This window comes from Nannobrachium achirus (genome assembly GCF_963921795.1).
Source record: "Nannobrachium achirus genome assembly, chromosome: 11".
Lineage (NCBI taxonomy): Eukaryota > Metazoa > Chordata > Actinopteri > Myctophiformes > Myctophidae > Nannobrachium > Nannobrachium achirus.
In genome coordinates, this window is record NC_137820.1 from 62,153,031 (window position 1) to 62,213,574 (window position 60,544).

At 41.7% G+C, this 60,544-nt stretch overlaps 1 protein-coding gene across 5 annotated transcripts; it reads left to right on the forward strand.

Moving 5' to 3' along the window:
- The first annotated feature begins 13,840 nt into the window (after positions 1-13,840).
- bmal1a (basic helix-loop-helix ARNT like 1a) lies at positions 13,841-59,719 on the forward strand. 5 transcript variants are annotated; one of them, XM_080737411.1, is made up of 21 exons: positions 13,841-13,941; positions 25,113-25,285; positions 31,630-31,693; positions 31,819-31,998; positions 32,776-32,796; positions 32,956-32,988; positions 35,302-35,331; positions 38,255-38,412; positions 39,090-39,169; positions 40,300-40,392; positions 41,078-41,195; positions 42,317-42,466; positions 47,280-47,357; positions 47,834-48,080; positions 50,264-50,370; positions 51,645-51,795; positions 53,136-53,215; positions 53,519-53,627; positions 54,865-54,958; positions 56,540-56,633; positions 57,146-59,719. In XM_080737411.1, the coding sequence occupies exons 4-21, from the start codon at positions 31,859-31,861 to the stop codon at positions 57,301-57,303; spliced, it is 1,941 nt and encodes a 646-aa protein (XP_080593537.1). In that variant the 5' UTR covers positions 13,841-13,941; positions 25,113-25,285; positions 31,630-31,693; positions 31,819-31,858; the 3' UTR covers positions 57,304-59,719. The 5 variants fall into 5 exon arrangements, with proteins under 5 accessions (XP_080593537.1, XP_080593535.1, XP_080593538.1 ...); XM_080737409.1 differs by having other exon boundaries at positions 31,851-31,998; XM_080737412.1 differs by lacking the exon at positions 47,280-47,357 and having other exon boundaries at positions 31,851-31,998.
- Positions 59,720-60,544: the final 825 nt, after the last annotated feature.

Consider the following 60,544-nt stretch of genomic DNA (forward strand, 5'->3'; position numbering starts at 1 on the left):
TTATTTATACAATTAAAATGTCATGAACCAGCACAGTTATATAGGGGGGCTTGCCCAGGCTTTATTTTTCTTCTGATCGCCAAAATAAGCCTGGGTTTCCGAGGCTACATAGACAGAGACAGATAAAGATTTGTGGATGTTCAACCGCCAGTCCAGTCTGATCAAATTCCCATTCAGCACAACAACACATCCCCAGGTCATCGTAGACACATGCCAAGTTTGATGTCGACAGGTCAGGGCTGCCCGGGTGATGCCTGGGACAGATTCAGGCAGAGGTGTTTAAGTGACTACTAGCGGAAAATTCATTCAGTAATACAGCCATAATCCTATTACATAACTGGAAAGATGCCATAACCCCTGTTCTCAAAGAATGAAAAGAGGAAAATATCAAGAGATTATATCATATAAATATATCGTTGTTGTTGAGCGGAAACCTCGTATCTCCAAGTTTTACAGCCCTGCTTCATCAAACAAGGGCGTCGCACAAAAGTAGTGAAAACAGCCGATCTACAAGCACACAACGCCTCGCACCGCGAGGCGTTGTAGATTGGCTGTTTTTATTTTTAATGATAAATATAAAACAGTTTTGGACATACAAGGTTTCCACCCGACAAGGACGATATATTGGGCAGAACTATTGGTGAAGGAAAAAGGAAAGACATGGGATCGATCCTGGATTGACAGTCATACTGTGTACGTTTTCAATTAAACAAAGGTTATTTTTGATATAATCTGTTCCACTGTGACATATCAATGTCTAGAACATGCAGAAAATGACCAAAGGAACCTGGCGAGTAAGCCATTCTATAAGCTGCACTCCCAAAAGCCACTTCCTGCATTCCATGTATCTCTGTTTATTCTAGGACTGTGGGTGGTGGACCTCTACAGCGGCAGAACGGTAAAACATGTAGAATGTGGTACCCCTGGAGGCTGGATCCCCTAATTCCTTGCATGAAACACAACCCGTACAAACAAACAGAAATATATACTAGTCAGCGCAGACAGTGCAGAGAGCGCATACTCTGCAAATTCTTGCCATCAGAGGGTAGATGCAAAACCGTGGAAGATCTCGCTCTTTCGAACTACCATCATCATCATCATCGGAGCGTCGGGAGGGTTATCGACTCACCCCACAGAGGTTAGGGTAAGGGTTAGGTTTGGGTGTCGAAAAGATGATACGTAGAAACAGCAAAACGCTCCCGCAAAACCAAAACAAAACACAATGCACAGATTCCAAAATCAAATATTTGAAAATTGAAAAGCCCAAGATCTCCTGGCTTTAGTTTGTGTACATTTTCAGTTCAATTAACACTCAGGCTTTTAACTCTACTACTGCCAGATTATTTATTTATTTATTGGGTCTGGTGCCATCAAAAAGCAGCTTACCTTTGCGACGTTATAGTAGATAGATAGACATTTATTTATTTATTATTATTTTTTTTTTTGATTGTGCAATAGTGCACTTTGGTCTGCCAGGCAGCAGAGGGCGGCGTCATGCAAGAATGAATGTGAATTTGCCTGTTATGTGTTGCCGTACATTCAGTGCAGTCACGGGCCACAGAGCCTCATGGCCAGAGCAAATCAACAAGGAAGTGAATTGGTCTCCGTTGATGTTAACGCATAATGGATTTTTTACACCATCACCGCGGAAAATGTGTTTACAGTACACGGCGGCGCGACCCCTCATCAGCTTACAGTCATCAGACGAGGTAAACGAACGAGCGCCGTATTGGCGCGCCGCGACCTGAAAAATTGGGGCGAACAGGAACGTTCAAAGCAGAATAAGAGTTAATGTGTAGATCCTCTTGTAGACAGTGAAATGGTCAAAACAGCTGAGCTGCACACTGTTTACACACAATAATGTACTCTCTCCCTTCATCCTCTCTCATCCTGTTCCCGGTTTAAAGTTCTGACTGTTTTGAAGAACTGCATTAGACAGAATCTCCCAACTACACAATCCCTCCATTCTTTCCCTCCATTCGTTTACACTCTGCCTCTTCCATGAAATCTGTTAAAGAGGTTTATTCCCCACCTTGCCAGGGCACTTTGCCTCCCCCTGTCCTTCTCACCTTCCTCCAACCCAGTGTTCTTTCACCCACTTTAACCCCCACCACCGCCACCTCTTCTATATACCTCCTCGTTCCTGTTCAACAGGTTCTCCGGTCTGTTCCTCCTTTCCCACCCTCCTCTTGTCTTCACCAACACCTCTTCTCTCCTTCCCCTCTGCTTTACCCTGCATTGTGTTCTGTTTGGTACCGTTTAGGACAGGTCGAATGGAGAAATAAGTCTACAGCAGTGCTCACACTCCCGTCTCAGAATCGATCCGGGACCCATCCGTTGTGTGGGGAGACAATTCCAGTTGAGTAATGAGACACAGTGAGCGAGAGAAAGTCATATCGAAAGAGAGAGACAGACGGAGAGAGAGAGAGAAGCAGAGAGGCTTAAGTTTGGTGGGCCTGTGTGTACTAATGAAATAAGGTTAGAACGGTCTTGCTTGCTACCATCATTAAAATAAGCAGTCTCCAGCACATGGGTGGGTGACGTGACGTAACGTTTTCGCTGTCCTCGGTGTCAAACATGTATAAATAAAAAATATATTTGTCAAAAACCTTCTGAATATTGTGCAGGACATTAAGCTTTATGTGAACTTACTCAAGATTAAAACATTTCATTCCTCATTTCTTCAGAATCTTCAACCAAACATGGCAAAACTCATATGGTGTGACTGTCCTGACCTTGTTTCTCAAAGTGGGAACTTGAATAAAACTAAGAAAAAGAATTGCTAAAAATCATTTGAAAATGAATTTAGGCAAAAAAAAATGTCTATTTTGAGCCTATATCTTTTCAAAGTCAAAGCATAATGTTTTCAGTCATTTCTGATCAAAAACATTTTGTCCCCCAACCCAAAATCATTTGGTGTGACACTAGTTTGGAAAAATTAAACAGGCAATTATTTGGACACCTATTGGCTAGAGAGGTCCTTCTTCTGTAAGGCTATTCAGCACTCCCAGCACAACTGCAAGACAGGTGTCTGAGGTGAGTTATGATTTTAACATTTTCATGAAATGCCATCTTGTTGAAACGTTGACAAACTCACCATTCTGGATGTCTTTTGGTGTGACACCTTTTCTTTAAAAAAAGCTTAAGTTATTTGAAGTTTTGGTCATATTTCCATGTAGATCTAGGCTGCTTTGTTATAGCTAGCATGCTGTTAGCATGCTAATGTGTACATAGTAGCCTCAAGGTAAACCTAAATGGAGAAAACAGTAATATGGTGTGACACTTAATCATATGGTGTGACATGTCTGCTTGTCACACCATATGACTTGACTGTCACACCATATGATTTATACTGTATTTAACTACAGATATAACAACAAATAACAAAGTTCCATGTTTCTTTTGTACATTTAAACATTTGTTTTAAACATTTTTACATAAAATGTAATTTAGCTTCATTCAGTGATACTTCAAATTAATCAGACAGAGCAGAAACCCCTTCACAGAAACCTTAACATATTGTTTCAATCTAAACAATATTTTCTCTTTGTCTTAAACTATACATTCCATTTTCTTTTGTCAGCTGGAAAATGACAAGTGCTGAGAGAACGAGAAAGTACAGGGAGAAACTAAACAATGACCCAGCAAGGAGAGAGGAGCCAAAGGGGCGAGACTGCATTTTCTACGAAGAGCAGGAGGTTGTCTGTGGCATAGCAGAACCGCAACAAGGCAGCCGGTTTGCTACCCTCACCAAATACGACTGGCTGATGTACAATACAGTCTAAATGTATAATCTAATCTGATCTAATACTTTTGTACTTTGACTCACTGGACTGGACAGTGGACAGTGTTAAGGTAGGACCCGAGACAAAACTAGCGAAAATAGCTGATCTACAAGCTCTCAACACGTTGTGCTGCGAGAGCTTGTAGATCAGCTATTTTCAGAGTTGCGCAACCCAGCACTCTTTAGCTAGTGGAGATGTGGTGTAATGTCATGATTCCTAATTACATTTGTTCAACACAAAATGCTGTGTTCAAGTTCAGGAGACTTCGGAAAAAAGCAATTTACCTGAATGCTGAGTTCTGTTTCCACTAATTGGTGTTAATAAAATGTTGCCTTCAATGCCTTGGCTCCAAGTGTGGCTATGCGCCTTATTGTCCCTTTAGGATCCTTCTGCCGTGGGCCGGCAGAAGACTTAGGTGTGCGTAGCATTCCTGTGCACATCCTCATCATCCATCTACTACTACAATTCTTTCTTATCCCATGTTAAAGCCCTACAATAATATCCTGTTCAGAAATATTAAGGCCATGTTATCCTGGGTAATTGTTTAATCAATCAGTAAAGTTCAGTACTCACTAATAGGTAGGTTAAAACACAGTTTGCTTTGACACATGAAGATATGATCATACGGTGTGACACTAAATCATTTGGTGTGACATTCCAAATAGTGAGAAATCATACCTTTATTAATGATTAAACCAAAAAAATGTTTATGGATTACATAGAGAATATTATCAGGAAGAGTCACAAATATTTGTGTAATTTTAGAGAAAGTTTTGACAGAATACATTTAAAATATGTTGTAAGATCATGAACATGGGCCTCACACAGAGTGTCGATTATGAAAAAAATATACAGATATAATTAATTTTCAAAAAACTATAGTGGATCACTGGTTAGTTATGATAAAGGACTTTGATAAAGTGAGTAACTTAAGAAAGATGTACTCCATTTTCATTTTATGAACAATTATTTTCATGTCACACCATATGACGATTTTAGGCACAAGTACAACAAACTGCTGAATAAAGTCTGATTCCAATAAAATATCTAAAAACAAAATGTATTTCCATAAGGTTGAGAGTGAGTAGAACAAAAGTAAATAACTTTTATGCCTGCAATTTAAAGTTTTTTTAAAAACACATTTTTTGGGGCGTCACGTCACTGACCCACATACACAGTACCACACACACACACATACACATACACAAACACACACACACACACACACCTTGGCAAGCAGTGCAGTAAATAATATGCTCATATCATACTGTGCTGTGCACACAGACTGTAGAAAATTGAAACTGTCCGGACATGAAACCACGATGACGATGCTAGTCATGCTGAAGGCAGGAGGTTCTACACAACAATAGTGATATCTGTTTAATTGTTGGCTCTCCTCCTCCTGACGCACAATGTCATTCTACCAGTTTCACAATCACTCGCTGTTTCCCTCAGAAGGGCTGGGGGACAAAAAGTAGACGAGAGAGAATTGAGTATCGGTCTGTGGCTCTGCCTGTCCGTTGACCACAAAGCTAATTATTTACATTGCGTTTTACACAAGTCCACTTTCCTCTCTCTCTCCCCGTGTATAATTTGCCATTTCACCACTTCCTGTCTTCCATCTCCCCCTCCCTCTCTCTTCCTCAAGCCTCAAGGAAGGCCCTGCCTCATTCCACACAAACCAAAGTAGGTGAGTTTCTCTTCTGAGGCAGGCTTTCCTCGTCGTCCTCCTCGTCCTCCACCTGCTTCCACCTCATCCCTCGTTCTCTTTACCTCATCTGTCTGAGACTAGGGGTGCCACAATACTGAACCCAACCGGTATACCGAACCAAATGGCCCTGTACCGAACCGAACAGCCCATACCGAATGAACCGAATTTCTTTATTTTTTTGGGTGTGGCCACATAAAAACATAATTTGTATTCTTTCTGTACACTTTTTTGGAGAAAATCTTCCTCCTAGTATAATCATAGTAACTAATTATCATGTTTATTAGGGGGGAAACAAATGATTGCACCCCATCTTTAAAATTAACTGAACATTTTGGATGCTATATTTTTTCATTTTCAATTTTTACTGTACCGAAACCGTGAGCCAAAAACCGAGATAGGAACCGAACCGTGGGCTGACTGAACCGTGGCACCCCTATCTGAGACCCAAAGGATTTCAGAACAGCAGGGATCTTCTTTTCAGAGCTTTCGTTCACTTTAGTGGCTCTATGTCAGATCATAAATGTGTGGCGACCAGGTAGCTTAGAAAATCGATGACACAAAAATTAGATGTCAGGCTATATTTATAGTGAGAGTTGGACGTCCTCCACTGAGAATCATGGCAAGAAAGTAACCAATGTCCCTACTTCACCTCTTCTCTTCTCTGTCAGCAAGCAGTAAATTGCACATGAGTTGACCCTGCGAACTTGTCCTTTAGTCTCTCACTCTCCTAATGTGATATTTCCACGAGCATCCCTCCCCTCATTCTTTTTACAGCTACTCTCAGCATATCTCACTGTACCTCCCAGAATACAGTAAATCCCAAGTTTTATATCTAGACTCTTTTACATTGTAGTACTGCAGAGGAGAATTAGATAGAAGTCATAAAAGCATATAGCAGCAGTGATAATTTTCACTATATTTCACCCCCCCACTGTATTAATATGTTTCTGATCAAGTCTAATACAGGGAATGAACAGAACTGTGGTAGCACAGCACTCTTCCACTTGCCTAATAGTTGTATCAATACTATACTATATACTAGTAATGTTACTCTTCTTTCTCACTTCCCACTTTCTCTCTTCCTCTCTCTTAAATAATATCAAATAATATCGAATAAACTTCAGTCATCTCACTTAGTCAGCATGCTTCAATTCCCTCTGATTCTGCCCCTCTAGTCTCTTCTCTCTCTCTCCCTTTAGCAAGCAGATGATTAAGATGCTTGTACACTAATAGTCAATCTTTTTAATTCTGTGCTCCGGGCTTGTTGTCCTTTCTCTCCCTCCTCTGCACCCTCTCCCTACTTATTCTTCTTCCTTCCTCTTGCATTTCCTTCCCTCTTTCGCTTTCAAAAATCAGGAATTACCTTAAGAGTGTTGTCAGAAGTAGAGGGTTTCTCTTATGCCATATCGGTTCATATGATAACCTAACATTGGTGAGCTCATGATGGTCATAGTGTAGTCACTATAGAGAATCACCTCTTCAGACTCCACCTAAACCCTTAGCACTACAGAAAATCAATGACCATACAGGAAGATAGTTAGCATTTGTTCCTTAGGTTTCTTAGAACTTTGATTATATTGTGTTTTTTTCTAGATAGATATCCATTTGCACTTGTTATATTGCTGTTGATGTACTGACATATTATCTTGTGATGTTTTGTATCTGCTTATTATAAGTCGCTTTGGATTAAAAGCGTCTGCTAAATGCCTAAACTGTAAACTGTACTATGACTACCATGAGCTCACCAATGTTAGGTAACAGATTTATCATATGAACTGATATGGCTGAAGAGAGAAGAGTGTGTGTGACTGTGTGTGTGTGTGTGTGTGTGTGTGTGTGTGTGTGTGTGTGTGTGTGTGTGTGTGTCTTTTTAATGACATTATCTATTGATGAGAGGCATCGGCACATTTTATCTGTTGGCGGGGCTCCCTCAGTCGGCAGCCACAAAGACTTTGACCATGTTCACAGCCCTTTCATGTGGCCTGTGTGTGCTTGTGCGCATGTTATTCTTGAACAAAACGATTCAAGTGAGGAGACACACATGAGCATCACCAGTGATATTGAATCATTAGCATTAGCAGCCCCCCCCCCCTCCTCCCCCCAGTCATAAACTGATGCTGTGCAATAACACAGCTTGTCTCAGTGAAGCTTTACATCGTTTATCAGTACCATGCTGACATGAAATACTGAAACACTGGAGAGAGAGCCACACAATCACTTCTACTATCCTACCGTGTTCATGTTTGCAAGGCAGTTTTTACTATCTATCTATATACTGTACAGTATTAGCCAAATCTGTGTGGGTCTGTGTTCATGCCCGTAGCCAATCACAGGCCACAGGCTGTGGACAATCAAAGGGTGACATCACAATATCAAGGCATACAGCAGCTGTATATGGGTATTTATCAAGTTTAGAGGTGAGGAGAAGGGTAAGGATTCCCTAGTTCATAATAAAAAACTAGTGTGCAGTGTAGGCCTATCTGTCTGTAATAGCCTACTCTACTCAATACTAAACTTGGAGATGGCTACTAGATAGATAGATAGATAGATAGATAGATAGATACCTTTATTCTTCCAAGGGGGAAAATCAGTTGCCCAGAGGCAGCACAGCAGTATAAGGTTATTTACAAAGTTACAGAGAAGTATGAAAAAGATAAAAGAAAAACAAGAACAGAGTACAGTAAAGAGCACATCAAGAAAGGGAACGAATTATATATATATATATATATATATATATATATATATATATATATATATATATATATATATATGCACACACACACACACACACACACACACACACACACACACACACACACACACACACACACACACACACACACACACACACACACAAAGTGTCCTTAAGTACAACCATCAATATAATACAGTGCCCAAATCAAAGTGACCATAACAGTCAATGCTAGTTAGTGCAACAAGTATCTCACCATCATGTCAAACACAAGTAAAAATATTCAAAAACTACTAACACAACCTAATAGTGTCCAAAGGTCAGGGCGAAAAAAACAACTAGAACATAAAACAAGAAAGGGTGACGCAGCAAGACGCCCAAGAGCACCCTCCTTGGAAGGTCCTTAGAGGTCAGAGTCAGTACAACTATAGTTCCAGTGAAAAAAGGCTACCCTTTTTTACCCTACTACAAGTTATGGGCATGCTTTATGTGGAAACTTTGTTATTTCGTTAAATCAAGTTCAGACAGGTTGGTATCCAGAAAATTACAGGTATTGGTAAACTAGAGCTCATCTGTTATGGTCCCTGCGCACTACATGCAAATTCCCTTGGTATGACTTTCTATCTCAGATCAACAATCTAACTGACACTTTACTGGCAATGTGTAAAAAGGCATGGCATGGTGAATAATTCTGTAAGGTACTCACTGAAATTCTCAACCTGCAGACAAACATTTCAAGCTCAAGAATAAGCTATAAAGTTCAGTGGTAAAGTAACTTAGTACATTTACTTAGTTTTGAGGTACTTTTACTTTACTGGAGTATTTCCAGTATTTTCAGTAGCCTACTTTTATCTCTGATCCAAATAGTGTAGGCTACTTTACTCCATTAGATTTATTTGAACACTTTAATCTACAAGCAAAGCTTTTAGATCCGATTTTCAAATTTGTATAAAACGTGTGAAATGGAACATGATATAATGCATAATTCTACTTTAATTACATTTTGATACCAATACTTTTGCACTTTTACTCAAGTACATTTTTGAATCCTGGACTTCTACTTTTAACGGAGTAGCCTATTTCTACATGCTATGATATGATTGTGTTGATACTTTTTTAAATACAAAATGTGAGTACTTTCCCCCCTACCACTGATGATAATAGAATAGGCTACTTACGATATCCGAGTCCCCCAGGCTGGAGAGCTCCAGTACCAAATCCTTCAGCTTGCTTGGAGGCAGAGACTGTAACTTAATTGTCTTCTTATGCATGCATACAGTGCACAAACCACACAGTGCTCGAGGCGAGTAAAAGAGAGAAAGAGAAGCGTCTTGTTGGTGTTTTGTACACGGACCCTTTGGCTCCAGTCCACATCGGACGCGTCTCTGCGCTCTTCTGCGCGCTTTCCCTCAACAAGCTAAGCACCTGCCATAACCTCCTGTGGGCGTGCACATGCACAACACATCATAGCCTGGTAACTTGCGTTCTGATTAGCACTGTATCATTTATTTCTTTTTGAAACAAACTTTCTGAATACTCCTTTTTTTATATATATGCTACAATTTACTCCAACTCCATCGTTTTTTATTTTATTTTACAATAGGAGATTTTGTTGGGGTATTTTTTTTCTTGATGAAACGAATCTGTCTGTTTGAAAACTCAGTTAAATAAATTAACATTTTAAATAAAGCATCTGCACTTAAATGACTTAAACAGCTGAGCTAACAAATAAACAGGGAGGGAAAATAAGTTGTTCATGACACCCCCACGTTTTTAGGACGACACAATACTGCCACCCAGTGACAGACCAGATGTAGCGCACTAGTCTCTCTAAGTAATTAGGCTAGGCTACATATTTACTCAAGTAGGCTAGGCCTACTGTATAATTTTTTTTTTTAAATTTTTTTCTTCTTTTTTTTTTTTTTTTTTACTTTACTTTTACTTCTCCACTACATCTCTGATCCAAATATTATAGCCTACTTTTACTCCACTACAATTATTTGAAAACGTATACTTTGACCACTTCACCCCATATTTTATATAGGCTATTTGAAAAATTGCCATCTACAAGCTCACAACGCGATGTTGTGAGTTTTCAAACATTTTGTTGGCATATTTTTACTTTTGGCCTAAGTATATTTTGATACCAATGCTTACTCAAGTAGGCCTACATTGGACTTTTACTTGTAAGGGAGTATTTCTACATTGATATAAGTCAAACATTTGAGTACTCACAGTCACACACTCTCTCACAATCCTATGCTCTTGCTCACAATAAAATATAGTCATATTCATTAATGTACAGCGAGTCTTTCGTCCTTTTTGGCCACTTTAAGCACCAGTAGGCCTACCGCAACAGCACGAATATATGCGCAGCAAAATTCAAGCGGCGCCAGGCGTCTCTCTCCAGCGCAGCAGCAAGGTCAGTGAGTTCATTCTGAAATCATCACATACATATGAATGATAAAACGCTTACATATACTGAAACATAAACTTGAACGTCCTTATTTATATAACATCTTAGTCTGTACATGTAGGCCTAGGCTATACATTATATTTATAGTGAATTTTACTATAGGTATAGATTGATTATGCATGGAGGACTGAATGTTCTTTCCTACATATTACTGGGGACTGGGCCTGTTGCTAGGCCTACATATAGCCTACTAATATGTAGGCCTAAACAAACAAACAAACATAACATAATTAATGTTTTAATCAACAGTGTTATTACCTCGCCAATGAGCAGGGGTGTCAACATTGGACTGTCAGTCCAGGAGAATCCAGGGGATTTATTTTTTAGGGGGTACGCGGAACTCCCCAACAGGGGTCTGGTGGTCCTCCCCCAAAACTTCTTAACAGATATATATTTTCCTGTGTTCTGTTGAATTTTGTGCATGCTTGTTACTTTTATCAGGCTTGCTTTACTAGCATGGGTACAATTTCAGCCTTAAAATGCCAAATGTAGGTGTACAAATTTGATGACTGAAGCAAAGTATAAGACATCCTTAATAATGACTTCTCATCTGGGGGTCCTCCCCCAGAAAATATTTAACATAGTAGATGTAATTGCCAATCATCCTGGCGAATCCAGGAGCATTGACAAGCCTGCTCAATGAGCGTGGACAATTTGGCGAGTTGGATTTTTGGCGAAGTGACCGCACTGAAATACTACTTCCGAGCTTGTCTCAAATATTAATGGTCAACAACAGAAATTGAGAGTGCAATATATTCACCCCAGTCGTCCTTGAGGGGGTTCCAGCCAGGAGCATCAATGTGTGTGTGTGTGTGTGTGTGTGTGTGTGTGTGTGTGTGTGTGTGTGTGTGTGTGTGTGTGTGTGTGCATCACAACATGTTATGAGCTCTGCCATATATATAGGCCTATATGTTTTCAAACATTTTAACCCCAAAGTGATTGATTGATATTAATTGATTGATTGGCAGTTCGCATAGGAAAATATAATGATGGTACAATTCCGATACAAGGTCTGCTAAAAGGATTTAAACCCAAGAAAGCACTATGGCTTGCTTACATTGCGGTCCTTTCTACTCAATTCATCGAGAAAGTCTTGGGTGTATGGAGATCCCTGGCACAAAATCTTTTCAGAAGACCAACCACATATTCATTTGGGGGTCCTTGACATGAAAAGGTTTGAGAACCACAGATTTTTTGAGAACCACTGAATTACATAATTATTACATAACCTGTCTCCATGCTCAAATAATGGTTCCATATTGTAAGTTTAGTTATAGGAGAGTTTTGTCTCAGAAGGCTATCTTAGCCTATACCTTTAAAAGTACTTAGGCCTACTTGTTCCCCCAAATTATGGTCCAGCTGTTTTTTTTTTGTTTTTTTTTTCAAAAGATGCAATATATTACATTTTGGCTCAATCTGTCACCCGACCAGGGCTTCAGACTGGAGCGAGTGGTTAAATTGTTAATCCGCTTATTTATCTTGCTCGGAAGTATTCGTTTTCGCTACACACGTCTGCCGCAGATAATGCCTTTAGTCAGTAAATATTGTTTATTCTCACCCAGCGCCACCATTATTGTCGTAAAGCAGTGAACTTTTCAACTCACGTTGAAATCTCGACTCGCGCGACTTCCGCCTGTGCTTTGAACCAAGCGGAAGTCGCGCAAGAGTCAAGATTTCAAAGTTGAAAGTACACAGATCGAGCTAAAATGAAACATATTGGATCTTTTGAAAAAAGAACAGCCATGGGCCATCATTTTGGAGCAAAAAGTACTCTTAAAGGTAAGATAGCCTTCTGGGCCGAAACTCTCCTTTAAACTTGACACAGCAAACATCAAGTGATGTCACAATAAAGGTTATATGGTTAGAGTTTAACAGTAGGCCTACAAGCGTGTGTGTGTGTGTGTGTGTGTGTGTGTGTGTGTGTGTGTGTGTGTGTGTGTGTGTGTGTGTGTGTGTGTGTGTGTGTGTGTGTGTGTGTGTGCAGGCCCGGTGGCACAAGGGTGCAAATGGGGGCCGGGCCCCCTCATGCGGACAACCTGGCCCCTCCCAGCTCCCCCGCGCATCGTTGAAATATTTTTTACCGGTTTTACCGAGTTGCAAATACTCGAAAACAAAGGCGACTTGCTTGAAACACACAACACGCCACGCCTGTGTGTGTGTGTGTGTGTGTGTGTGAAAGAGAGTGACGTGTCTGTCTGTCAATAGACTTTAAATCTGAAAAATTGCACGGTTTCAAACACACATGCATATATCCTCCTTGTATGGGCCGTTCTGTCTGTGACGTCAGCTATCTCCTTACACAGAGTTCCTTGCTCAGTGGTGTGTTCTAGACTTTTTTTGAGGGCATACTATAATCTATGATCCGCGGCTATTCGTGTGGCCAGAGCATACACCAGTTCATAATGCCTATCAAATACTTTTATTTCCGACAGCAGACGCCGTATACGTGCATTACAGGTAGTTCACAGCACTGTCCGTGCTCATACTTGGACAGTTATTTCAATGAGTGATGTCAGTTATGTCCCAATCTCTCGAGACAGAGTCAATGATGGCTAAGGAAGAGAGACAGACCGAGTGGGCGTCGCCCTTTCTTTGATCTGGGTTCCCAGATTTGTTATGTCCATACATGCATGAGTTCCATGCTCATACACTCATACGGACACTCAAATGGACTCTCCTATGGACACACAAAGCCAGACGTAGGAGTGGTTAGCAGTAGCACCGCTCAAAAAGATCCAAAACAATACTTTTCACACATTTTGTATAAAGTTATTAGGCCAGCCAGGGCAGGGGTCAATAGAGGTCCAACTCAAATTGGATGGTTTGTTATAGAGACTTTAAGCTCTATAGGCCAAGGGCCATAATCCTCATGGCCTACAAAATCATGTGCACTGGTTCCAACACGCGCTGCCCGGGCGGGCCCCCACACAGCATACACATAATACACAAACACGTCACACACACGCCCAGTGACACACACACCAACGCACAATTAGCCTTTGCATTCCGTTCCACCCCGGCTCTCGTTGGCGGACGCGTGCGCCACTCATAACTCCACGAGCTGCGCCGTCTTCCCATTGGCCGGAGGCGCGCCTACGTTGCATCACCGCGCGCCATTGGTCGAGAAACTAGGTTAGTGGTGCGACAGGCCATGACGATGTAGAGAAACTGGGTCACCGATTGAAAAGCGTTTATGACACGTTTGTGTGCTCGCTATTACAGATTCTACCCCAACAACGAGGTTTCCAATGGATAGAGCCGTTTCAGCCCGTCGAACGTGAGTATATGGAGCGATCACAAGCCTTGTGTTTATCTATTATAGGCTGGTTATGCTGGTTTTAACGGTTTTCCGTTAAGATAGATTGGATCCATGGTGGGTCGGGGCAAGCGTCGATGTTTTCCCCGTGCCTGACTGTGCCTGTGGTCATGTCAGTGTGGTGGTTTTTCTAGAGCAAGGAGGAGGAGGGACATTAGCAGAGCTGGCCAAGTCCATTTTCTTCTTGACAGCTTGCGTTCCTTAGCTAGCAAGCAGACAAGGCTAAAACCTGAGCCATTACAGTACACTGCGCTATGTTGCAGTGGATTTCGACCCTTTTTTCCACACCAAGGCCCATTGTTTATTTTGCATTTGAGCCACGGACCACCGTTTGATGAGATTGTAGCCAGTTTCAGACCCAAGACTTTGAATATTGTGGTGTCGTAGGATAAGGTTTTGTCCATATAGGAGAGACGACAGGCTATTGGCAAACGTTGATCAAAACAACTGCTATATTCTCTAATTGTGTAGACTTCTTTTAAATTAAGTAATGCAAATGTTTAACAACAATTTAACTCTTGAGAGCGTCAAATGCGGGTCCATTTGGTTTCATTTTACACACTCAAGAGTTATAGATCGTTATAACTTATAACGATCTATACGGGTCCATTTGGTTACCAACTCTCCCATCATTTCGCTGGGGACCCCCTGGAACCCCCGGTCGGACCACTGATTGAGAATGAGAACCACTGCTCTTGTGTCACGAGGGGAGAAGGTGTCAAAACGGTCACATTTCGGGGCTGGAGCTGTTAGCGATGTGTTATAAGTCTATTATACAAGAGTGTGCATTGGAAGGACGGGTGCACATGTTATAGTGGGCTCGAACGAATAACGTCCAATACTGGGCGTTATTCGTTCTTATTAGGGTTATTAGGGACGTTATTATTATGGTAATAACGTTATTACCATTACCATGCAGGAGGATGGCTTACCAATGCAATGCCAGCAGTGGGCTATGCGATGTAAACAGGCCTGGATGGCTGGCACACGATTTCTGACTGTCAGACACAACATCATCCTCCACCCTCTCGATAAACAATAAACCGGTTCCGAGCTTTCATTGAGAATTTATTTAGAGCACTTCTTGTATTGCAATAATGTCATGTGTAATCCAGCAGCAGAAGAACTGTTTTCTTTGCAGGCAGATCATTTATTTATATCACAGGCAGTGTGTGGGAACCTCTCAGTTTATCAATAGTACGCACTACACAGCGTCTGTGTCATATACACTACTAAGTAAATTATGTGTCATATAGACTACACGTAGCCTACTGGTGATCATAATATGAATTGTCTTACCATATGATCATAATGTAAATGATGTCTTACAGTATACGCTACTGATATGGTCATCATGATATTTTGACACTTGCTTTGGCAATGTAAACATATGTTTTCTCATGCTAATCAAGCTCTTTTGAATTGACATGATGCAAAGTACAGTTACAGTATATGATCATAATGTAAATGATCATGTGGAACAGTATGGCTACTGATACAGTCATCATGATATGAAGTGACGTACAGTATGATCACAATGTAAATGATGTTGTACATCACTTACATCATCAATGGGCTAATGTGTCATGCAATGTGACATCTGACCATATGTGGTGTGGACCCGACAAATTGTCATCATTCACCCAACCTAGTCAGTTTCCGTTTCGTGTATCATGGGTTAATAATTGCAAACAGTTATCCTATACCATTAGGCCATATTGGTAAGTTTTATGTTTTAAATTTGGACAATTTGATACCTTATCTCTTCATAGTTCAATATCTAGGCTAGAACAAGCAAAGTATTTCTGTGTCTTTGATAAAAAAGCATTTTATTTGAGATATAACAGCAATAAAATGTGCCCTTTACTTGTAACAACAGTTCTGCCTTTTCCACATCAAGATAATACTTGAGCTAATGTTGTTATTGTTGTTAATAACCCCATACTAACTAGCGCTTATCAGCACTGATTACCCACTTGCCACGAAGCCAGTGCTGATAAAACTTGTTGTGAGTTCAGTGGGGGTAGACCAGTATGATAAGACCAGTGGTTTTCAACCTTTTTCACATTAAGGTCCATTATTTATTCTGAATTTGAGCCATGGGCCACCATTTGATGAGATTTTAGCCACAATTGTCCACAATTCCATGCTGTATAGATGTTGATACCATAGGAGAGATAACATAAGGCAAATGTTGATCAAACGTAGATCAAAACAATTATTTTAATTGTGTAGACTTCATGTAAATTAAGTGATGCAGATGTTTAACAATAATTTGACTCTTGAGAGCTTACACTCTAGAGTGTTAAAGATCTATAAGGGTCCATTTGGCTTCCAACTCTCCATCATTTAGCTGGGGACCACCTGGAACCCCTCAATGACCACTGGTGGTCCCCGGACCACTGGTTGAGATTGAGAACTACTTATAAGACGAAGGTATAGCTTGTTTGGCTAGCAACATTCAAAATGTCTCACCAAGGGACATTTGTTTAAATCACGTCTTGTTGTTACTAATGTCAGTTGATATTCTGACTGTTACAGTATAGTTAAATATCATATTGTCCAGTTCAGGAGATTGCAAACCTTTTCAGTACATGAACATAAATGATAACATTTGATAGATATCCAGCCAACCTTGTTATAAATCCTAGTTTACACAATGTAGTCCTAACCTATTGTACATGACAAACCAGTCAACCATAGGAGGAAGGAAGGTTTCAGAGTGACTGGGTCGGTGAAAAGTGTATTTGACTTAACCTATCAAAAAGGTTGAAAAAGTCCACTGAGGTTATTCCCAGAGAACCTTTGACCCAAACTATAAGTTTGTATGTGGTACTGAACAAATTGATGCAGATTATAATTATTATTTCAGTTGATCTAGACTTGCGTTATTTGTCTTATATTGTATTATATATTTTACAGTGAGATGCCTTATTCTTGATCCATGTAGGATATAAATTAAATCAACTTCAAAGATTCTAGTTTGGATGTCTAGAATTCTGCTGCAGGGTTGATTGCACATCATGTGAAATTATTATTTGGGTTGTCAAATGTGACGAAGTCTATAGAGAACATAAGCTAGTTGGAGGCGGCTAGGCCATCTTTTTTGGCCACCTGTCTTAGCCATATATGGATTCTGTCGTCTGACATCATACATACAATCCCTTTTATGCCCATATGGAGATCCCTTTTATGCCCATATATTGAGATCCCTGCTCTGAGGATCTGACATCACTGTGATGTCACCTGTGATGTCAAAGTGATGTGTCAGGGGAACCACAGTGTCAGGTGTTACAGACAGAAGGACAGACAGAGATACGGTCAAGCTGTGACGGTTCACATACTAAACTGCGACCTACGGTCGCAAACAAAGTATCATAATGTTTTAATGTGACATTGCCAGTAGATAATCGCTCCAAGTTCGTCTTTGATTGACTTCACAGTGATGAATCAGTGATACCGTGATTCTTGTATGTCTCTTACCAGGCTAAACAAAGTTCATAACATGTACATTAGCATCTAGCACAGATATAACATAATATTAAAGGTTACATGTCATTGGGTGGGAGTTCTACATTATTTTTTTTTGCCAACCCCATACTACAACTTACTGTTCGTTCGTTGTACTTTTTAAAATTCTTTACCAAACAAAAAGGCAAATATAAATGGTTAGAACAGGCATGTCTATTAAAATTCAGCTTTCCTATCGGTTGGTCAGGGTCACAGCCAGTTTGCTGTAGCACTAGGCTATCTTCCTTATTACAATGTCACTGATTAAAATGTATACTAAGGATCTAATGACACTAGGTGGCAGTCTTTTACAAATTCAAAGTCATGGTTAAATACATCAAACATTTAAAAAGGAGTATTGGGATATAAAGTTCAAGCATTCAGATATATAAAAGTACCACTACTAATTGAACTGGAATTGGCTCATATAGCCAAATTGCTCTGGTTGGCATTGTCACCAGTGCTATTGAATACCATGGTAAACTCTATGTCTGTTCTATCCAATTGCCCTTCTTTGGATTACCTTTATGAAGCAGAGTACAGTATGTTAGCTAGCTTCCATATATATAATATAAGTCAAATTTTGTTTTGCGTGCAGGCTATATATTATGGAGTCCAGCTTGAATCAATTTCTCTAAAGAGCATTTACAGGGAAGAAGCGGAAAATAGTTTGGGGTGAATTTGTCTTTACAGGCATGATTTTAGTTTTTGCTCCGTTTGCTTGGATCTCATTCGTAGGGTAGAATCTTAAGTCATTTTCCATTTTAAGTTAATTAAAGTAATGCCTATGTTAGAACTACTGGCATACTATTGGGGATAATTACTAGCCTATGATAATGATCCTCTTGCTTCACTAAAAAGCACCAAAATCAACAATGGTGCTCTGTGAAAAGCTCTTACAGGGAGGCTTTTGGCAACAGTGACTGTGATGTCATTACCAAGGAGGGGGTCACGGTGGCAGGCAGAATCCAGTGTTTCCAAGATCTTGATCTATGAGGGTCCGGTTGATTTACGTACGGTACGTTTTGTTTAGGCCTGATGAGCTGTGCCGTTGCTTTTAACAATTAAATTGAAATGCAGAACGGCGACGGGACGTTTCCCTGATGAGGAATGACAATGAAGATGAGGCAAATGGGTAGAAGTGAACCCAGTGGGTGTGAGAGGAATGCAAATTAGTTTCCTTGTTTTCCCAGTCGACTGACCAAGTGATGATCTTGAATGACTGATAATGGCTAATAATGAGGTGATATGTGATTTGATATTTTATGGATTAACTCACTGGGTGGTTGTATCAAATGACTCACAGAATGGCCGATTATATTGACTGCTTACTGTCAGAGTAGAAGTTGTTTGTGATTAAGTGGAAGATTAAGTGGGTGGCGGAACTGGCCTAATGTTTATGCTTATACTTTGTTGATTGGATCACTGGCAGCTGGCAGAGATGGCTGGCTACTGACGTACTGACTACTGAGTGGGCATAAAATACAAAGCAGGGCAGTGAAGAGGAGTATGTTGCTGCTAATTGTCTGGTCGATTGCTGACTGAGTGAGGAAAGTAGCAGTAGGAAAGTAGTAGGCCCCTAGTAGTTACTAGGGGCCGGGGCCAAGGTGGAGGGGCCTTAATTATTGTATACTTTAGCTATTGAAAAATAGCAGATCTACAAGCTCACAGCGTGGCACAGAGTGCCGCGCCAGTGATCTTTGAATATTTGTATTTTTTAAGCGAACATTTGTAAATTGTGAAATTTTGCTTCTGGGGGGTCCCTGCAGATCTACAAGCACTCGGTGCCGTGCAGTGAGCTTGTATATCTGCTATTTTTCAATAGTTAAAGCACAAAAGAATACGTTCCAAGTCTAAATGGGTTAAAGCCCCTCCCCCCATGAAGAACATTCATGGGGGGCCCGCAGTGAATCCTTGTACCCAGGGCCCAGAATTTGGTGCGACACCTCCTGCTAGCCTGCATGGTGGTGGATGGAAATGAGCCTGGCTGCCTGGTGTGAGACCAGAGAGACTGCCTGACCCAGTTTCCTCCCCTGCACCAGGTCCATTCAGTGTTTAGTCATGACACTGTGTTTTCCCCTTCTAGCCCAGAGCTTTGTCCCAGTAAGACAGTTTGCTGAGCCTTTCCTAACCCACTGCTCTGCAACCTACTTCTTCACAATGGCGCTCAAACGTAGGATTTGTCATTGCGCCTGCCTGTCTGTCTGTCTGTCTGTCTGTCTGTCTGTCTGGGTTTCCCATTATAGATCAAACGTAACCCACCTAAATTATTGTATTTGACTGAATCCTAGGAAGAACTCCTTTGAAAGACTCAGTGAATCAAAAGGAGTTTCTAGCTTCGGAATGCCTTTCATTTCCCGAGGAAGGCTTATAGGCTACGTTATTGAGCTCTCCAACTCTCTCCATCCTCATGTACTGTATGTGACATGCTGTATGTTACAGCATAGTCGGATGACACCGAAAACACATTTTTGAAATGTATGCCGTGTAGGATAGCAATATTCATTTTCACTTGATCGATGTGGTTGCTTTAGACTGGTTGCCTTGTAAACTGTTATTCCCTAGCTTACGTAAAAGTTGTCTGACAAAAAATACGCTTTTGCTTGAATAAAATCAAACGAAAACAAAAAACAACCAAGATAAAATCAGGTTTTTAGCCGAAGACCTTTTCTAGTAACGCATTATGACATCTGACTAACAACATTCTGTTGTTTATTGGATGACTTGATGCTGGGCCAGAATACCAACCTGTCACTTATTTAAATTACTAAAACAATGACCACAGCAGTCGTCTTCTCAGCTCTCCTTTATATTATTTTATGAATAAAATGTAATTTTGTGCAATCGGTATGGTAGAGTGTGTTGATACAATATAACTTATACAATTTGGTGGTTGTATTTTGTCTCCCTGCTCTTCTATTGAGACTTAGAATGTGTCAAAGTCCATGTCTAACTCAGACACAGGATCTGACACAAATACCTGATGGCCAGGATTCAATGTATCCCCCAAGCAAGCAAGCAGGCCAGTTCTATTAGCTTAATGGTAAAACTGTCAGCACTTAAGCAGGAAAGCAGGTTAAAATCCAGGGTAGAACAGGAAATGTACATAGTGCTGCTTTAACCCAACTCATTTAATTAAAGTAAAACAAACAGAAGGTTAAATCACTAGACCATAATTTACATAGCTCTCTCTCTCTCTCTCGCTCTCTCTCTCTCTCTCTCTCTCTCTCTCTCTCTCTCTCTCTCTCTCTCTCTCTCTCTCTCTCTTCTACAATATAGAAACAGGATAAAAAGATGTTTCTGAAAGAGCGATGCTAGATGATAGCATTGGCTAAATAATGATTATCAAAATATTGCAGCAGTCTTCTTGTTGTAATAGTATAGTGATTAGTTTTTCAGCCTCATCTACTAGATAAAAACAAATAGTTGGAGAGGTGTATATTTTCTTTTACAAGCTGGGAGAGAATAGTTGAACCTTTACAGTCTTATTACAACCTTTCTCATACGCATACATTCATGACAGCTTTGTCTGCCTCTGAACGAAAGGATGTGTGGATGTTTGGATAACATGTTGTTGAGTGAAATAATTACTTTGTTATCATGCACAAAGACCATGCTCTGCCAAATAGGTCATTCTTCATCACCTTGTTGCATAAATGACTTAAAACTTCAATTTATTCATCATCTTCTGGGTTCATTGGTAAACAAAAACCAACCAATTATAGGGGGCACGGTGGTGCAGTCGGGTGCGCTGTCGCCTCACAGCCTTTCTATGTGGAGTTTGCATGTTCTTCCCGTGTTCCCTAGGGTAGATACCCTCAGAAAAAACATGCAGTAATCCTGGTCTCTATAATGCCTCCCCCTGGCCAGCCGGGGCGCCTGACGGAGGGGAAAGGAACTGGTTGGAATAACGTGTTCCTTCCACGTGCTACTGGTACGTCCTACTGGGGAAACCATGTCAGGTGATAAGAAGCGGCCTGCTCACTCCTCATGTCCTGAAGGAAGCATGAGCTCAGTTCGGGGCTCTCCCCAGGTTGGCAGAGTGAAGGTAGCGCCCAGGATTACAGCTTAGGCATTGGCACTGGGTGAAAAACGGGTTACAAAATCGTGGGAGAAAAAAAAGGGAGAAACAACAAAACAATTAGGTACATACAGTTTAGTATATGAAGATTTTGTGTCTGGGAGCAGATCTTTTTGCCCCAGCACCAGAATGACTGCACCCTCACCCAACGGCTGACAAAAGAAAACTACAGGGAATGCTGATTTAGGCTACGTCACACCAAACTACGGCTGCAGGCTGAGAAACGCAGGTTGTGTGCACTGTGCAGCTGCCTGTTTTGTGCAGCCAGCGCAGCCTAAAAAAGGAGTAGCTTACAGCACCTTGTCTTGTCATTGACAAGGTGGTCCGTCTTCGACTCATCCGATTGGACATAGGGGGAAAGCATCAACTGCCTCAAGCATTTATCCGTTTCAAATACGGTAGATTGGAGGAGCCTTAATGGTAGATTGGAGGAGCCTTAGAAGAATGCATAAAAGCAAGCTGTCCGCAACACACAGAAAGCTGCATTGGTAGAATCAAAGTTCGGTGTGACCATACCCATAGGCAACTTGACCTTAACCCAAAGAAAAACGTCTTTCAGCAGGGGGAAGGCAAAGTTGGGTCTGAAGGAATAGCAAACAGCAGAGACGGTTTATTGTGGAAGAAACACATGGTAGAGCATAGGTAACACAATATACTAGTAAGACGCCTCAGGGCAACATGCAACCTCGCCCTAAAGGGCCATCTGGCCAGTGATGTATATCGGGCCAGTTACCAATATAGGGAGACCCCTGGTACCCATATATGGAGATCCATGTACTGTATATGGAGATATGCTGTGAGAGCCCAAACATGCTTACTCAGTTATTCGTTATGTGAAAGTCCTATGATGTCTTGGCTATACTGTATATGGATTCTGTTAGTGTGGTATGTGGCCGATGTGGCCTCCATATATGGGCATTCCCATATGAAGTCCTGTTAGATAATATTGATGACATCGGGGAACTTCATATATGGGCATAAAAGGGATTCTGTTAGTGTGCCATCACAGTGAAGCATGATGTCAGCGACAAACCCATAGACCTGTGATGTCACAGTGATGTGTTAGGGGAACCACAGTGTCAGGCGTGACCTACAGAGATACGCGGTCAAGATGTGCCTGTTTTCATAGTTATTGCGACCTACGGTCGCAATAAGTAGTATTGGTAAGAACAATAGACTGAGGAACGTTGTATATTTGCTCCTGCTGTACATTTGATTACATACAGTATCACTTGTGTCTGTGTATATATTTATAATGTTTATGGTTTATGCAGATTTTTTAAAACTATTTTATGTGTATATGTATTATTTATTTAACAGTGTAACTGCAGTCGTATAAGCTTAGTTTGAGGTTTTCCTAGATGTTAGCTTTTATTGGGCGTTATGTCAACTATACTTATGTTATATATGACAAGTGTTTCCCGCCAAGGTTATGAAAAAGAACAACTCAGCAAACTGAGATAGTTATGCAAATTCCACGTCAGCAAGGAAGTAGGGAACTCTGTTCCTGACTATCATGTGTCAACAAAAGGAATTTAGAAAACATCAGATTTGTTCTTATAATTGCATTTCTTTTGTTCATGTTTATACTACTATAACAAGTCTTACTGTCATGTATTGTAAAGCCTTCTTTTTATTCATGATCCTTTTATTTGAAGCTTAAATTACATCCCTTAATTGCTGATTGATTCATTGTTTATCTGTATGTCTGTGAAAGAATCTCTGCACTATCCACTAAAATATCACCTTTTACTGAATGTCAGATTTAGAATCATGATAAAAATGGATAAATAAATCAGGTCTTCTAGACAATGTAATGGAAAAATGATTATAATCTCTGTATTTGTGTCAAAAATATGAATAATTTACCATTAGTCTAAAACCACAGAAATGCTTACAAAACAAACTCCTGCATGTGACATTACTGAGCTTTATTACTGTACATGTAAAGGGCATTTACTGACTATAGTGAAGACAATGACCTTTCTGCATTTTACCCTGCAGTGTTCTGCTCAGGCGAGCACACGGGGGAGCAGTTAGGGGTTAACCACTTTCAACCTGCCGTCCCTTTTCTGTGTACATCATTATAGGAGAAAAAAGAAGAGAATCTACAAGCCCAGTCTCACATGTACAACACATATAAACAACAACACATAAAAATAGAGCTGAAGTGTCTTGTTCAGGGTCACTTGCATACAGGGGCATCACACTGGGGGGAAAGTGGGAATGAGTTACGAGGGCCCAAGGTGGAGGGAGGGGCCTTAATGATTTTATACTTTAGCTATTGAAAAATAGCAGATTAGTTTGAGGATCTTTATTCAGCTCACAGTGCGCTGCGAGCTTGTAGATCTGCTATTTTTGAAGTCGTGAAAATGTTTGCAAATATTTGATTATTTGTATTTTTTGAGCAAACATTTGTAACTCAAATGTTGCTTCTGGGGGGTCCCTGGAACTAAATATTTTGAGTTGGGGGTCCGTGGCCTCCACATAAAAAGGTTTGAGCACCACTGACATAGGTTTTTCAAAAAACATTAGAAGGATTTGAAATATTCAAAGACTATTCAAAAATAGCAGATCTACAAGCTTGCTTGAGCTTATATAAACGGGTCTAAATGGGTTAAACCCCCTCCCCCTATGAAGAACATTCATGGGGGGTCCGCAGTGAATCCTTACCCAGGGCCCAGCATTTGGTGCAACACCCCTGCTTGAATATGCAGACTCGAGTATCGAACAAGGGACCTTCAGATTCCCTGATGGCCACGTACAGGGGCGTCACACCAAATTCTGGGCCCTGGGGACCCCAAGGATTCACTGCGGGCCCGCCATGAATGTTAACTATTGAAAAATAGCAGATATACAAGCTCACAGCGCGGCACCGAGTGCCGCGCTGCGAGCTTGTATATCTGCTATTTTTTGAAAAATCGTGAAAATGTGTGCAAGAAACCTATGTCAAGGACCCCCAAGATGATATGTATTTGGCCACGGACCCCGATCTCAAAATATTTAGTTCCAGGGACCCCCAGAAGCAAAATTTGAGTTAGAAATGTTCGCTTAAAAAAATACATAATATTCAAAGATTTTCACACATTTTCACAACGTTACAAAAATAGCAGATCTACAAGCTCGCGAGTGCCGCGCTGTGAGCTTGTAGATCTGCTATTTTTCAATAGATAAAGTTATAAGGGCCCCACTCCACCTTGGGCCCCAGTAACTCAGTCCCACTTTCCTACCCCTTGTGACGCCCCTGCCCCTGCTTGCATATGCAGACTCGAGTATCGAACAAGGGACCTTCAGATTCCCTGATGGCCACGTATACCTACTGAGCTGCTTCAGTCCTTTCATATTGCTATTTGGGGGGAATTACATTTTTTTTTTTTTTTGCATTTCAAAAGCACAATGAAATGAGAAAGTTATCCAAGAAAAATAAAAGCTTTGAGGTTACTGTACCTAGAAATGTGAAAAAGTAGGCTACAATCAATACGCCACCTCCGTACTTATCCATCAGTGTCCTAATTGCTCTCCGATCTATCCCTCTCTACAGGTAAACTAATCGCACAGGTGACTTGGGGACCAAATCGTACCAGGGCAAGTAGACAGTTCAACTTGGATGAGACGTGATCAAACCAGCCTGAAACCAAACAACAGCGGATCAAATCAGACTGACCCGAAAGACACCAGGCCAGACCACAGGGCCTGTCTCCGTTTCCTAGCCAGGTAGCGCAACCTTCTAAGGCCTAATTTATACAGTGGAACTCACAGAAAATACGATCTTCAGAAATATATCGTCACTGTCGGGCAGAAACCTTGTATCCTCAAGTTTCAAATTTGAATGTTTTTTTTTCGTAAAGCAAAGCCCTGCTTCATCACACAAGACTGTCTCACGAAACTAGTGAAAATAACAGATCTACAAGCACACAATGCCTCACGGTGCGAGGCGTTGTGTGCTTGTAGATCGGCTATTTTCACTGATAAATACAAAACAAACGATTTTTGACATACAAGGTTTTCACCTGACAACAACGATATTCTTGTCCACGAGCGAGCCCACTAATTTAGGCTGCCAATAGGTTAAGAACTGTTTACAACACAACATTTATGTATGGCATACACATGAAAATGTCTTTTCATGTATGAGGAAGAGTAAACAGTGGTGACATTTGCACAGCCAGTCAAAACTGTGGCTGCAGCATGCACACAACTGCAACATCTTGCACAACAGATGCTGCACCAGTGTAGCTTGTAGACCGGCTATTTTCACTAGGTTGGGTTTCAGCTCACTCTGAAATTTGTGTCTTGCGATCCAGCAGCTGTGTATGCAATAGGGCATTAACCAAAAAGTTGACGAGTCGACTTCATTGAAAGTCGAATGTTGAGGGAAAAAAACAAATCTTTGTATTTTGTCTCTCATTATTTTTGCTCCATGTGTGTGTGTGTGTGTGTGTGTGTGTGTGTGTGTGTGTGTGTGTGTGTGTGTGTGTGTGTGTGTGTGTGTGTGTGTGTGTGTACAGCATTCAAACAGTAGGATTGCTTATTGTCAAGGACAGAATTATTCTCTCCTTTTCCAACTGTTTTGTCAATGGAATGAAGCACACTAGCATAGGGAGTATTCACTCAGCCATTAATTAAATACTCTATATTCTTGACATCAAAACAAAAACCTTATAGCCTTATAAGTGGGAAAAGATTGCTTTAGGCTATTCTATTAAGCCCAGAGGTAAGTCATTTTTCGGGTTTTGTCCCTGTCCCCCCCCCCCCATCGAACGATAAAGTCGACTTCAACTCAACCTTTTACTGAGTCGAGTTGCAAAAATCACAAGTCGTTAATGCCCTAGTATGCAACACTTAATACACATATTTGACAACACAGAAACATAACATAATTACATGCATAAAAACAAAGACAGGAGCAATGTCCACCGCTCGTCCTAACCCCTGGCCAGACCCCTGGCCAGTAAAATGCCACAAATGAATAACAGAAATAAGTGTAGTACATTTATTACTAACCAAAGTTGAGTTTACAGCAATTGCATAGGAAAGCATGCATCACTTCAGGGAGGCCAAGGCCAAAAACAACAAAGAAAAACTCCACCCTACCTGAAAAAGAATGGAGCTAAGCTACACCAACCCAAACAAAAATAACAATCTAACGTACCCAAAACATGAACAAAGTCAAAAAGGGATTTAAAGAAATGGCAGCACACCTCTTGCAAGCTTCCCTTGTCTTTAATTTAAGCACACAGCATTAAAGCTATTTAAGCACAAAGCATAAATATATATATGGCACACAGCCTACAGATACAGCAAACTGGAATAAAGCGTAGCAACAGAAAGTAAGGGTTCAGTGAGGTGACGGATGGAAAAAGAAAGCAATTGTCTTCTCAGGGTTTTATGCTGGCTGGTTGATTGAGTAATGACTCCCAGGTGTGTCCCCAATCTCCACGCCACTCCTCTAATCTCATCTGCCACTTTAAAGTGATATTTGAAAACTTTTGGTCATTGTATCGTCTAATCCATCTTTTATGAACACCCTGAACAGTTTTTATGTTGCTTGAGTCAGTATTTAGATATTGACGTAAATGTTATCAGGCCCTCCTCCTCCTGGGCCTCTCCACATACACACCCATTCTAACCATGATAGATTCATTAAAAACACCCACAAATTTTTCTGGTGACTCATAATACCCTCCTAATACGTGAGCAGGCCGTGTTTTTTCGATAACGTTTTTCATTCATTTTTAATAATTTTTTTTTTCTATTTAATGTTTTCCATTTCTCTGTGCATTATCCACTTAAAACCTCCTTAAAAAAAGGATTTTAACAGCTTCATATTATACCAGCTAAAACCCTTACTTACCAAAAATAAATAGATTAAACTCAAGAGTTAAATTAAGGTGGCTTGTGTGTAGGGGTCGCATCTGAGTGCAATTAGTGTGGAGCAGGGCAAACGAGACAGATTGTGTGTGTGTGTGTGTGTGTGTGTGTGTGTGTGTGTGTGTGTGTGTGTGCGTGCGCGTGCGTGCGTGCGTGCGTGCGTGTGCGTGCGTGCGTGCGCCGTTACAGGTAAGAGTTACAGGCAAGAGTAACAGGCTAGAGTTACAGGGTGACACAATTGCTGCAGGTTTTCACAGTAACTGCGGTCGCAATAATAATAATTTACTATAATCAGAGGTAGATCTTCGATTCACACAGCCTCCATAAATAGCTGCTTGCATCCCTCAGAATGTGTTATTATATACTTGCTTTCAAATTAATAACTAAATTTAACTACTTGCTCCACCATGTCCTCTGTGATAAAGTAACCCAATACGTTTGCTACACATCCATAGTCCACAAAGTGTCTTTAGGCAAGCCTGCAGTGTCTTAGATTTCTTGTCAGCATCTCTGAAAGAGGTTCAGCTGCACAGAACTGGGTCAAATTCAGATGGGAAAATATCATGAGTCACTTAGATTACTTTTTTTGTGGGCTGAAATAAGGGAAATGGGACACACAAGATACCTTCACCGTTCTGCTATGATATGGCCTATTTCTCTCGACAACAACGGTGTCACATATTTCTATAGGTGGTGCTGGGACTAAGACAAAAGTTTCTTTCCTGTTTTCACTCCCTCACTGTTTGAAATCCACATTTTGACCCACATTGCACGAGGTTTCGCCGTGTGTGCTTCCTTCGTAGCTTTGATTTATTTATTTTATAGGATATGAAATACAAATTATTTTACCAATTTGCATTCATCTTAACACATTGACCGCCTCCCCCGATAGTCCCGAGAAAATTCCAATGTCGCTCCCCGCCAGGCCCGATAGTCCCGAGAATTTGCTTTTATATAATGTAATGTTTAATTACATTCTTCTGCAGCCCGTGAAAAAGTGTGAGCTTTCTGTCATATAAGGAACCAAAGATATGACTCATCAAAGTAAGTGTGTTTGAAAACAAGAGTGTAATAACGTATAAATCTCAATAGAAATGAATAAAACTCCCAATAAACCACAGTGAATGCATTTAGCGTGGCAGAGCGCAGCCCGCAGAGTGCAATCAGCGACACACTGGGCACACGCATGTAGAAGGATGTGGGGCAGGGATGTGCAGAGAATATTTAGAGAGGCAGGGGCTGACATTTCTAAAGGGGCCTTTTGGTGGACAATTCTATTGAATGCAGCCCTCAGGGGCAGGGGCTCAAGCCCCCTTTGATGTCTATGTGTGTACATGCCTGGTGAAGGGGCTGGCAGAAGCGACAACGGAGCAGCTGGATCTGAGACCATTTTGCACAAATCAAACAAAATCCAGTAAAATGTTCACTTGGAAAGCCATGACCTGCCTCATTGGCCAACAACACACAGCTTCATCATAACCCCCAAAGTCTCGACAACAAAATATTATGTCCCAGGCAGCCACACAACAACGAAGATCAGAAGATCAGATCAGCAGGAGCGTCACAAGGGAAAAGTGGGACTGAGTCTGATTTACTAGGGCCCAAGGTGGAAGGGGCTTCATTATTTTATACTTTTGCTATTGAAAAATAGCAGATCTACAAGCTTGCAGCGCGACACTCGGTGCCATGCTGTGAGCTTGTATATATCTATTTTTGAAATCCCCCTATGAAGAAAATTCATGGGGGGCCCGCAGTGAATCCTTGTACCCAGTGGGTACAAGGATTCACTGCGGCGAATTGTCTTCATAGGGGGATTTCAAAAATAGATATATACAAGCTCACAGCATGGCAACGAGTGTCGCGCTGCAAGCTTGTAGATCTGCTATTTTTCAATAGCAAAAGTATAAAATAATGAAGCATTTGAACAGATCCTCAGCCTCTGAGCCAAACAACCCACTACAGTACAAACACATAGAATCACCTGATGCAGCGCCGGTCCATTCGACTACCAATCCGATCTTCAAGCCCTGCTCGCGGGAGAGGAGAGGAGAAAATACCCCCCGGCGAAGTCCTCGGTCAGGCTTTTCTGGTCTGAAGAAAAGCGACGCGTCGCGCCCATATAACTCCAACAAAAGTAGTGAAAATAGCAGATTTACAAGCACACAACGCCTCATCCCAAGCGCGATGATCGTTTCACGAGTGTCCTCCAACGAGTAAGAAAAGTAAACGCGACGATCATCATTTGGCAGCTCTGTTTCCATCCTAAACGTACTGTTGTTTTGGTGGATAATATTCCAGTCTGATGAAAGGGTCGCGTCCAAGGTCCATATAACTCCATGTAACAAAAGTACTGAAAATAGCAGATCTACAAGCACACAACGCCTCGTCGCATCAGCCGCATCACAAGCACGATAATCGTTTCAACGAGTAAGAAAAAGCAAACGCGACGATCATCATTTGGCAGCTGTTTCCAAAGTAGGCCTACTGTTTAGCTTCGCTAGGTTTTCCCTGCTGTGCACGCGCGATGCGCGCGCGCATGCAGGCATGTGCATTTGAGGCGCGCCGTGCACGAGCGCGCAGCCTGAGAAGAGAACGTGCAGCGCTCCTGGAACCATCTAGCGTGATCGCACATCGCAGCAGTGTGCTCATAGACTATAATGAGTGTGCTCTGTTCTAAAGCCCGCCTACTGTATCCGGTTATGTAACACTCAGATACATGCAAGACACGTTTCCGCATCTGGTATAGACCCAGAACGGATCAGCAACAAGCAGGGCAAATTGTCCCAATCAGTTCTCTACAGGCCACTGAGGCCATGCAGCCAGCAGTTTGCGCACATCAATCAACAGAGCATGAGAGCGATTCAATTCAAAGGAACGTTATTGGCATGAGAAAACATAGGCTACGTTTACATCGCCAAAGCAAGTGCCACAAATAAATAAAAACAATTGAATATGGGGAACATATTTACAGTTATACACATAGGCCTTGCCTTATATAAAGTTATAAGTTATAAGTGTGTGTGTGTGTGTGTGTGTGTGTGTGTGTGTGTGTGTGTGTGTGTGTGTGTGTGTGTGTGTGTGTGTGTGTGTGTGTGTGCGTGCGTGCGTGCGTGCGTGCGTGTGTGTGTCAAAATGTGATCTGTGCAAAATAAAACACTTGAATGTTGAATAAAAGGTAAAAAGCTTATTTCTATTTCTGTGAAGTCAGTATGACGCCCTAAGGGCAAGAGGTGACCTATTACAGCCCTATTACACTATTCCAGTTATTGCCCTATTACACAATTACACTTATTACACTAGTACACTTATCTGATAAGTGCCTGACGCCATAAATTCAAATATCAACTGAATTATCCACTTGAAAAGCGATCGATCACAAAAAGGTCAATATCTCCAGTTATTTCAATTATAGCTGGATTTTGGTCAAAAATGGCTATTTTGAGATGGCTGCAACTATAGAAAAAAAAGCTTTTTATTTATTTATTTTATTTTTTGGTGAGACTAGAGGTTGTCTTGTTTCATTTCAGGTACTGTAGGACATTGTCAAAAGAATACAGAATTTAGGAAAAATGTCAATATAAAAAAAAATTATAAATCTTTTCATTAAACAAAATGGCAGGAGAGCCAAACAGTCAATGTTAAAATGGCGGCCAATGTGTTAATCAATGTTGTTTTTGACAGCACATTTTGATTTAGTTTTAGTCATAGCCTTTGAATAAAATGTCATTTAATTCTAGTCATAATTTAGTCACCTGAAAAGCTTTAGTTTTTGTCTAATTTTAGTCGACTAAATATCATACGTTTTTAGGCGACTAAATCTACAGTTGATTTAGTAAACGAAATGTTATTTTGGCTGGCCTTGATGGCATGGTAATGACTGATTTTACACTTGGTTGCGTGCTGAAAATAGCCTATCTACAAGCTCACAACGCGTCGCACCTGAGAGCAACCAAACATAAAACGACTCTCTTCTCCATTAGTCCCTCCCTAACGTTTTAGTCTAGTTTTTATTTTGTTGACGAAATTGTCAATATATTTAGTTCGTTTTTATTTAGTTTTTGTCGACAAGCATTTTTTGTCATAGTTTTAGTCGACGAAATCAACACTGATCTTAATATTATTATTTGCTGGTTTTGACAATTGCTTATAACCTTTTTATATAAATGTAATCTCTTTGTGATCCACAGTTGTGGGCTCTAGAGTGGATGGAAGGAGATGATTTTAATACAGAGGCTGTGATGAACATCTGTGGTGAGTGTGAAAAAAAAACCACGTCTCTGACATTGGGTCGGGATTCCTCTTTTTCTTCTTTTCCATGTCCTTTTAATGATGTCGTCTAGAGTTGTAGTAATATTCTAAGAACTGTCAATCAACAGGGAGTGACTGACAGGAGGTGATTGTGTTGCAGATGATCTGATGGCAGACCAAAGGATGGACATCTCATCTACCATGACTGACTTTATGTCCCCGGGCTCCACCGACCTCATCTCCAGCTCCATCAGCACGCCGGGCATGGACTACACCCGCAAGAGGAAGGGGAGCACCACAGACTACCAGTGCGGACACACACACGCACACACGCGCACGCACACACACACACACACACACACACACACACACACACACACACACACACACACACACACACACACACACACACACACACAGGCACACTTGCACCCAAGATTTGATTTGTGTTAAAAATACAGGGGGTGGGGGATTTTTTAACAATTTAATCCCTATACTTCAGTGGTTCTCAAACTACTATACAGGGTATCTGCACATTTATAAAGTGACAATTTAAGGATTTTCAAGACCGTTTTAATACCAAACTGGCCAAACTGTCAACTATGAAGTAAGCAAGAGGCGAACATTGTGAAAATAGCAGATCTACATGCTCACAACGCCTCGCAATACGAGGCGTTATGAGCATGTAGATCTGCTATTTTCACAGTATTTATCTGTGGAACCGAGTCACATTAAATGTAATACCTACAAGTTCAAATATGTTTTTTTGGGGGGTCACGGCCTAAAAAAGGTTTGAGAACCCCTGCTATACTTCATCAATTCATTTCCCCCATCCCCTCGCAACTAGAACTCTGCATGCACCTACTGTACGTATGTCTGGAGTGAGTTTAAATTGGTAAAAGCCAAGACAGTCTCATTGAATAACATTTTAGGAATACACATAACCACTGTACTTTAAATGTTATCAATCGTTGTAATCAATATAACAACATCACAGGTGTTTATTCAACACACTCTTTGGAGTTTATAAATGATTAAATTGGTCAATAATGTGAAAACATTAACATTGTATTTTGTCTTTGCAGGATCGATGGTTTCTCATTTGAGTAAGTATGGAGGTTTATACATAATACATTATTTTATTTCAAATGTTAATTTTGTTTTAGATTAAATAGCAACGGATCCACTTAATTGCAATCTCTAGAGATGTTAGACATTTTAGAAATGTTTTCAGTTGTATCCCTTTTTTTTTTAATCCACAATAGCGACATGGACCCAGATAAGGATAAACTGGGAAGGTAAGCGGGCACCAAGTCAAGTCCGCAGGGAAACCACATGTGGATTCTCTGCGCTGTCCTTGATCTCCTATACCTAATATTACCTATACTATCTGCACTCATGTCAATTCTAGTCGTTAGAGCAGATTTGATGGGAGGAACTTAATTGGGGAATCGCTCTCTTTCTAAACAAGGCTGGGAATGAGACACAGTTAGGCAACGTGCCATCAGAACAGAAAACGACAAAGTGCCTCGCGTTTTATTCTGCGTCTACACGGAGACTCCAAAGTGATTGAAAACGCTGTAATGTGCCTGCCAGGTGGCTAGGTGGTGGTGGTGGTGAAGGATTTCCACTCCAGACGGGGGTTTCACTTTGTTGCGGTTTCAACCCCCGGAATGCCGTTGCCGTCTAAACGGAAGGCACATCTGATATTCGAGTGACCGTTGTCGTCCAAATGGACCCAGACACGAGAGAACAGGCCTGTTTGTTCCAGGTTCTCAGAATCATAGTAACAGATTGCACGAAATAATCAAATCAAATCAAATCAAAGTTTATTTGTATAGCACAGTTTCATACAGCAAGTGCAGTTCAAAGTGCTTCACAGAGGAGGTTTAAAATTAGGTTAAAACCCCCAACAAATAGTATAGAAACAATAAGAAAACAATTTAACAGTAGATAAGCAATGAAAGATACAACGTTACACATTGGTAAGAAAAAAACAAGCAGCAAATCAAGTAAAAGCAATGCTAAAAAGGTATGTTTTAAGATTTCTTTTAAAAACCTCAACTGATTCAGTGACCCTTAAAGTTTCCGGTAGGCTGTTCCAGAGGTTCGGACCATAAAAACTAAAAGCCGCTTTCCCATTCTTTCCCATTTTTGCGGAATCCTCTGGAAGGGTTAAAAGACCAGTGCCAGCGGATCTGAGGGGCCTGTTTGGAACGTACCATTTAGTCATTGTAGACATGTAGGCTGGGGCATTTTCATGAAGTGATTTAAAAACCAATAAAAGGATCTTAAAATCTATTCTAAAACTAATAGGCAGCCAGTGAAGGGACTTTAAAATGGGTGTGATGTGTGCACTCCGCCTGGTCTTTGTTAAAACGCGTGCAGCTGCATTCTGTACAAGCTGCAGGCGATACAAATCTTTCTTGGGGAGACCAGACAGGAGAGCATTGCAATAGTCAAGCCTACTGGAAATAAAACAATGCATCAATCTTTCTGTGTCTGCTTGGGATAAAAACGGTTTAACTTTGGAAATGTTTCTCAAATGATAAAAGGATGATTTAGTGACGTTTCTAATGTGGGCTTGCATATTTAATTCTGAGTCAAATATGACCCCAAGATTTCTGACCTGATGTTTGATGTTTGTTGTGACTGGCTGAAGCACATGGGATCCCTCGCTACAACATTTGGGGGAAAGAAAACAGAATAACAAGCATACCGTTTTTATGATAATCTTGTCATATCTATCCTTTTTATTTTTTTTTATTCTGAAATTATTCAGAGCAACATGAACTTTGGATCAGTAGTTTTTTCCTAGCCTGATTTCAGACTCAGCTGAAGCTTGAGTCTGACATTGTGCCCTGTTTGAGCGATTTCTGGAGGGGAGGGACTTTGATGGCACAGATTGGTTATTTGTTAAACCCACCACCACCCCCTGCGCTAATTGGAGGAGCCGTTATTTCGGCTCCAGAAATCACTTATTATGAACACAATTCCAGACCAGAGAAACAGTCCACTCTGAGAGTGGGCGGGTCTATGGGCTGTAACCAGGCTAGTTTTTTCTCCTTGGGTATTCCCTACTTAATCATGTGAGTGAGAAGTTCAGACTTTATGTAATTTGCGTCACTGGTGATGATGGCCACAGTTGGGTGTAGACCAAAGACATTACATGGTTGCATAAGCTGTGTTTTGTTTACTCAACAAATAGGGTCCCCCCCCCCCCCATTTGCTGTGGCTCCATTCCCACAGAATGGCCTTTTAAAATCTATTCTGACCCATACATATCGTCACTGTCGGGCAGAAACCTTGTATCTCCAAGTTGTGTGTGTGTGTATGAAAACAGCCGAATGTGTATGAAAACAGACGATCTACAAGCACACAACGCCTCGCGGTGCGAGGCGTTGTGTGCTTGTAGATCGGCTGTTTTCACTAGTTTAAATAATTTTTAAAATGATAAATGCAAAACGAAGAGTTTTGGACATACAAGGTTCCACCCGACAACGACGATAGGCTGCCAATGTCTGGGCCTGATAATCTAAGATTTTATCTTCTCTTCTGATTTGTCTTCTTTTTGGAATGCACTCGGTAATCTCTCGTTTGTTTCTTTTCAGTGACCAACAAGGCCGCATCAAGAATGCCAGGTATCAAACATCTCTTCCCTTACCGTTCTCTCTGTCTCTGTCCCTGTCCTTGTCCTCCACTCTTATACACCGTTTTCTGTATCATACTGTACACACACACAGCATGCCCAGTACACAGACACACAGCCTCCTGCTAATCTCTTCTGAATGAATTAAACGTCACTCTGTCTGATTGGAAACTTAGAGAGCTTTGTGGATGCTAATAACAAGAAACGTTAGACAGGGGAGTCCTCAGATCAGACTACTACGTGGCTGCCGTGAGAGCAAGGCTGATGGCTAATCACAAACGCGTATTCTCTTCCGTGTAAAGGACCCACTCTTTCATACTTGTCAGTCTAGCCTAGGTAGTCTGAAGGTAGCCTCACCAACCAAGGTTTAGATGGAGAGAAGATGAGATGTGTTATTTTTTTAACACTTACTACGAAGGACAGGCTGAACTCTTGGAATGGCACACCTGGAAGGGCAGCATTTTCTTGGCACCTTGCTGATGCTGACTACATGTATGCTACTGTACATGATGGATAACTGTAAACATTTGTCCTTTTACAAGGATCCCAGGCAGCAGCAGCTAATGGCTAATTCCGTCACCTTTCTAGTTTGTTGGTTCTTTTCATTTACATTGTAGGGACCATTTGTATTAGTCCTGTTTTGTTTTGCTCTTTATTATTACGTGGCCAAGCCTTTTTTTGTGTCCTGAGCTATGATTAAATATGACTTGGTGGGGAGGCCGGGTGTGCCGTGTATGCTAGATTTACAAACATGTTTCTATATACACAGACATTTACATAGCAAGTTGGCAGAAAAGAAAAAGGGAGCCACCCACAGAGTATCTTTGAATCTTTTGAATCTGCGTTGAAAGAGCTGTCTGGTTATCCACTATATTTTAATATTTTAAGAAACCTGTGCACTGGATTTCCCAATGCCATTCATTTGTTGGAGTCGCCTATGCATAAATAGATAATGCTTTCATCAAAATCCAACTGCACCTAAGAGGATTTTAGACATGTACTTTGTTCCAGTGCAATGTGAGTAAAATAGTCATTGGAACAGTGTTTTTATCTCCTCATATTGCATGTGCTGCCATAATATTTAAAACGGTTAGTGTGGGTGTGTTATCAACATAACTGGGAAACTGAGATAAACGGCTATTAATGGGTGGATGGAAGTTCAGTGGATGATAAAATGAAAAGAATGGATGAATTGTACTTAACTCACACGGTTAAAGACTAACTATTCCTGTGTGGGGATGAACTTAAAATTCACTAATGTTGAGTGACGTTAAGAATTATGAGATCGTTTGAAATAATGGTCAGGTTTCAACCTGCTTTAAATGAGTGCATTGACCTCTGTACATCTGTTGAAGAAATGGCTGGAGACCAAACTAGAAGCAGTGCTCTTCCGAGCACAGGTCTCCACCAGGTCAGGCATGTAATGTGTTTTACATAAGTCGGCCTCCTGATGGCGCTATAAAAGGCTGATGTAAAAAATGCAGGGAAAAGGTTTTACCTTGGCCTCTAAGGAGTGTGCATACAAAGTTTGACACTAATCGGTGGAGTTATAGGTGAAAACATGAATCGGCCTGTTATAGCGCCACCATGAGGCTGATTTGATTTTTCTTAAGTGGCATATATTCCTCTGCCTATTGGGAATGTGCATGCACAATTTCACCAAAATCGCACACTGCGTTCAGGATTTCAGGCATTTTATTCAAAACTGACCAATCCTGCAAACTTTGAAAGCCAGTTTTAGCCAATCAGGATGGAATATGGAAAATCTGACACATCCATGTCGATCACATGACTGTAGAGATACTGTCTACTGATTTACGTGATTTTTGGACAAAATCTGTAGGAGTACTGGCAAAAGTTAGTTTTGCAAAAGTCGGCCTCCTGGTGGCGCTAGAACAGGCCCATGTGAAATATTTGGGGCAGAGGTTCTGAATTGGTGTCGAGGGAGTGTGTGTGCACAGTTTGGCAGCGACCGGGCCAACGGCGCCGGAGATTAGCTGGTAACGGACAAACGGACGGACGGACGGACGGACGCACGGACGGACGCACGGACGGACGGACGGAGGGGAAAACATACTCTCTCTCAGCCTTCGGCTGGTGGAGACAATTAATTGGCGTGAGGCAAAACGTATGATATATTTGACAAATATCTGGGATGAGGTCCAGCATTCAGCGTGTCAGGTCAAATCATTCTTCAAAGCCAGCTCTCCTGGCTCGTGCCAAAAGCACGCCTTGGAAATTAAAATCTCATCTCAAGTCAGTGCAAGGATATCAACAGATGACCATTTGTTTAAAATCAACTCAACAAATTCCAAGAGCTCTGGAGAAGTTTGACGCACTTACTACTGAAATAACAACTTTAGATGAATTATAAGCAAAGGCATAACTTTGGGGCAAGGTCTAATACACTTGCTATTAACAGTAACAGCCAGCAGATGGTACTATTCAGTCCAGTCCGAAGTTATTGCTATACTGTATGTATATCCATGAATTGCAATGAGTGTTAACCAAACTATTCTTGGAAACACCCTGTATAAGAAAAAAATAATAATGTTTTTATGCTCACTACACAACAGCAAAATGTTGTCCTACCCATGTAAGTGAAATGCCAACATCATCAGTTATAGGCTTCACTACCAGTCCTTAATCAGGGTGTTTGATTATGATAAGTGCAAAGCAGATTTTGTGGACTTTGCTGAGGCCTAAGTCAGGATTAGTCTCAGATCCTATCTCTGGAGGTATCTAAAACCCCATTGCCACAACGAAAGACTCCACAGCTGGTTGCGGAACAGAACAGAACAGAACAGAACATGCCACACCAACATTTCGCTGCTTCTAACTGTATGAGTGAGACACACATAAAACCCTCTTTATATCCTCATGCTAACCTCTTATGTTTGTTGTTGACTCGACAGAGAGGCCCACAGCCAGATTGAGAAGCGCCGTCGGGACAAGATGAACAGCTTCATCGATGAGCTGGCTTCACTGGTGCCAACCTGCAACGCCATGTCCCGCAAACTGGACAAGCTGACCGTCCTGCGCATGGCCGTCCAGCACATGAAGACGCTCAGAGGTTAGCAGATTGAGTGAATGACTATCTGAACTGTGAGATCTCTATCCCAGGGGTCTTCAACAGGGGGTCCGGGACCCCTAGGGGGTCCTTAGATTTACTACAGGGGGGCAGCCAAATCTTTGTGTGATAGGATCATTCTTTTAGATTAACAACTTGAACCCCTCCCACAACTATTGTGAGGAGAACTTTGGCCTAAAATAGCAGAGCTCTCAACGCCTCGCGCTTGAGCGCTTGTAGATCGTCTATTTTCGGCAAATAGGTTTGTTGTAGAGGTAAAAAAGAGCAGACCAAGTATCAAGTGATAGGTCAAGTTTACAAAGTATTGACAATTGAGTTAAATGTCTGAAAAAAAACATTAACACAAATCCAACATAGACTGATGACAGTGCTGTCAAACTATCTATGAAATCGATGAAAATTTGCAACACAATTTTATACAACATATAGAGGGGGTCCCTGCTGCATCTCTCTCTCTCTCTCTCTCTCTCTCTCTCAGCTAAGGGGTCCCTGGCCTGAACACATTGAAGACCCCTGCTCTATCCAGTTAATTTGACTAGAATTATTGCTTTGCAGCCTACATAACTTAAAAGAACATTATTAAGAATCTGATTTAGCCGTATGTGTATATATGTGTTGTATCCGTTCAGTTGAACTGAACCAGAATGTTTTGTCCTCAGGTGCAGCCAACCCATACACAGAGGCCAACTATAAGCCTTCCTTCCTCTCAGATGATGAACTGAAGCACCTGATACTAAGAGTAAGTTCAATATACATGATGCACTGAGAAGGAGTGAACAAAATTCAACATCTAAAATCATAAAATATACTAGTAAGTGCAAATCTGGGTTTCAGTGTGAGTGAGAGTTTGCATACATGTGCGCATGTGCGTGCATGTGTGTGTGTGTGTGTGTGTGTGTGTGTGTGTGTGTGTGTGTGTGTGTGTGTGTGTGTGTGTGTGTGTGTGTGTGTGTGTCTAGCGGATAGGACACAGATGTGTTAGAAAGGGCGGACGGTCTTGCAACAAGTAGACTGAAATTTAGAATACTGGTTCACAAACTGGGGTCCGGGGACTCCCAGGAGTCCTTGAGGAGTTACAGGACTGTAATGGAACCATTTGTGCACCACTGCTCTAAATCAGTGGTTTGAAAACCATTGATTTAGATGCATAGTTCTTCTTGGGAACAGTTTCATCCATTTCCACTCTTCAGCATAAAAGTGAGTAGAGTGGGCTTGAGCGATCAGCGTGATTCATTCATTGTGCTGTTTCTGAATGAAATCGGGATATTAACAGGAGAAATTACCAATCGGGAGCACAGCGGGAGAAAGGGTTAAAACTGGAGTGTGGGCAGATATGATTACACCATAATGATGTCATTACAGTGGTTTATTATATCTTGCCCCCATTGTCAATTTGTCATCACATGATCCAGACAGACAGATGGGAGGTATGATCTGCCTCCTGGCGTAGACTTCTGCTCCTTTTCTACAGTAGTTTTCTACATAATGTTTTCAGTGTTGTGTTTCCTTAGCCGAAGGCCACGTGTGTGGTCTGTCTGCATTGCTTCAAAATGTTGTCACTATATCATCACTATAACAATGCTGTCTTTGCATCATGTTTTGTGAACATAAAAAGTCAGTGATATGTCTGAAAAATCTATTGATATCAGTTTTAGACTCATTAGACATTCTCATTCTTTTGTCTCCCCTTTATCAGAAGCTGCCCCCCCCCCCCAATCTTTAGATGTGGAATGTAGATGAGAACGAGTGAACAGCAAAACGTTGTAACACCATGTCAACCTTGTAATCCGTGTACTTGATTATGAAGACATTTTATGAGACCCTCGTTACTTAACTTATTAACGACTGCATTTACTGTGATCTTTGTAGGCAGCTGATGGCTTCCTGTTCGTGGTTGGATGTGATCGTGGGAAGATCCTTTTTGTCTCAGAGTCAGTCTACAAGATTCTCAATTACAGCCAGGTAAGAGTGGATCACCACACCTACACAATTATTGTTGGAATTGTTTTGCTTAATCCATTTAGACCGGGCATGAATTATTACGCATTACTTTATGCTTTAGCCATTAAAAAAATAGCAGATATACAAGCTCACAGTGCGGCACCGAGTGCCACACTGCAAGCTTGTAGATCTGCTATTTTTGAAAAAAACTTGAAAATGTGTGCACATCTTTGAATATTTTGACCCGATTCTATAAGTGTCTTCTAAATCAAAAAAAGGTTTTTTGAAAAATCTATGTTTCCATGTCAGTGGTGCTCAAACTTTGTCATGTCAAGGACCCCCAAAATTATATGTATTTGGCCACGGACCCGCATCTCAAAATATTTAGTTCCAGGGACCCCCAGAAGCAAAATCTGAGTTACAAATGTTGTTTGTAACGTTTCCATGAGTCTTTTCAAAAATAGCAGATCTATCTAGTTCGCAGAGCGGCACTCGGTGCCGCGCTGTGAGCTTGCATATCTGCTGTTTTTCAATAGTTAAATCATTAAATCACTAAATGGATTAATCAAGCTCTTCTCAACAAAGTTTCCTGTTTATACGATATATCATAATTTCTTTTGTGTCCACTCTTTCCCCTTCTATTTGCCCTGTACGACTGCAACACCCTCCTTCTATTTGTCCTGTACGACTGTAACACCCTACCCAGAATGACCTTATAGGCCAAAGTCTGTTTGACTACCTTCACCCTAAGGACATTGCAAAGGTCAAAGAACAGCTGTCCTCTTCCGACACAGCTCCACGCGAGAGGCTCATAGACGCTAAAAGTAAGCATACACACAACATACAGGATCGGTGTGATGTGAAATGTTCTTTTATTGAAACAGTATAACATAACTCCTATGCCTCTGTGTATGTCTGAGATCAATAATTATCCTCTAAATTTGCTGCCTCAATGTCGGCATGTAATTCCCAGCAATTAAGGCTTTTGCAAATCCCGCCCCATTCTGCCCTGTTACTATGGTGGGACATTTGACCCTGGGCAGATTGTTTTTATAGTGGCAGTGAATGGGATTTTTTTATTTTTTCATAGCCTCATTACAGCTATATAAAGTACCAAAGGAAAAACATCTAGGTGATATTAATAAAAAGGGAAGACAAAGGTACAGTAGTTACATTGCAAAACAGGGGGTTTCCCCGAAAATACACGTTTTAATTTGTTTAATCCCAGTGGGACAGAATCATCCATTGCAGATTCTTTTATAGTGGAAGTGGATGGTATTTTTTAATTTTTTCATAGCCTCATTACAGCTATATAAAGTACCAAAAAAAACACATCTACGTGATATTAATAAAAAGGGAAGAAAAAGGTACAGTAATTACATAGCAAAACAGTAGTTTGCCCCCGAAAATATATGTTTTAATTAGTTTAATCCTCTGGATCAGAGAGAGAATAGAAATAGAAAGAGAAAGCGCATTGCATCTTGGGTAGGAAGAGGAGAGCCAGATTATAGTTCTCCTCACATAATAGGCTGGCTTTTCGTAATTCTGCCCATTTAAAATATATGTACCCAATCGTAACTCTTAGACCATTGATAAGGTCCATGTGAACTAGTTTGTTGAAGCTTATTCATTATGATGAGCGAGATCGCTATCACCACCCGCGGCCGTACTGGACGAACGCCGTGTCGCGCAGAGCGGACAGTTGTTGAAAGCCTGAAGCAACATTCTCCACTGCACAAACTCCACCCCCGATAGCAAAAAGTGAATGGTTTTTTCTGGTTGGCCAGTCAGGGAGTCTCAGGGACCAATCAGAAGGCTGACAAACGGTGAATTGTGGCTTACAGTGCGAGAAATTATGCTTTGATAGTAATACAATAAAAATAAATCTTAGACAAATGAATACAGTGGAATAGACTTTGACTGTAAATGTACTGTACATTTCCAGCTGGTCTGCCGGTGAAGACAGACATCACCCCAGGTCCATCCAGACTCTGTTCTGGAGCCAGACGATCCTTCTTCTGCAGGATGAAGTGCAACAGGCCCTCTGTCAAAGTAGAGGACAAGGAATTCCCCTCCACGTGCTCCAAGAAGAAAGGTACGTACAGTAACTCAATTACCTGCTGTTTTTTACCAACCAACTTCTGCCATACCCACGCGTCCAGGACTACCCCTGTACTGCACATGTACTGCCTGTACTTGTGTGTTTGCATTGTCTTCGCATGGAATCACGGAGAACCGCTGATCTGACCGAATATCTGTACAAATATGTAGCCGCGTGGAACTCCATATCACGGTCAACCCACATTGTTTCTTCAGGAACAGTAATTCCTAGTTTCATTGGCTGAACTCAAAGACCATAGTCAGTTCGCCATCGATCTCTATTCTATCTATATAGCACAAAAAGTTCTGATAATATTAAAACAAGGTAGGTGCACCGACAGAAGGGGGAATGAGCTGTGATGACCTCGCAGTCGACAGAGTTGAGTTGCACACCAATAGGGTGGGAATCTGTAGGAACATATGTATGTTGCCTCAGCCCTGTGTTTCCTCAACCCTAAACTGAGGGAACATAGGCATGAATCTGTATCGGTTATTATCTATTTCGAAACTACACATAGTACTTGACAGTGAAAGTAAATGAGACTATGTTGAAATGTTATTTCGAAACGTATTTCTGACTCTGAATATTTTTAACAATCTAGCCGTAAATATGAAATGGAATATTGAGCAACTACATGGCCTACACAGTATGTCTCACCTAAAAGGCTATCAGAAACTATTTTCTGATAACACAGTTAACATCAGGCAACAGAGTTGTGAAACTGTCTGGGGCAGACTCGTCAGCCTTCCCCTTCCACTGTTACTGAATGTGTGGGTTTCATAAGCGATTCTATGGAGTGGGACAAAAGTTCCACAGCTCCACACAGGTGTCTCGCATTAATGTGATTTGACATCAACGTTGACGATGAGTAATACGTATACTTTGTGTTGTGTTTTATTGCGGACCTGAGTATCGCATGCATGCATAGAGTCTGTGCCACAGACAGACATGCACTCCGACACAGACACAGAGAGAGAATTATCTGGGAGAACATTCACACGACAAGGATTGACAAGGATTTGTACCCTGCTGGTGCGAGAAAATCAAGCTTGTCAGAAATTATCGTAAGGATCGGCGAGGTTATAAAAAGGCCATTAACTTACTCGGATCGTGTTGCGCTCGCGTTCAAACCAAGCAGAGTTCATGTCTGAACTTTCGGGGGAGGTCATAAAATCCAGAACGATATCTAATCGAATCTGAAATATCTTCACATAATCGTGTGCTGCACCAGGTGGTGTCAGAGCAACCAGTCGAGGCTGAGTTATATTATATACATAACTCTTGTAGTATCTTTGGCCAGAGATGCAGTGTTGCTGCAATCAATGTGGTTGTTTTGCATTCAACCACTTAACCCTACTGTATTGACTCAAAATCTACTGTACAAGTTTACAACCCATTGTGTTGCAACAAGTTTTTAGATCTTCTGACTTTGCAGAATGTTTGCCTATTATGATCAGAATAGGGATAATGGGCCCGATTCATCAATCTGGTCGTAAATATAGTGTAAATAAATCACAGACAAAAAAAAAAACATTGCTGAATCTGAAACCCTAACTTGGGAATTGTCCTAAATGCCGGCAAGATCAAAATATGGGTGTAATTTGGCCGTAAAGTGCTTGATGAATCGGGCCCAAGGTGTTTGTGGTAAAAGTTGTTCTTTTTTTTTTTTTTTACATAATTTTTATCCCACAATTTTGTAACCCATTTTTTCACCCAGTGCTAATTGCCTATGTAATCCTGGGCTCTGCTCTCCCTCTGCCGCGCCAAGGGAGACAACGGACTGACCTCATGCTTCCTTCTATGCATGAGGAGTCCAAGTTGCTTCTTTTCACCTGACAGTGGAGATTTCCCTGGTTTGGACGTAGCGTGTGGAAGGAACACGTTATTCCAACCAGTTCCTTTCCCCTCCATCAGGCGCCCCGGCTGGCCAGGGGGAGGCATTATTGAGACCAGGATTACGTGCATGTTTTTGTGAGGGTATCAACCCTAGGAGACACGGGGAGAACATGCAAACTCCACACAGAAAGGCCCTATCGCCAACCCCACCTAGGGGGTAAAAGTTGTTCTATTGAGAAACGGCAACTTTTTGTTTACATTCCTGCTGGCATTATACTGTACATTGGACATGCAACAGAAGAGGCTGACTTGTTTTCAGCTGGTGAGCGTGTGCGCTGGCTGTTTTAAGAAATGTCTTCAAGAAATTGCATTGCCTGACTCTTCATTCTCTTTGCATCGTCATAATCACACCATCTTTGTTGTTTCATCCAGCATATGTTTTCTTACAATTTCTTCCTTAACTGCAACATGCCTGCATGAGCCAGGAATCACAGTTCAGTTAGCTTAGAAGCATTACACAACCAAGGAAGTAGGCCACTTTAGACACTGTTGTGTGTTCATTTGACTTTTACATCTAGTATATAACAATAACAAAGTCATACGGATCATATATTGCGTAATATATATTATATCATGTTAATAACCTGATAAATGTGCGCAGGGTTGCATTTACATAAAACACAGACATAATGTCCGATTCACCAAGAGGAGTATGACAAATGATAGAATAACAATTGAGAAACTATAAGCATCAGGTGAGGCTACACCAAGTTGCAACTCTAACCTTAGTTATTTCATTGACAGTCACATATATGACTTGGTTTTCCAAGCTTTGCAAACACTAGATTTCAAATGGGAGCACTTCTATGCTTGACTCCTGAATAATTATATGAATTAATCTTCTGAAACAGTATTTGAACTAAATAGTAAATGGTGCATTTATAGCACCTTTCTCCAAAGCACCAGTGCATTTCCTTAATGTTTAACAAGTGAGGGAGATGCTGAGCAAGAGCAGTGTGCAGGATTTTTTGTTCATGAAACTGTTTTCATGATTGCTTCAGTTTTCACTGTCCAACGCATCCGACTGAAGTGGATGTGTGAATACTTCCTCTACATGGATTAATGCTTAACAAAATATTTCCTCTTTCAATCATGCTATTGCCAACTCTGATCAGAACACAAATACTAGTCTGATGTTTTGACACCCATACTTTTATTAATCTCCGGTGTGGTCATGTGTCCACTTCTTATCTCATAATATCGTCACTGTCGGGCAGAAACCTCGTAAGTAAAGCACTGCTTCATCATACAAGGCCATCACACAAAAGTAGTGAAAACAGCTGATCTACAAGCACACAACACCTCGCGGTGCGAGGCGTTGTGTGCTTGTAGGTCGTCTGTTTTCACTAGTTTAAATCATTTTAAAAATGCTAAATACAAAACAAAAGGTTTTGGACAACCTTTCCATCCGACGACGACGATATGCTACTAGGATGATCAGTGTCATATTTCTTGTGCATACTTTCAGCAGGTCAAGGACAACAATTCACTCATATTTTTCAAATCAGTCCAAACCACAACTGTCAACTTTTGTGAGTGAATAATCACAGAGCAATCGTCCCTGCTGGTTATGCGATATGCGTGCCGTGAGGCTATAAAGACCAATCGGAATCGGGCACCTGACTGACTGAGGATGTGGCTGCTTAGTGTAGATAGACAGGAAACGGAGTGCAGAGAGATGGGGTAGACACCAAGGTTTCCGTAAGCCAGTCTATATCGGCCATTGACCAATATTTCTTGACCGTACAATCAATACAATTATATTTCAGTCATCTGATCCTATGTGTCGCATGACGGTGTTGTGTATCAAAAACATTAGAACTACAAGCTCACAATGTATCACAACATAGCACGTTGTGAGCGTGTAGAGTAGAGATAATTATCCTTTATGAAACTATAAACACAGGAACAGATTGCATCTGTGATAAAGTGGAAAGAAGGCAAACATTTTCCAAAATCTTTTCACGATGCATTTCTTATTAATTTCATTAACCTGTATGCTAAATTCTTTACAAATTCTCCAAGAAAATACTTACTTTTTTTGGCCTTTTGGCCCAAAAAAAAGAGGCTCATTGTGAATGTGAACTTTTAGTTAGGCTATTTTTGCTACTTTTGCACAACACTTGTCATGTGATGAAGTATAAAACAGGGTATTCATAATTAATGTCATCTGCCTGACATGACATGAATGAATTGTGGTCAGTGCACCAACTGGTTGAGCCACAGGCACTCCTTTAGATGGTTCCTGGATTCAACTAGATACTTCTTATAGATACTAGATACTAACTATAGGACATAAAAAGAAGATGTATTTGACAACGGTAAAAGGAAGACAATCATATCACCAGGTCGAAATTTTATCCACAACTCTCTTCTTTTCACTGTTCTTTTCCCTAACCCTAACCCTACATCCGCTCAAGCTGACCTATCCTAGCATGGCTTCTATTAGGGGTGCAACAATACTGAACCGAACCGTTGTACCGAAACGAATGGCCCAATACCGAACCCAACAGCCCATACTGAATGAACAGAATTTCTCTATTTAAAAAAAATAAATTGGGTATTGTTCAAAGTAAAACATAAAAAAAAATCAAGGATATTTATTTTTTCTCTTTTTTAGTTTTTTATCGAAAAAGTATCGAACTGAACCAAAACCATAGATTTTGTGAACCGTTGCAGCCTTAACTGGAATGTGTCTGAATAGATTTTCGTTTTTTATTGCTTATATTAAAATAAACTGAACATTTTGGAAACATTTTGAATTTCTTTACTGTACCGAAACCGAAACGAAACCGTGAGCCAAAAACCGAGATTCGAACCGAACCGTGGGCTGACTGAACCGTTGCACCCCCAGCCTCTATTAATATATTACTCACTGGATTATTCTTGTCTCCCTGTCTTGCCTCATCAGCACCCACCTCCCCTTCCCACCCTTATTACTCCACCTCCCACAGTGTGGGATGGCCTTCCACTGTCTCCTGTTCTTTTGGTAACTATGGTGTCGCACCAAATTCTGGGCCCTGGGTACAAGAATTCACTGCGGGGCCCTCGTGAATGTTCTTCATAGACTAGGAACGCATTAGTACGCATTATTTGGTGCTTTAGCTATTGAGAAATACCAGATATACAAGATCGCAGCGTATATCTATGTCAGTGGTGCTAAAACCTTTTCATGTCAAGGACCCCCAAAATGATATGTATTTGGCCGCGACCCCGAATCTCAAAATATTTAGTTCCAGGGACCCTCCAGAAGCAAAATTTGAGTTACAAATGTTCGCTTAAAAATTCACATACTACCGGTATTCAAAGATTTGCACACATTTTCACGACTTTTCAAAAATAGCAGATCTACAAGCTCGCAGCGAGGCACCCGGTGCCGCGCTGTGACGCCCCTGGTTATACTTTCATCCTCCATGTGCTTCACACACTCTCCCTCACTAAACCTGTCCCAACTCTTCTCCCCAGCGGATCGGAAGAGCTTCTGCACCATCCACAGTACGGGCTACTTGAAGAGCTGGCCTCCCACCAAGATGGGCCTGGACGAGGACAACGAGCCTGACAACGAGGGCTGCAACCTGAGCTGCCTGGTGGCCATCGGCAGGCTGCACCCCCACATCGTACCACAGCCCAGCCTGGCGGACATCAGGGTCAAGCCCACGGAGTACGTCTCGCGACACGCCATCGACGGGAAGTTCGTCTTTGTTGACCAGAGGTGAGGTCAGAGGAGTGCACACTCATGGTGTAGGTCAAGGTGTCTTCAACAGGGGGTCCGGGACCCCTAGGGGGTCCTCAGAGTTAGTACAGGGGGTCCTTCAAATCTTTGTGTGATTAAAAAGAAACAATTAAATCTCCTTTTTAGCCAGATTCTTAACCAGATTCTGAGAACTTTAGCCAAAAATAGCAGATCTACAAGCTCACAACGCCTCGTGCTGCGAGGCGTGTTGTGAGCTTGTAGATCGGCCATTTTCGGGAAAGAGGTTTGGTGTAGAGGGGAAGTATTGACAGTTCAAGTGGTTAAAATATCTGAAAACACAAATTGACATGAATCCAAAATACACTGATGATTTGTGCTGTCAAACAATGAAACTATTTGGAATCTATGAACAGGTTGTGGGGGTCCCTGCTTCATCTCCCTCTCAACTAAGGGGCCCTTGGCCTGAAAACGTTGAAGACCCCTGCTGTAGAGAGAGCATCATAACTACTTAAACCCCATTTCCATTGACTGGGATCCCCCCTATCTTTTCCCCTCTGCACAAAATAGCCGATGTATTTTAGCCAACCCCCAAAATGACTTTTTTTTCTATTGATTAGTCACACCATGGAGAGTAGAGTTCAATAATATTTTTTGTTTTTTGTCACATTCCTAAGACAAAAATGTGATAACAATAAATGTACCACCATTCGTTCCGGATGAAACGGGTCCCCATTCGGAATCAATGGGGGTAAATTTACTCTAATCAAATTTTTGTCTTAGGAATGTGACAAAAACCTAAAAATATTATTATTGAACTCTACTCTCCATGGCGTGACTAATCAATAGAAAAAAAGTCATTTTGGGGGTGAACTACTCCTTGAAAGCATACGAGCTCAGAATGGGGACACTAGGGTTTATTGTGCATTTTCATCGTTTTCACTACTAGCCTTCAGAACAGTAGCAGCTGCACCAGCAGACCCACCAGCGTCTAGTCGGCGACCTGGCCAACTCGGAACAATGTAAATAGGGAATGAATGCCCCGCCCTTTAATGCAAACCCCATTATACCTGTTTTCATAGGACCCGTTTTGACCGTCTGTCTGCCTGTGTCCATTTATGCCCATATATGGAGATATCTGTATCTGTCTGTCTGTCTGTCGGCGTCCATTTTATGTCCATATATGGAGATCACTGCAGTTATAGTTCTGGGTCCATTTTATGCCCATATATGGAGATATCTGTCTATCTGCGTCCATTTTATGCCCATATATGGAGTATCTGTCTGTTCCTCCAACTGTGTTGCAGACACAGTGCCGGTTCCCCCTTTAATGCAAACCTCATTATACCTGTTGTCATAGGACCCGTTTTGAACATCTGTTTGCCTGTGTCCATTTATGCCCATATATGGAGATATCTGTATCTGTCTGTCTGCGTCCATTTTATGCCCATATATGGAGATCTTTGACCATCTGTTTGCCTCTGTCCATTTATGTCCATATATGGAGATATCTGTATCTGTCTGTCTGCAATCCATTTTATGCCCATATATGGGGGCATTCATTTTATGCCCATATATGGAGAACGTGCGTGCCCGTGGGACGAACGGTTCTCGAGATACGCGGATTACATACATACATACACACTCACAGAGATTTTTTGTTGACTCATGTGGCGTACGTGATGTCAGAGCCTTTTATGAAGTGATGTCACAATGAGTCAGAGCTTTCGCCGATTTCCTCCGGAACAGCCTGATGTCAACAATCAACCCCGCATAAGGAGATTCCGAACGTTTCGCGCCGGTTCGGGAAAACCGCGCGTCGGGTCGGGTAGAGACCCGGCACTGCACTCCGTGCCGCGGCGGGGAACGCGCGTGCCGAATCTGAAGCCGGTGGGACGAACGGTTCTCGAGATACGCGGATTACAGACAGACACACAGACAGACACGCAGAGACTTCTCGCATTTATAGATAGATAATCATCTAATCGCAATTATTTGAGATAATTGCAATTCTTTTTTATGTTAAAAAAACCCCATACATTTTCAAATATATATATAAAAAAGGAAACTATATTCATTATTTCCATGTCCACCGCCAAAACCACATTTAAATCGTTAATCGCAATTATTTGTATGACAATTAATGGTCAACTTAAATGGTGACAGCCCTAGACTCATTCAACATGTGTCTCTCTTGTGTCCAGAGCCACAGCCATCCTAGCCTACCTTCCACAGGAGCTGCTGGGAACCTCCTTCTACGAGTATTTCCACCAGGACGACATCGGCCACCTAGCAGAGTGCCACAGACAAGGTAGATACTGCTTCACACTTTAAATTATTTAAAATCCTTTAACTATTGAAAAGTAGCAGATCTACAAGCTCGCAGCACAGCACCAAGTACCACGCTGTGAGCTTGTATATCTGCTATTTTTTAATAGTTGAAGCATAAAATAATGGTTAAAGTGGTTCAAATCTAAAGTGACACAGATTTGCATTCAGGTCTAAATGCATGGGTTTTAACCACTGGTCTTGGAGAACTGGACTTGAGTTACAACTGCACTCTGACCACTTTGTCCAGCTACACCAAATCTCTTTGCCAAAAATACAATCTCTTTACCGACCTACAAGCCTCACAATGATACTGACATAATGACCATGATACTGACATGATGCTGACCATGATACTGACATGATGCTGACATTTAAGAGAAACACATATTTGAGTGTGTTGGGATTTAAAGTTTAAACTGGAGCCACAAAACCACAAGGAAACAAGGTTACAATCAAATGATCCAGTTTTATTTATTTTCTGGATAATGATGAGTTGAGGACATGATTACATGTGAATGATGATTGCCATGGTTCTAAACAAGAAACACAAAGAAGAAATTATAATATCTCTCATAATAAAATATTAAACATAAAATATGGCCTTTAAATACATTAAAGTATTTCATATAGTTCAAATAATAATTAGCCAAGTATTTAGTCATTTCATAATATTAAATGAATCAAAAATGTCTATACAAATCAAATGCATCTATTCTTAATCATCATCAAGTAGAACAGTGTTTCTCAAACTTTCAATTGTCAAGGTCTCCTCTTAACTCTGACAGTGTACAAACTGAACCAAATGAACCCATTTGTACACTGTCAGAGTTACATACTTGTAAAAGTCAATTTAGACCCCCATAAAGGAACCTAGACAATCCCTGAAATCCACTTTGAGAACCACTGAAGTAGAACACTGAACTTACATCAAACCAAGTTCAACAGACACATGGCAAAACATCAGTGGTAGCAAACACACAGCAGACACACAGGCCTGCTTGCATTTGTTTGGAGACAAGTGGAGAATGGGGATCCAGGCCTATTTATAGAGTGTGGGAGGAAGTGAGGTGGCTGCAGGACCACAGGTTCCACTGAGCCACTGTGGCGTCTCCTTGTGGAGCGGAGGGGAAACGTATGAATGAATCTTTAGTATAGTTTGTCACAGAGTGTTTTAGCGAGTCTACCTTGCATGAGTGTGTGTACGCATTTGTCCGGGTCCAAAGTGATTTGTGTTTTTTTCTTTTGCCAACACAGTCCTTCAGATGAGAGAGAAGATCAACACCAACTGTTACAAGTTCAAGATCAAAGACGGTTCCTTCATCACGCTGAGAAGCCGATGGTTCAGCTTCATGAACCCCTGGACCAAGGAGGTGGAGTACATCGTCTCCACCAACACCGTAGTGTCGTAAGTAACACACACAGTTCAGCTTCATGAACCCCTGGACCAAGGAGGTGGAGTACATCGTCTCCACCAACACCGTAGTGTCGTAAGTAACACACACAGTTTAGCTTCATGAACCCCTGGACCAAGGAGGTGGAGTACATCGTCTCCACCAACACCGTAGTGTCGTAAGTAACACACACAGTTCAGCTTCATGAACCCCTGGACCAAGGAGGTGGAGTACATCGTCTCCACCAACACCGTAGTGTCGTAAGTAACACACACAGTTCAGCTTCATGAACCCCTGGACCAAGGAGGTGGAGTACATCGTCTCCACCAACACCGTAGTGTCGTAAGTAACACACACAGTTCAGCTTCATGAACCCCTGGACCAAGGAGGTGGAGTACATCGTCTCCACCAACACCGTAGTGTCGTAAGTAACACACACAGTTCAGCTTCATGAACCCCTGGACCAAGGAGGTGGAGTACATCGTCTCCACCAACACCGTAGTGTCGTAAGTAACACACACAGTTTACAGTTTAGGCATTTAGCAGACGCTTTTAATCCAAAGCGACTTACAATGAGCAGGTACTATAATAAGCAAGATAATATGTCAGTACATCAACAACTAGAAGCAGTGCTCTTCCGAGCACAGGTCTCCACCAGGCCACACAAATCGGCCTGTTATAGCGCCACCATGAGGCTGATTTAAAAAATGTGGGGCAGAGGTTCTGAATTAGCATCCAGGGAGTGTGTGTGCTCAGTTTGGCAGCGATCGGGCCAACGGCGCCAGAGATTAGCTGGTAACAACCAGGCCACACAAATCGGCCTGTTATAGCGCCACCATGAGGCTGATTTGAAAAATGTGGGGCAGAGGTTCTAGATTGGCATCCAGGGAGTGTGTGTGCTCAGTTTGGCAGCGATCGGGCCAACGGTGACTGAGATTAGCTGTTCACAAACTGCGAGGACGCACGGACGCACGGACGCACGCACGGACGGACGCACGGACGGACGGACGGACGGAGGGGAAAACATACTCTCCCTCAGCCTTCGGCTGGTGGAGACAACAATACAACAAATGCATAGGAATATCAATAAAGAAAGAAAAAACAATAATAACATAGGTAGACCATGCACCCAATCTTCTAAAAACGTCTGAAAACCTAAAAAAAGAGAAAAGCTATCTAGCTTTATGTGTGGTCATGGAGGGAAGGGGAGTGTTACAGTAGTGCTATGGGTTTAGGTGGAGTCTGAAGAGGTGAGTCTTCAGTCCACGGCGGAAGCTAGGGAGTGAGTCTGTTGTTATAAGTGCGACAGGGAGTTCATAATAATATATCATTGTTGTTAATTTCTGCTCTCCAGGTGTCCCCTGATGGAAGGGTCAGAGTACCCTCAGTCTGCTGCTTCTCCACAGAGTATGGACAGTTGTCTCACCTCAGAGGGTAAAATACTACTTAAACCTTTAATATTTACTCTCCAAGTTTGACCATAATGTTTTGGTAACAAAAAAAGTTTTTCTTGTGACCATTACTTTAATTTCCAATTTCTGACCAATTTAATGTCCCAATGCATATCCCCTATTACTAATTACGCTAACGTTGTGAGATTGTGGAGCTGCTATTTTGGGGGAAAACATTTAAAAGTTTTCAAAGTTATTGATAATTTGCCCAGAATAGGGACAGCAGGGTTAATGTGGTTACGTGATGTTGGTCTTGTTGTCATGCTGTGTTCCTATTGGTTGGCAGGTGGTGGAAGGCGGGCGCTGCAGACGGTGCCAGGAATCCCAGGAGGAACGAGAGCGGGAGCTGGAAAGATCGGACGTATGATCGCTGATGAAGTGATGGAAATACAGAGGTACGCTACAGTGGTTCCATATGCAGGGGCGTCACACCAAATTCTGGGCCCTGGGTACAAGGATTCACTGCGGGCCCCCCATGAATGTTAACTATTGAAAAACAGCAGATATACAAGATCTGCTATTTTTGAAAAATGGTGAAAATGTGTGCAAGAAACCTATGTTTCCATGTCTGTGATGCCTCAAACCTTTTCATGTGAAGGACCCCCAACATTATATGTATTTAGCCACGGACCCCCATCTCAAAATATGTAGTTCCAGGGACACCCCAGAAGCAAAATTTGAGTTACAAATGTTCGCTTAAAAAATACATATATTCAAAGATTTGCACACATTTTCACGACTTTTCAAAAATAGCAGATCTACAAAAGATAAGCTTCATATATGTGTTTCTATTCAAAAATGTCCACAAAAACTGTAAAATAATAATAATCAATTAATCATTTTGGCCATTGTCAGCCTGACACCTTGTTTGTATCCCAGTCTATCTAGTCACAAAATGTAAATATTGAATATAAAAAAAAGAAAAGAGCTGCAGATCTTGACTATTGCACCTTTAAGACCTTTTTAATGCCTAACAAAGAAAATGACCATTACTGCATCAAATGTAATCAACAAACTATACTATAAAAACTAGTCAAACATTGACATGAGCTTGCGGATCTGCAAGCTCACAACGCCTCGTTTTGCGAGGCATTTGGGGGTTCCCACTCCACAGTTCAAATATTACTATATTGGGGGGTCACAGCTTGAAAAGGTTGAGAACCACTGGTGTAGACCAGTGGTTCTTAAAGTGGATTCCAGGGACTTTGTGGGTTCCTTTATGTGGGTCTAAATTGACCCATACAAGACTGTAACTCTGACAGTGTACAAATGGAACCATTTGGTTCCATTTGTACACTGTCAGCGTTAAGGGGAAGACCTTGACATTTGAAAGGTTGAGAACCAGTGGTGTAGACAACCACATATCCTCCAATACACATGGAGTTTATGAGCATATCTAATGTTGTACTTAATGACCTCATACTGTAGCTTCATTGAATCATCTGAAAAATGACTGACAGATTAATCAATTATAAAAATGATGAGTTGCAGCCCTACTCTGCCATTGCAAACATCTCTCTCTCTCTCTCTCCCTCTCTCTCTCTCTCTCTCTCTCTCTCTCTCTCTCTCTCTCTCCCTCTCTCTCTCTCTCTCTCTCTCTCTCTCTCCTCTCTCTCTCTCTCTCTCTTTCAGGATCCGAGGCTCGTCTCCCTCCAGCTGTGGCTCCAGTCCACTGAACATCACCAGCACCCCTCCTCCTGATACCTGCTCCCCTGGGGGCAAGAAGGTAGCGCACGCACGCACGCACGCACGCACGCACACACTCCCCAGTGAGTATCCATCTGGAACCTATCTATTCTTGAAGTGGAGCGCTCACATACGCCTCCTATCTTCTCCTTTATGCACCAAACCTACAAAGAAGCCTCCACACACACTCTTCATTGCGCGTGCAGCTTTTTATGTCGCCAACCCCGGCCACAGCAGGACGTCTGGCCACCCTATATATATACCAGTGTTTCTCAAACTTTCAAATGTCAAGGTCTTCCCCTTAACTCTGACAGTGTACAAATAGAACCAAATGAACCTGTTAGGGTTCATTTGGTTCTATTTGTACACTGTCAGAGTTAAGCTGGTTGCACACTGCACTGCATGTTTTCGTTGCGTCTTGGAAATCCAAAATCCGGAGGCCAGGGAGAGAGAGAGGAAAGAGACAGGGGACTCAGTAGCAACAGTTACGAAAATCGGAAAAAATCAACCCTGGTCCGAAAATAAATACGAAATGGGCGGCAGTGTGCAAACGTGATTGACATAAGTTGAGGTTGATTTTTTTATTTACGTGTTTTCCGAAATTCACTCCAATATTCGGCCCGAAAAACGCAGCAGTGTGCAAAGACCTTTACAGTCTTGTATGGGTCAATTTAGACCCCCCCTAAAGGAAGTGGAACCCACAGAGTCCCTGGAATCCACTTTGAGAAACACTGCTATATAAAACGTGTTTCTATGAGAACTGTTTTTGACCCCGCCCAAAGCGGAAAGAAAATCGGCATGTGCGCGAATGGAGCGTCCATGCACGGCCAGTGAGAACTGCATTCATTAACATGGAGTGGGAGAAAAGCAGCGTCCGGGCATGTACAGTATGCTTGTGCGTCCGGTGGGTGTTTTTCGGGCGTTATACAGTTTGGTTTAGTGTCATGTGAAACCGCTGTGTCTGTCATGTATAGTGTCAGTGTGTGCTGCTACAAGGTCTCAGGCTCTCAGGGTCATTGTGCGGCTGACACCTGATCTGTGCACGTTCTTATTTCTATAGACTAGCAGTACACGTGAGCAACACGGGAAGAGTCTGGTTACAAAATAGGATTATTAACCATTTGAATAATTGTTGGTCATACTGTCTGATTAACCACTTTAAACCTAGTGTCCCTATTTAGTGTGAAAAAAACACTGTTAATCTCAATGAACTTTCATTATTTATGCATTATGTCCAATATTCAAAATAATCTGAACAGAACAGAGCTGAATACTTACTTACTACTTGTACGACTTTATTCTTTCCATCTTTCCGGATCAACTTTATTTTGCAGCGCTATTTTTCCCATAGTTTTGGTGTCACGCACTTGGGCCATATGTCAAATCGACCGGCTTCATCTGGACTCGTCTGGGTGCATTTTAAAATTAGGGTTAATTAGGTAGCACATAGTAACTCACCGCTCATGTGCATGTACAGAAAGATGTCCTTGTTTGTTGTTTGCGGTGAAACAGAAAGCTGCCTACTGTGTCTGCAGTCCCCTGTGTTTAAAACGTGATCCGTTCTATATGGCGGGCCTCTGTCTCCGGTGAAAACTGATCTGTGTGTTCTTTCTGTCTGTAGATTCAGAACGGAGGGACACCCGAGCTGCCATCGGCAGGGATCATCCCTGGTCCTGATTCAATAGGATACCCATACTCCAACCAGTCTATTATGAGTGAGTACGACACACACACACACACACATACAGAGAATTAGGGGTGCAACAATACTGAACCGAACCGGTGTACCGAACTGAATGGCCCAATACCGAACCGAACAGCCCATACTGAATGAACAGAATTTCTTTATTTTTTTAATACATTGGGTATTGTTCAAAGTAAAACATTAAAAAAGATCAATCACTCTCTTTTTGTTTTTTATCGAAAAAGTATCGAACTGAACCCAAACTATAGATTTTGTGAACCGTTGCAGCCTTAACTGGAATGTGTCTGAATAGATTTTGTTTTTAATTGCTTATATTAAAAAAATAGATTTTGGACATGTTTAGAATTTCTTTACTGTACCGAAACCGTGAGCCAAAAACCGAGATTCGAACCGAACCGTGGGCTGACTGAACCGTTCCACTCCTACAGAGAACTCCTACCCTGCGACCCACTGTCATATAATTCAATCTTGATTGAGAAGGGTTAATCATTATGTTTGTCTCCTCTGTTTTCCATAATCTAGGCGACAACTCCCACCTGAGTATAGACATCATGGACGAGCCTGGCTCCAGCAGCCCCAGTAACGACGAGGCAGCCATGGCCGTCATCATGTCTCTGCTGGAGGCTGACGCCGGCCTGGGGGGCCCTGTTGACTTCAGTGACCTCCCCTGGCCTTTGTGAGATCTGGATCGCCAGAGAGAGAGAGAGAGAGCGAGAGCGAGTGACTCTCCATAAGACCAGAGCCACTGATGAAAGAGTTCTGTCAGGTTGCAACTAAGGGTGCCACCTTGCTGTTATTGATTCCGAACTGTTGGCTGCAAATACGTAACGAGGTCCTCCTCATGTGACATTGCCACGGTGAGATGATGGCCCAGCGTTGTACAAGCGGACCAGGACACAGTGTCACTTGTTACTTGGCGGTGGCCGTGAATGAACCAGGGACGATTAGCTGTCGAATCATGGCAGCCGCTGAAATCCTCGGCGACTTAACTCTTATCTATCAGTGACTCTGAGCTCCGTCGGTCCATGCCAACCTACAACCAACCAACCAACCCCCCCTTACCGGACTCCACTCCAGCCAACGCACAGCTCTTCAAGGTTCTATTTCCTGCACTCTAAAATCTTGAGTGTAAAATTCAGTTGAAGGGACATTCAGGATTTTGCAGTGTGGACGGTTTTGGAATTGTGTCGCTTACACGCTAGAATGTTTCAGAGAGGGCGGGCTGTAGACGGCCGGTGGACAGGCTGTGGAGTCGGGGCATAGGGAGACTCGTTGACATCAGTGTCCTACCACGGCCCCTGTCAGACCTGTGACTGTACTGTATATTAAGGAAACCCTGCATACAACAAAACATTATTTCCACACAAATAGATATATTATGCCTGTGTTGCATTCCCCCCAAAAATGGCCATATTATCCAACTGATCTCTAAATGGGGAAATGCACACGAGGTAAAGTGTGCCTCCAGCTATTAGCAAAATTGCCATTTAACCCCCCTAGTTCTACAGCTGTGCTGGTGAAAGGTGGTGTGGGCCTCCTCACAAGATGTCCACCTCCTCAGCTTATAGTGCAACCCTGCTCATACTACCATGAAACTCAGAGAACGGTCCTGGCCCACATTCAACTTACTAGAGTTTATTTGCTGACTAGTAGAGTCAGTGAAAATAGCAGGGCTAAACTAGGAGTGCTGATGAACTCCTTTGTAGTTGAAAAGTGATGCTGATACTGGATCAGCACTTCTTGTAAATGCAGGCCCCTGAGCCACTGAGATGTTTCAATGACTTTTCATGAGATGTGGCATATAAGACTGGATATGCGAAAAAGGACCTGTAGAAAATGTGCGTTCTTTTGGCAGCACAACTGAGCAAGGAGCTCCGCACATGCCTTTTTATCAGATTCTCATTTTGCTCTGCTGGTGGTTTGCAAGTCTAAGGAATTGCCTCACACAATTTGTCCTTGCAACATGAGAACTTGGAGGCATAAGGTTACGGTCATGCATACAGTAGTACACGTCTGAAAGGGAGACGCCGACGCATGCCAAGGAATCAAATGCGTCAATTAAACCATGTTGTCTTGCAGATTGTGGGCGGGGCGTTATTGGTGCGCGTGGAAATCAATTTGCTGGTGTGTACCGGTAGTTCGTTTGACTTAGGTTGGAGTGGTTGACTCACAAAGAAATTTCGCTGTGTGCTGTCAACCATGCCCTTCTTTTCTATTGTTTAACATCTGGTCAAAGTTCACCAATGTCGAACTCCACGCTTTGAACGCGATGCGTCGACATGCCATAACGAGAAGAGAGTGGGGCGTGTCTCTTTCTGATGTGTTCAGTATGCGTGACCGTGCTACAGTTAAATCCGCAGATCTGGTCTAATGGGCACTTACTTACCAAACCCTTTTTTGCGGGTACTGTCAGTGCAAACTATCTTTCTAGCCCAGATTCGAGTATGGATTTGAAACAGGTCTCAAAGCAGAGGGGCAGATATTGGAAAGCAAGGCAATATTAATTACCCAAAAGATCCATAATTTGTAATGGGAGTAGATCTAACATAGTTTGTATCCCATAAAAAAACACAGGGTCAGTCAGTGACATTTGAGAGTATCTATTATGGAGCTCTTATTTTCATTGTCTGTTTTCCTACATACTTAATATCTTCAACACAACCTCTCAACCTCGCCAGCCCTCTAGATCTAACATGGCTCCTCGTTGCAAAGCGGGAAGGAGCCTTTTGAGGTTTTAGATTTAGGGATGACGTTCCCAGGGGAATCCCAGGGGCAAGACCATTTTTAATGAGTCACTTCTTTCAGTTTGATGTCACAGGTCCCTCCTGCGGCCGTTGTGCATTCCTGCTTCTACAAACAGGTTGTTTTCTAGTGGATGCCAAATGGTGCTAGTGGCAGAACCTCATAGCAGCGGGACAAGAAAAGGCATCCTTTTTAAAGCAGCCCCACTCTATGGTCATTATTATACCGGTGTCCTCAAAACTGTATTGAAACAGCCTATTGTCTGGGCCAGTGGTTCTCAACCTTTTCAGGCCGCGACCCCCAAAATAATCACATTTTAACTGGAGACCCCCCCCCCACCCTGACGAGCATTTGTAAAACACGGTTATATTGTGAAAATAGCAGATCTATATGCTCACAACGCGAGGCGTTGTGAGCATGTAGATCTGCTATTTTTTTTTGCCTCTAATATTTGACATTTTGGCCAATGTTTAATTTGTCATTGTAGAGGTATTAAAAAGTCCTTAAATTGTCACTTTGGAAATGTGCAGATACCCTCTATACTGTGTTTCAAATTGAGCTAATTATCTGGGGACCCCCCCAAGTCCATGGTCCAAACATGATCAACTTGGGGGTTCTTGATACAAACCTGTTTGAGAACCACTGGTCTATGCTTCTACACAGTTTCAGCACATCCCGTGCAACAATGTCATCATCAAATATGTTTAAATTACTTAATTAGAAAGTGCACAGTTGGAACGGTGGAGTTGAGAAGACAGGACAAACGCTGAGGTTGGGCAGGGCCTATACGATGTTACGCGTTGCCCTGTCATCGTCTCGTTGTGTCGGGCAGAAACCTCTTATCTCCATATTTTGTGCTTTTTCTAAATAAATGTCCTACTTCGTTATACTACAGTGTCACACACTGCAGATCTACAAGCTCAAAACGCATCGCATCATGGCACGTTTTGAGCAGGTAGATCTGCTATTTTTGAATTTCAATTTCCGAAAAGTTACAGTTTTGGACATAAGGTTTCCCACCCTCGACATCAATGACATTCTAATACAGGTGGCTTGTGAGGTTACTGTGTCTGTTATAGTGGTTTTCTGTTTCAATGTTTTTACACTACACACTACAATAAAGTGGTCCCCTTGTTGATATACCCCTCCCCACCTGACAATAATGTATCAAATCTTTAA

Bases quoted from the DNA above. Each gene is read 5' to 3' on its own strand.
- bmal1a (XM_080737409.1), top strand. From the start codon at position 31,648: ATGGAAGGAGATGATTTTAATACAGAGGCTGTGATGAACATCTGTG. The intron at 38,413-39,089 runs GTTAGCAGATTG...TTTTGTCCTCAG, and splicing joins GCACATGAAGACGCTCAGAG to GTGCAGCCAACCCATACACA. The intron at 39,170-40,299 runs GTAAGTTCAATA...TGATCTTTGTAG, and splicing joins TGAAGCACCTGATACTAAGA to GCAGCTGATGGCTTCCTGTT.